We start from the raw sequence: 72089 nt of genomic DNA on the forward strand, positions 1-72089 counted from the left end.
CTGAATTGAGTGAGTTTAGCTTCTACCACAAAGAAAGAAAGCTTAGAATAGAAATTAAATCCAATTTAAGAAAAATGTCCTTACATGTCCTGCCTCTGATCTTGTGGTCTACCATTTGTACTTGCTACAGAAGTTTATCAGATGGCAGTAGCCTTCCAGCAGCAATCCTGAAGTTAGGGGAAGGCCTTGCATACCTAAATGAGTTACTAATAAGAGCAAAGCATGATTCCAGTATTGAGGGGGTAGCATACGAAAGAAATAATCAACTCGGAGCTTCAGTCCTTGGGAGCAAGGCAGGCTTCCTGCCGCCAGAACTGTATTGCAAGGAGCGGACATTGTCTAGGAAGTGAATGAAGTTGTTGAGTTCCCAAACTCGGGCACAAGGTCAAGCTGAATTAGCAATGGCTGAGACCTGATACGGTGCTCTGAGCATGGGATGGAAACTGCTTAAAGTCCTTCCTTCAAGGATCATCCTTGGCCATAATGAATGTGATGGACAGAGTTTACAGATAGGGCTACATGGCTTCAGTCCTGGGGAAGAAGGAGTACAAGCCTGAGAATACTTGTCTAAATGATTCAGTCTTTGACAAATGAATATTAAAAAAAAAAGACAATGTGAATTACTAGATAAAAATAGTGTCCACGGTACTCAAATTGCATGTCAAAAATCTTGATGGTTTTAATCCAAGAGCCTTATCATTCAGGTATTAATTTTTCTGTCAAGCATTTTTACTACTTATTAATCTGACACTTTGGAGGGCCTCCATTTGGAAGAAAGTATTATTGGAAAAGTATTTCTGAAAACCCTTTTGGGTTCATCTAATTAAAACACCTTCTTTTTCTATGGACTTTTTTTTTTTTAGTTTGTGTCAGATTTCATGACAATGGCCTTGAGCCCCCAAGGTTTAGAGGAATCTTCTCTATCATTGGTGTGTCCTTCAAGGACCCATAACAGTTGATCCCTTTCAGTCTCTCCAGGCTCATCTCCTGACATTCTTCATCTCTCATCCTATTCTCTATCGCACTGGCCTTCATGAGTTCTTTGACTACTGTAGTGGGTCGAGTGATGGACTCACAAAAGACGTATTCACATGGAACCTCATAACGTGAACTTACTTGAACTAAGGGTCTTTGTAGGTGTAATTAAGGTAACGATCTTGAAATGAGATCATCCTGGATTAGAGTGGGCTCTAAATCCAATGACCTTATAAGGATGTCCTTATAAGTGACGGAAAAGGAGAAGACTCTGAGACACACAGAGGGGAAGACTATGTGAAGACAGAGGCAGAGATTGGAGTGATGTATCTACAAGCCAAAGAATGCCAAGAATTGCCAACAGAAGCTAGGAGGGAGACATGGAATGGATTCTCCCTCAGAACCTCCAGACGGAACCAAACCTACTGACTCATTTATTGCAGACTTCTAACTTCCAGAACTGTGAGAGAACAAATTTCTGTTCTTTTAAACCACCAAATTTATGATAATTTGTTATGGCCACCCTAGGAACTAATACAACTACTCAAAGTTCTTAGACTGCTGTGTGCTCTCTTTCTTGGGGTCCATGCACAAGCTGTGTCCTCTCCTGCTATACCTTCCACCTATTCAACGCCCACTTCAATCACTTCTGGTCAGATTTTGGCAAACTTCTCTTAGAACCAGATAATAAACCTTTTAGGCTTTGTAAGCCTAATGGTCTCTATCATGACTATTCAACTGTGCTGTTGTATCGTGAAAATAGCCATAGGTAATATGTAAACAAATGAGCATGGTTGTGTTCCAGTAAAACTTTATTTATAAAAGTAGATGGTAGGCTGGATTTGCCTGTGGGCCACAGTTTGCTGACCACTGCTTTGGTTATTCTCCAGATCACAGCTTAAACATAATTTCCTTGGGAAACTTACCCTACCTTTTTTTTTTTTGGTGAGGAAGATTAGCCCTTAGCTAACATCGTTGCTAATCCTCCTCTTTTTGCTGAGGAAGATTGGCCCTGGGCTAACATCCATACCCATCTTCCTCTACTTTATAGGTGGGATGCCTGCCACTGCGTGGTTTGATGAGCGGTGCGTAGGTCTGCGCCCGTGATCCGAACCTGTGAACCCTGGGCCGCTGAAGTGGAGCGCACGAGCTTAGCTACTACGCCACTTGGCCAGCAGCCCCGTACATTTTTAATATGACTTATCCCACTTATGATTATTTTTTTCCAGCTTTATTGAGATATAATTGGCATACAACATTGTGTAAGTTTAAAGTGTACAACGTGATGGTTTGATGCACGGACTGCAAAATGATTACCACAATAAGGTTAGTTAACACCTGCATCACCTCACATAACTACCTTTGTGTGTGTGTTTGGTGAGAATATTTAAGATTTAAACTCTTAGCAACTTTCAAGTATATGTTAATTATAGTCACCATGCTGTACATTAGATCCCCAGAACTCATTCATCTTATAACTGAAAGTTTGTACCCTTTGGCCAACATCTCCCCATTTCCCCTACTACCCCAGCTCTTGGCAACCACCAATCTACTCTCTGTTTCTATGAGTTAGGCTTCTTCAGATTACACATATAAGTGAGATCCTATGGTATTTGTCTTTCTTTGTCTGACTTATTTCATTTAGATAATGCACTCAAAGTCCATCCATGTTATTGCAAATGGCAGGATTTCCTTCTTTTTTATGGCTGAATAACATTCCATTGTATATATGTGTGTATCTATATCTATATATCACATCTTCTTTATCCATTCATCTGTTGACAGACATTTAGGTTGTTTCCATTCCTTGGCTATTGTGAATAATGCTGCAATAAACGTGGAGGTGCAGATGTCTCTTCGAAATCTTGATTTCATTTCCCTCAGATATATATCCAGAAGTAAGATTGCTGGATCCTATGTAGTTCTATTTTTAATTTTTTGAGGGATCTCCATACTGTTTTCTATAGTGGCTGCACCCATTTATATTCTCACCAACAGTGCACAAGGATTCCCTTTTCTCTATATCCTTACCAACACTCGTTATCTCTTGTCTTTTTGATAATAGACATTCTAACAGGTATGAGGTGATATCTCATTGTGGTTTTGATTTGCATTTCCCTGGTGGTTAGTGATATCGAGCGCCTTTCCAGGTACGTGTTGGCCATTTGTGCGTCTTCTTTGGAAAAATGTCTATTCAGGTCCTTTGCCCATTTTTAAACCAGATTGTTTTTTGACTATTGAATTGTATTCCCCTTTATGATTAACTCATTGTCCCCATATTTATTTACTCTCTGGTTCCCCACCAACATGAAAGCTCCCTGAAGTCATGAGCCACGTCTGTGCTTGCTCATCACTGGAGTCCCAGTACCTGATATAATCCTGGCATGTAGCAGTGCTCAGTAATTGTTCTACAAACCCAAGGATAATAAAGCATGATTCTTGGGCTTCTACAAGTACAGGCTCATTGCTGAAATCTGCTTTAAAGATAGGCAGAAGGGAGCTTCTTAAAAAGTTAAAGATAGAGTTACCATATGATCCAGCAATTCTACTTCTTGGTATATACTTCAAAGAATTGAAAGCAGGGTCTCGAAGAAGAGATATTTGCACACTCGTGTTCCTAGAAGCACTATTCACAATAGCCAAAAGGTGGAAGCAATCCAGTGTCCATCAACAGATGAATGGACAAATTAAATGTGATATACACATACAATGGAATATTATTCAGCCTTAAAAGGAATGAAATTCTGACACATGCTACAACATAGATGAATCTTGAAAACATTATCCTAATGAAATAAGCTGGACACAAAAAGACAAATACTGTATGATTCTACTTATATGAGGTACCTAGAAAAGGCAAATACATAAAGACAAAGTAGAAAGGCAGTCGCGGCTGGGGAGAGGGGATAATAGGGTGTTATTGTTTAACAGGTATAGCGTTTCTGTTTGGGATGATCGAAAAGTTCTGGAAATGGATATTGATGATAGTTCCACAGCATTGTGAATGTACTCAATGCCACTGAATTGTACACCTAAAAATGGTTAACATGGTAAATACAATTAAAAAATGCAGAAAGAATTATCAGATCAGATACGGGAAAAGACTAAGCTAGGATGGAACAGAATAGAAGAGAATGGATCTTAAGATGCTATTGCTGGAACAGACCTCAGAGATCAGCCTATTCACTAATCTAGCCCCCTAGTCTTACAGAAGAGGGAACAAGAGCCAGTGTGATTCTCTGGAAGCTGAAGTGGATTTCAGAAGACCTGAGTTCCAGCCCAAGTGGACCACTGATTCGCTTGATGTCCCCAGACACATCCTTGGCCCCCATCTCTGAAACTGCGAGTCTACAAACTCTGGTTGCTCTACTGTCCTGGTCTGTAGTTTCCATTTGGGTTTGCTTCTGGGTCATCTGGGCAAGCATGTTATTGGCTTTTGTGGAGGGGCTTTTCTGATTTTCTGCTAACCTTGTTGGTTATTTCCCTCTGCCTGGTCTTCCAGACTCATTCCAATTTCCTGTTCAGTTTTGTGTAAAGATGTCTTCATTAAGAAACACCTGCTTGGCTCACTTTCCTTCACACTATGTTCCAATTCTGTTTCATGGGAGGGGGCAGCCAGCTCTAGTGAAGAAGGCAGGAGGTCTGGCATCTACTTCAGACTCTGACTTAAACTCACCTTAAAATCTTATGTCAGTTAATTGACTTCTAGGGGCTTCCGTTTTCCTAAGAATAATGAAGTTAACAATCTCTGCTTTTTTCTTTTCTTTTCTTTTTTCTGTTAAGTTATTGGATTGTTGTGAGGATCAAATTAGGGGAAATTGACTCTACTTCAGTGGACCCAAAGCAAAAAGAGGAAAACAGTGGTTGCATCTGTTTGGTATTTTTCTACCAGAGCATATGCTCCAAGGACAAGGGTTCTCTCTGTGCACAAACGGGCAGGGAAGATCAGTAAAAGCTGCTCTGGATTCAGAGGCAAGGAATGGCTTTCAGTCCTAGTTCTGCCACCATCTTGCCTTGTAATGCTGGATAAATCACTTACACCACCCACGCTGACTCGTTTCCTCATCTGTAAAGTGAGGGGCATTGAATGAGATCATCTTGTAAGTTTCCTTTTAGCTTTGACAGCTTATGATTTTTGCACTTCTAGCACTTAGCTCTGTGCCTTGCATATATTAGGAAATTAATAGCTGTTTATTGAGTTGAATTTAGTTAATTGCTATTTATTATTAGTCAAGAGTCATTGAGTCATTGAATCATTTATGTTTCTGGAAAGATGTTTGGTACTTTTTTCTTCTTAGGAGAAAAGTGGCAGTGATCATTTATATTTAGTGGTTCTAAAGAAGACTGGCAATAAAAGTAAGAATAATAACAATAAACAAATATTCAGTGCTTAGTATGTTATAGGCACATACTAGATATTTTTAAATTTAATTCTCAGCACAACTTTATAAGATAGGTACAGACATTAGCCCCATTTTACAAATGAGGAAATTCACATGTTGAATAACTGGACATGTTCATAACATTTGACCTGAAGGAACAGTTAGTAGATGGTGGAGCTAGAAGTTGAACTTTGTTCAGTCTGGCTCCAAATAGGGTTGCCACATTTAGCAAATAAAAATACAGGACACCAAATTAAATTTGAATTTTAGATAAACAGTGAATAATTATTTTACTATGAGTATGTCCCATGATATCATACTACCTGTGAGGTGGGTAATAAATTTTTTACCACTGGCTTATGGATTCAGCAGGTAAAATGGGTTCACCTGAAGAAAATTAAATTGAAACAGAACTCTTATTTCTTACAGGATACTTGGCATTCTATGCTGTAGGACTGGAAATCAGGGTAGGATTTAGTACTAGGTGGTAAAAAGATATAAAATGAAGGGTTTCCATATTAGGAAAATGGCCCCACATGTTGCGAAACTATTTTTATCTCTCACATCAAGTGATTTTGTGTCTTATTTCTCTCGTGAATGTCCTTTCTGCTTCTCGGCCTTTCCGTTTAAAGAAAAAGATGAAACAAATGGAATTTTTTAAAAAATTCAAGTGAGATCTTTAATGATGGCACCGAATGGAGGCAAGCTCTCTTGTGGACAGATGAGAACGTTGCTTCCGTGTGCTCAAGCTGGAATATCTGATATGTCTGTTGCCATGACAATGGGTTGTCGTTAGTGGGTGATGTAGAAATTTGATCTGTACGTTCACAAGGAGTGCTGTTCCAGCCTCTTTGTTACAAATCCAAATCTTATGGAGTTGGAGGTGTTCCACGTTCATCTAAGAAACTGTATTTACAGCAGGAGGCAGTATATCTTATTGATTAACAGCAAGGGGCTCTGAAGGAAGTCAGGCCTGGGCTCCTGTCCACTCACCACTACTTTAACTCGGTAAAGTCGGCAAAATAATAGTCCCTACTTCATAGGCTTGTGCGAAGAGGATTCACAAAGGGCTTTATCTAAAGTATTTAGCACAGTATGTGGCAAATAGCCTTCAATGAATGCCATTGCTGTTGTTATCTTTATCATTATTATTAAATTAAAACAGTCTATTCCAAGGAATCTTGGTAGGGGTTCATCAAGTTGTATTTTTGTCACCCAGTTTACCCACCATAGGGAGGAGGAAGAGTTAAAACTGAAAAGCAAAAGCTGGAACCAGAAAACAAGGGCTCTAGTACTAGTTTACCCGTCTGGTTGTGGGAATTAGGGCAAGTTGTTTGATTACTTGGAACCTCATTGTGTTTTCTGTCAAATACCAATAGTAATGATTGACTTGCCCCCACCCCAAAAGATGTTATGGGGATTAAATGAGATCATATATATGAAATACTTTAAATGTCGGGAAGTGCTATACAAATGTAAGAGATGCCGCCTTATAAACAGCTGGCCATTTTCACAGGTGCTTCTGCTAAGCTCTGCTCCTCTATGACTGCATTTCTTCCCTCAAGTTCAGGAATTAGCCCTTATCTGCCATGAGACAAGGCTGCTCTTTCCCAGGGCCAAACATAGGCGCCATATTTTTATTCCATGAGAGTTATGTTTGTTTGGCTAATTTTATGGTTTGGAAAGTTCTGTTCCTTTTTAGGTGTGTGAACTTGGACAAGCCTCTCTGTGACTCAATTTCTTCAGCTGTAAAATGGGCTGAAAAAGTACTTATTTCATGGAGTTGTAAACGTATAGATAACATACTTAAAGCATTTAGCATGACAGAAAACACTTTAAAAGGTTAGAGACTAATCACTGTTAAAGTCTTTCTGTATTTCTATCTATTTCTTGTGCTCCTATCCTAGGACTCTACATAACTTCAGGTTAGCTTGTCTTGTTTTTTAAGCTTTGGGAATCTGTAGCTATAATTTGAGCAGGCTACCAGCAGAAGAAATGGTATTCTTCTCAGAGAAGTCTGCATCTGCCCTCTAAATCCAGGCTTCAGGAATCAGAAACTCCTACCCTGCTTTTTAACGTGTAACCATATGCTTTATATCAACGCCTACCTACATACATTGAAACTAAAATTACATTTTGAGAAAAAACTACCTCGAGCAGGCAATTAACAAAGAATTGTATACACAGTATTCTCATATCTTAGATATAAGACATATCATTACTTTTCCATTTTCATTCTTTGACATCCTCTATCTGAAAATGGGTGTTCTCCACTTGGATTCTCTCCCTGGTGTCACAACTTTGTGATTCTTGAGCTGCCAGCATTTGAGAGTGTTTAGTTCAATTTGGTTAATTAGTGACTTGTGGCTGTTAAATCAAAGCCCTTTACCTTTCACACTATTAGCAGAGAAGATTCTGATCTCTGTTCAGCTCCTGGCTTCCTCTCAATGAGTTGAGTGGGGACAGTGGAAGTTTCCTTTGCCCCATGACATATCCCACTCTCTCACTCCCTTGGAGAGAACAAAACGTGTTCTGATGCATCATCAGTAATGGTCAAGCCCCGCCTGAGAGCCCATCTGAGGCAGACTGCAGGCATCAAATGAAGGTTTGAGATAGGTCACATTTTTTTGTGTTAGTGTGAGGAAGGTCAGTCCTGAGCTAACATCTGATGCCAATCCTCCTCTTTTTGCTGAGGAAGATTGGCCCTGGGGTAACATCTGTGCCCATCTTCCTCTACTTTCTATGGGACGCCCCCACAGCACGGCTTGGTGAGCGGTGAATTGGTACACACCCGGGATCCGAACCTGTGAACCCCGGGCCACCGAAGCAGAGCGAGCACACTTAACCTCTGCACCACTGGGCCAGCCCTGAGGTAGGTCACATCTTAAAGTCAGCGGTCATCCTGAGGTGCTATATAGTTCCATGGCCAATGCCCAAATAGTAGTTATTCATTGAAAGTCCTGTCTCTAAGCAACAGAGAACTTAAGTCAATTTTGTTTTCACAGACTGGATTTTAAGTCACATTCTTTTAGAACCTATGAGCATTCTTTCTTGGAAATTACAATGCAATAAAATACAATTAAATTACAATACGATGGAATCAGATCTTTAACAGTTGAGGTGATATTGTTTCTCCTTATAGCATCACAGAGATTGGCTCAGTGGGGACAATTTCTCCAGAAATTGTCAAGAGTCATTTTTCTACTGAGAAAGACCTAGATTACCATGAAGTTAAAATCCACTACCTGATACATATGATCAAGACATTGGGACTTTCACATGTTTCTGGTGGGAATGTGAAATGGTACAACCACTTTGGAGAACTGTTTGGCAGTTTCTTATAAAATTGACACTCCATATAATCCAGCCATTCCACTTTTAGATATATACACAGAGAAATAAAAATATATGTCGACCCAAAGACTTGAACACTGATGTACAACTTTGTTCATAATAGTCCTAAACTGGAAACATACAAAGGGTACATCACACAGATGAATGGGTAAACAAATTGTGGCATATCTGTAAAGTGGAATACTACGTAGCAGTGAAAAGGCATCAATTTACCACTTCACACAACAAGATAGATTAGTCTCAAAGGCACTATGCTAAGTGAAAGAAATAGGAAATAAAAGAGCACATACTGTATGAGTCCATTAATATGAAATTCTACAACAGTCAAGACTCATTGTTAGTGGTGACCTAGGGTGAGGCTCATGAGGGGGATTGACTGCAGGGTACCATGAGGGAATTTTGTGGAATGATAGAAATGCTCTTGATATTGATTGAGGTAGTGTTTAGAAAGGTATATACAAATGCCAAACTTAACAAAATATACACTTAAAATGGGTGCATTTGCTGTATGCAAATTATACCTCAATAAAATTAATTTAAAAATTAAAATGTCAAAAAACACCCCAAGGACAGTAGAATGAGTTTTGGAATAATAATGGTATTACTTATGTATTCCTTATCAGACAATAAGCAGATTGGGTAAGTGGTAGGACTATGAAGCACAGATTCCTGCAATAGATTTGAATAAACTCTAAGGAGTGAAAGTGGAAGATAATCCACGTCTTCTCAATGCATTGTGTTCCAATATCACAGACGTGGAATGTTTTAGCTGGTTGCCAAACCCTTAAGGAGTAAGGAACTCCCTAGCAGTGTCCCAAATCTATCAGTCTTATCCTAGATGAAGCACATGCTATTGGCTCACAGTTTGTGATACACTGCCCAAAGCAAGTCGTGGAGAGAACATTTTGTGTTGTAACAAATCCATTTTGTTCTTATTAAGAACAGCAAATCTCTTCATTATGTATGATTTAAATTATTTATCTTTGGTTAATTCTGGGAAGGGAGTTTTGAATGATTCAAAGTTAAATTTAGGCAAAGCAAAGAACGAGCTCTGCAGAGTATTGTAGGGTTTCAGAGCAGTTTGGGGAATTAGAAGCTGTGTGACTCAAGGCAAACTCCTTCATTTCTCCACGTGTCAGTTTACACACTTGTAAAATGGGGACAAAATACACAGTCACAGGGTTGAATAAGGGTTAAAAGAGATGATATGTATGAAGCATACAGTATAATTCTTGGCATATAGTGGGAGAGGTACTTTTTGTAACATAGATTAGGGAAAAATGAGGGCTTATTAACAAGGAAAAATATGGAGAGGAAAAGAGAAAGACAATGATGTTTTCCGATTCGGCAAAGACTCATTAGGTTTTGAATATACGAGCAGCAGAGCATTTTCATATACTTTCCCCTCTTTAAGGCAGAAATCTATCCTGACTATCTGAGAGACAGAGACGATCGAGAGCAAGGCACTTGCAAGGGCATTTGCCTGATAATTTGCTCACTGACAGACGTCTTTTGACAGAAAGATCAAAGGCTAAAAGGAAAATGCCTGCCAAAGCTGTTGATAGGGACTGGCCCAGACATCCTGTAGGGTTTTTATTTTTCTTTCATTGTCAGATTTCCATGTGTCTAAGGTGGAAGTCTTCTTCTCAAATGGGAAGATACCATCAAGATTATAGTAATTACTGATGGAAAACTCTAATGCCTAATGAGACGGTATCTGCAAGTACCTATGGTTGTGTTTCTTTGAAGCATGCCTTATATCAATTATCTAAATAGAGTAATGTGATATTAGCTGATGATGGTTAGCACTTTTAGTAAGGAATTTTTCCTCTAAAAACTTAACTGAGTAGAAAAGCAACACAGCATTCTGTTTGTTCACTTTCCCTTAGCATGGCAGGTAGGATGACTGTGAGGTCATAACCCACCTATTACAGTTCACTTGGTATAATTGCACACTCACTAACTACAGGCCAAACCCGCAGAGGGGAAAATAAACCAGCAGCTGGGAATTTGCAGTCTGGTCAAAGGAAACATGAATGTAAATAGGTATAAAATATGAACAGAAGGGCAATTTAGTTAATTACAATGTAACCAGTTCAGCTGGTTAGAACAGGGGTCAGCAAACTTTTTCTGAAAAGGGCCAGGCAGTAAATATTTTCAGCTTTGTAGGCAATTCAGTCTCTTCTGCAGCTACTCAGCTCTGCCATTTTTGTGTGAAAGCAGTCATGGATGCTACTTAAACACATGAGCGTGGCTGTGTTCCAATTAAACTGTTTATCAACACTGAAATTTCAATTTCATATCATTTTCACAAGTCACAAAATTCTTCTTTTGATTTTTTTCAACCATTTAAAAATGTAAAAACAATTCTTATCTCACAGGTCATAAAAAAACAGGTGGTGGGCTAGATTTGGCCTGTGGGCCATGTATTGCCAACCCGTGGGTTGAGCATCACTCTCATAAAAGGGACGATTGCCCAAGGGTTCACTTTATCTTTCCCTACAGAATACTTCATGCTGTGGTTTAGGCTTCCCAGCCTAGGTACCCATCGTTCAAATATAGACCCTTGGTGGCAAGTATTTATACTTTGTCCTAGACATAAAGCATTATTGGATTGCCTCATTTAATTCACATCGCAACTCAAGAAGGTAAGTACTATTATGAATCCCCATTTTCAGATTAGAAAACTAAGATTCCTCCATATTAAATAACGACTAACATTACACAACTAGGAAGATACAGAGCTGGTTTCTTGGTGACCAGAGCCCTTGCTCTTTCTTAAGCTACCGGGAGGTGGATGAATGATTCATTGTGGCCATGAGCTGCTTTAAGAAGCACAGTTCACAGCCCTCAGCAGACATATTACCAGGGATGGTTCAGGACAAAATCTTTGTCTCCATTCACAAAGTCATCTGCCTTTCCTGACTGTTGGTTTTCAGTGAAGTTCAGCAAGTCGTTCAGAGAACTTTCTGCTTAACCATAACATCAAAGGAAATTTTCCAGCAGTCCTTTGGCAATTTGGATACTGTAAAACCCTTTCCCAAAGCCCTTACCATGTAAGGATGTAGCTATTGGGAAAGAATTTCCCCGTTCTCCCAGGAAAAAAATCTGTAGAGGTATTTTTTTTCTTTCTTTTTCTGAGGAAGATTCACCCTGGGCTAACATCCATGCCAATCGTCCTCTATTTTGTATGCAGGTCACTGCCACAGCGTGGCTGCCGACGAGTAGTGTAGGTCAGCGCCTGGGAACCGAATGCTGACCACCAAAGCCGAGCACACTGAGCTTAACCACAAGGCCATGAGGCTGGCCCCTCTATAGAGTTTAATACACTTTGTACCTAGCAGCTCTTGCTTAGAGCTAATTTTTCCCTCAGAACTTTAAATTTGCAATAAGTTCATGCAATTGGACTAGAGTGGCAGAAAGCTTATAAAATCAGATCACATCACTGTCTGGCTTAAATCCTTCCAATGGCTTCATTCTACACTTAAAATAAAATCCAAGTTTCTCAAAATGACCTCCTAGGTCATGTATGACCAACATTTGCTTACCTGTCTAATGTCATTTATACCACTCTCTCCCTCTGCTTTCTACTCTCCAGTCACACTCATCTTATTGCCTGTGTACGTGTTCTAACTGTGCACATTCTTTGCCTTTGCACATGCTACCCTTGTATATGCTATCTCTTTGCACATCCCATGCCCTATCCCTGGAATGCTCTCCTTCTAATCTTTACATAGCTGACTCCTTCTCACCTTCCAGGTCTCATCTCATATATTTTTTCCTGAGTGTAGATATTGAATAAATGTTTGTTGAGTGAAGAATGAATGTCTATTTTGGAAAACCAATGAACTAGGCCTTACCTTATTGTGACTAGTTTTAGGCTTCGCTCAGGTCCTGGGTAAAGCAGACAGATGAGAAAGCTGTGGACGTCTTCTTGGTCAACAGATGTCAACTCAGATTTATTTTACTTTCTTGTCCAAGCCTCAAATCCATTATTAATGTATAACCAGTTGACAAGTTTTTGTTTTTTAAAATGTCTATGGCAAAAAAATTGGACAATATATTACACAATAAGCTATTGATTTATAAGCCCCCAGCAGACACATACATTACTCTGAATGCATAATTACATTGCAGGCAGCACATTTTTCACCTGGGATATGGCACATTTTAGATAAAAACTAAGTATGCTCAACGGGGTGCCTCATCTAAATTGGGGTATGGAGAATGCATATAAAATTAGCATTCCATTAAACATGAGCAAATTGTGGGATATGGCTATAAAGAGGTGCTTGCATCATCTGAAGTGTGGAAATGCCAGAAGCACAGCGTTGAAGCTCTGGCTTCCTTGGAACATCAAGGTACGTGTCCAAGCTATTGAGCTCTTAGGTTTCAGTTGACTTTTCAGAGGTAACAAGGACACAAAGTATTTGCTTATTGAGGGCACATAATGATCCAGTAGTTAAGAGAAGAGTCTTTTAAGTCAGACAGTCCTGGGCTGATGTTCCAGTTCTTACACTTAATATTGTGTAACTTTGGTCAAGTCCCTTAACCTCTCTAAGACTCAGTTTTCTCAACTACAAAAAGGGGAGAACAACCTATTTACCTTAGATAATGCCGGGAAAGCACACTTCCAACACAGAGTAAGTGTTTAGCTAATATTAAATATCAATAACTTTGGAGTTGGTGCACCCTCAACATAGCTAAACTCGCCTACCATATCAATGAGAGAAAACTGAAATGAAAATTAGGAGACCTGGGTTCGAGTCCTCATGCTGCCAGTTCACAGTTACTTGGGCAGATTTCTTGCTCTCTGTGCGTTTGAGCACATAATCCATTGATTCACTCTATGAAATAGGTCTACCAACAAGTATTTCCTGAGTATCTATGCTCACAAAACCAAACTTTTTGTAAGCTCACCTAGCCAATTGCCGTCTATTTGCAGAGAAGAGCAATGCTACACCCTGCTTTGTGCGGTGGGGTTTGTTAAAAAAAAAAAAAATCCCAAGATTAGTGTCTTACCCTCAATGAAGGTATAATGCAGCTTGGAACATGGGACAAACACATATGAAATAGTCAACATGATGAGAGAGTGTAGGAAATCAAATAAGAAATGACCTGATACACACTATATGATTTACCCATATAGAGATGAGGGAAACTGATGAAGGTTGGAATAGTCAGGGAAGACTTTCTGCAGATAGCAACAGTGAAGCCTTGAAAGGTATAGGATTTGGGTAGAATGAGGAGAAAGTACAATACATTCAGGAAGAGGGAACATTGTTAGCAAAAGTTTGAAATGCATTTATCCTAGAGAGTGACAGGTAATACAGATATGGCCAAGTCTTAACAATGCAAATAATAATAATAAGTAGCACTTTTTTGTTGGCATTAAGTTCAATGCCTGCACCTATGGCAATGAAGTTCAGAAACCAAATATCCCCACTAAGCATATCATTAGCATTATCTCATGTAATCCTTTCAACAACTGGATTCTTCAAGACTCTGTAGGTTGTTAGTGACAGACGTTTGATATAAACTAGCTTAAGCATAAAAGGAAATGTACTGACTCTCGTAACTGAGAAACCCGTGGAGCAGCTGGATGGAGGGGCCCAGACAATGTCATTAGGACTTGTCTTTTTTCTCTATCTCAGGAAGGCTTTTCTCTATGAGGTAGGAAAGATGGACTGTTGCGGAGCCAGACTCACCTCTTATCAACATAGCAGCCCCAATAGACAGAAATTGCCTTTACAGGCATCTCTAGAGAAAGGTTCCAGGGAGGATTCTGCTTGACCTAACTTGAGTCCCATGCCCATCCCTGAGCCAATCACTGAAGCCAGGGATATAGGAGTACAATTATTGGTCAGACCTGAGTCCTATGCCACTGTGATGTTGTGATATAATAAGAAATTTGTATTTGGTCTTCATCCCTGGTTCCTGGCACAGAGCTTCTAGAATTTTTGGAATTTGCTGAGTGATAGGTGTGAGGGGAGTATCTTTTGTTATTCACAATAAGGCCCTTTCAACTGTACCTGAGTTTTTGTTAATGAGATGCCTGGTAGCTGGAAGCCCCTAGATAGCTTCAGAGTGAGGAAGTTGACAGAGGTACCAACCAAGTGATTAGAGGGTTAGAACTTTCAGCCCCATTTCTAACTTCCAGGGAGGGGAGAGAGGCTGGGGATTGATTTAATCACCAATGACCAAAGATTTAATCAATCATGCCTATGTAATGGAATCTCCATAAATACCCTAGACAGAGGGGTTTGGAGAGCTTCTAGGTTGGTGAATTCCTCCATGTGCCAGGAGGGTAGTTCACCCCAAACTCCATGGGCACAGAAGCTCCAGTGCTTGGGACCCTTCCAGACCTCAACTCCATGTACCTTTTCATCTGGCTGTTCATTTGCATCCTTTACAACTTTCTTTATACTAAACAGGTAATAGTAAGTAAATTATTTTCCTGAATTCTGTGAGCCATTATAGCAATTATCAAACCTGAGGAGGGGGTCATGGGAACCCCCAATTTGTAGTCAAGTCAGACAGAAGTGTGAGTGACTTGGGAAGCCACTACTTGCTATTGGTGTCTGAAGTGGGGGGCAGTGGGACTGAGCCCTTAACCTGTGGGATCTGTGCTAACTCTGACTAGCTAGTGTCAGAATTGAATTAAATTATAGGACACTCAGTTGGTGTCTACAGAGAATTAGAGAATTGCTTGTTGTGGAAAACCCTCACATCTGGTGTCAGAAGTGTTGTGAGTAGAAACAGATCATAGTAGCCACCCATTTGAACGAGGGCAAGTCCAGCTGGTCCACTTGGATCACTGGAAAAGTTTTCTATAGGAAAGAGGGGCACTATTAGCAAAACGGGATGGAAAAGAGGTTCTAGGCAGGCAAAAGCAACAGACATTGCAGCCGAGGCCACAGCATCTGTAGGCAAATTATTATTGACCCCATTTTCCAGATGAGGAGACTAAGGCTTGAAGATGTTAAAGAGTCTTTCCAAGATCACATAGGTAAGAAATAACAGAACCAGTTTATGTGCTCATAACCACTATGCCCAGTTATGGTTATAGTGCCTGGTGTTTATTTCTTAGGATTATGGTGTCCTGTTGTTCTTAAATTTTTAGAAACTCAAAGAAATTTCCATCACATAGGAGTTTTTGTCACTCCTTTTGCTTTCCTATCTGAACTCTTTTTCTATGGGGAATTTGCCAAACATAGGACTCAGCTCTGACTAAGGAGGCTGCAGATGCCATAAAGTCAATTTTCTAGCTACAGGTATACCCGGGGCACAGGTACATGAGCCAGGCTCAAACACACACTCACCCAGACTTTGGATAGGAGACAGTGGCCCAATGAAGAGACCCCTGAGGTTCCTCTCTGGCTGTGAGTGTTATCACAGCACAGTTGCGTTCTCAGGTAGAACAATCCCTAGCAGTGGACTCACCATTCAGTGCCTGGGCTGTGGTGGCATAAGCCAGAGCTTCTAGGTCCTGGCCGTGGGGGCGAGGTATTAACAAACCTGCTGTGTGACTTTGGGGGCTGTTTCTGGCCAAGGAGCTGCTCAGTCTGTTGTTCAGCCCTCCTGATGATTAGGAGCTACCCAACATCCTTCTAATGAATAATTTTCTGCTTACGTGAACCAGAGTTGGTTTCTGTTGCTGGCAGCTCAGAACCCTGTCTGATATACATCTAGAGAGAATGGTTCGGCTTCTTATTCTCTCCTCTGGTGCCAAGAGACTAGAACCTTCCTTAGTATAGTTAATCGTTTACATTGTCTTAGCCCCTCCTACCTCTCCTTTTTCCTCTTCTGCTCCCCCAACATTTTCTAGAGACCTTACTATTCTAGGATAAAATTCTGTGCCTTCAGAGGCACTGCAGCTTCCCTCCTATCTGTTCTAGTCTCTTCCAGCTCTTGTGAAATCACCTGCTTTGTTTAATTCCCTCCCTGGCTTCTCTCTCTTTTGGGAGTTCCTATTCTCTTCCATGCTCCCAAACTTTTCACTCTACGTTAAAGTGTCTTCTAAAAATTGTAATTAAAAATAATTTTGAATCTGAATACCCCAAGTTCCAGTACAAACCCATAAGCACAGCAAGAAGCGACCTGGCCTTAAACACCTGCAGGAACTCCACCTCGAGCTCATTATAAAGGATGTGACTTGGATCAGCAGCTGTCCTCCCTGGAGAATTACAATGGATGCTCTTTTAGGTAGAGGTTTGCTCCCAACAAATATGGAAGCTTTCGGGCCAAGGCCTCTGAGAGAATCTTCCAGGTGCCCTGACCAACTTTGTAATGGACTTGACCTGAAACAGTGTGTTTATTTGCTGTTTCCTGAAATAAGTACTGCTCAGCTTCTGGGAGCTGCTTCAGGCAATGTAAACCAGCTGGAGAAGGCAGGGCAGAGCTGTTTTTAAGAGGAGATTTCGGGGTGCATCTGTACTTCACCCTCACCACTGAGTGTATCCCCCTAAGCTTGGATGCTCTGAAAGCCAGGCTTAATTGGGACACTTGAGCATAATTTAATGGTTTTTTTTTTTTTTTTAAGAAAAAAGGTGAAAAGTAGTCCAGAAGGGAATGTTGAGCTCAAAGTATTTAAAGAAATTATTCTTTGAGGATGCAGATCACTATCTCAGCCTCCACAATTCATTTAATGAAATGAGATTAGCATTTTGATATAATACTTGTGTTTTTTTCTCCCACTTCACTTCTACTCTGTTTTTGAAGAGCAAAAAGGGGTGAGGGAGGTGCAGAAAATAGAAACTGAAACAGTAACCTCATGCTACTGAATGAAGGGAAGTATCTTCTAGTTCCTGCAGAGGAGGCCTGCAGACGCTACCCAGACGATTAGCTTTCTCTTTCTCCTCTTGGCAATGGAATCAAAGATTCTCCAGCCATATAAGCAGCAGAAGGACATAAGTTTGCAAGGCAGACATCTGAAATCTGCACTTTTTCCAGAGACACTGAGCATCTACGGTGGACCAGGCATGGTGCTAGACACTGGGATTGCAAATAGGAATAAACTTTACCTCCGACTGGAAGAAGTGCCCAGTGAAAAAGACAGGGGTAGATTCGGGTTTAATCTAACAGTCATCTTAATAACGAGCACTCATCTTGTGCCAGGGACTGTGCTTAATACTTTGCGCATCGTTTCATTTAATACCACCAAAAGCCCTATCATATAGGCTGCTTGCTATTATCTCCATCTTACAGCGAAGGAAACTGAGGCCCCAAGCCAAAAAGGTAAGTCTCTTGTCCCAGGCCATATGGCTGGCAGTACATTAGGCAGCCTGAGTTCTAATTCAGATGGGTCTAAGAGCAAAGTCTGTGTTCTATTTCTCCCACTGGATACATGAATCTGGATTTGATCTATAGATTAATAAAAGGTGGTTGCTACCCTCTGGGTGTTTATAGTTTAGTAGAGAGGAATAAGGTAAGAATGTTTACAGCAAAAAGCTGTAACAGAGCAAAACTTAGTGTCGTATGATTGTGCAAAGGAATGAGGTATGAATCTTCAAAGACAGGTAAGATTATATCTGTCTGAGAAAATGACATCTGAGGTGTCTCAAGTGGTAGGGGTGGTTCCTCAGATAGAGAGGGGTGTTAGACAACACCCAAAACTCAGATTTCCGCCTAGAAATGGTTTTAAAGCAAGCCAGATTATAAAATGTTCACCACTCTTTCTCCCCACTTGACAGGATCATAGTGACATTGTGCGCTGCGCTGATTAAAACTAGAAGCCTGGAGGAGCAGATCAGGCAGGACACTGTGCAGGAAATGCATGCCCCAACACTATGCAAGGTGAAGCAATAACAACAAGTAGGCCATTCCAAAAACACACAAAATACTTTTCCTTTTATCTTTACTCCTAAGTATGACTCCACAAATCTAAGGACAAATTTCATAGGGAGCTACTATGTCATTTGGAGGCTTGAGTGTTCTCCCATCTAGCAAGCCCGTTCCTAGTCAATAAGCTATTGGATCTCTGATGCAAGGTTAGGACACTTCCACACTGGATAGGAAGGTTACCTGCAGGTTCCTGCACTTCACCCCTGAACATGCCCCTGTAATTCTTTCCTATTTCAAAAGTCAAAGCAATTGTAGACTTTGCATAACATTCCATTTATAGAACCTAGGAAATCAGAGATTTCGTCCTGTAGCTGTCTAGGTTTCCATCTACTACCACCCCCATCAATATGGCTTTGTTGAAAAGCAAAAGTAATAATCATAATTCTATCACCACTTAAACATGTAGATATTTACGGCTCTTAAATACAATTACAGTTATTTAGCAAGAATTCCATCTGCATTAGTAGGAATGGGTACTAGTTTGGCTCTGGGCAGTCTCTCCTTTCTCTTATAATTTGCCGCAGAGTCAGGAATAGGTCTCATATTTGGGCCTGAGAGGCAGGAGTCAACGTAGAATTCAGAGGCTGGAGCTCTGATGATGAGCTGGCACACTGATGTAGGACCCCTGACACGCGTGACTCCAACAGTTTCTTGGTTTGAGTCAGGTCTACATCTTCTTCAGAATGGTCCCTGGAAAATTACTCTTTGATCAGCTTAAGCACGTTATACAACTGCTCCTCCAGTACCGAGGAAGGAGGATGTGGTTCTTGAGCAGCAGGAAAAAAACCCTGAGCTCGGCTGCTGCCATCTGCTATCTTGATCAATGTTACAGGATTTTGCAGGAGGAAAGGAGTTAAGGTTACCAAAAAAATTAGAGAAATTTAAGGGGAAAAATACATTCCTGCCTTCTGTCTTTTGCTAAGACGTTTTCCTAGTAGTACTTTAGATGGACAACTAGATACACAGGCTGAAGGATGTGCCAACCTAGTTCATGGCATTTAGCATGGCAAGGCCATGCTCATACACGTGTGTGTGGGCACAGTAAGTGTTTAAAATAGGCAAAGAAGACTGCTAGGGGCCCCTTTTCATTTAGCAAAGCGAACAAGTTGCTCACTGTCTCTAAAGCAAAATTCCCCAGTTACACAGGTTATCTTGTGCTTGGATGAAGACAGAGAACCTTGCTCAGAGAATTCCCTCTGCATCCAACAAAAAAAAAATAATAAATTTATACCTTTCGCATTCCTGCTTCCAATGCACTCCTCATCCTTGGAAGGCTCTTCTGAATAAAGGACCCCAACTGTATCGGATTTTAATGGAATATTTCAACCAATCAACCACCAAGTATAATAGCAGCCAGTCAATTAATTAAGGGATAAACCAAGCACAGATTCATCAAAGCCACTATTTTGCTTCCTAGTTAGTACTCATAATCACTGTGCTGGGTGTTTTTTCCTCCAAATTCATCCAGGTCTGATTTATTTGTCACAAAAACCTGAATAGAAAATTAAAATTGTTAGGTGTTCCAGGCATTCTGGCTGAAAGCATGGATGATGAAGCTTGCCTTCTTATTCAGGAGAGGGTGATCAAAATTTCTGATCATTTTTTGTACAATTCCTATGGTCTAGTTTTCCAAGTCGTAAACTTGAGGGTAGAGTCATGGGGAGGCCATTCATTTTTCTTTCTAACGAGTACATGGATCAGCTATTTCCCAGTCGCAGCTGCAGGATGTTGGGCAACAATGTCTGACATTGCTGGCCTCAGTTTTTCAAAGGCCATCTCTTTGGTGAGGGCTTCTGGTGAAATACCATTTGCCCCTAATTGAATGGGTCTGTTTGAATGTCTAACGGTGAGTGTGTAAGTTTGATGTTTGACATGATGAATAGAGAATTACAGATGAGGGCCTTTGAGGTTTTCTTTGGTTCTTGTTTTTTTTTTTTTTTTTTTTGGTTTTCTAGAAAAGGAAAATGGAAAACTTAGACAGACATAGTTTCTGCCTCCAAACGTTCTCTTAGATTTGTCCACTCCCGTCCTTCATCAGCTGCTGCCCCCTGGTCGTAGGAGCTAAGAGCTCCCTTGCCGTGTTGGGTGCAGGAGCTTCTCTCATCCTTTCTCTGTATCCATTCCTACTACCTCCCAGGCCCCCATCCATTCCTCCTTCTGCAGCCAAGGCGACCTTTTACAACCTAAATGTGATCATGCCTCTCTTCTGCTGAAGTGCTTTCCATGGCTTCTCATGATATCTAGGACAAAAACTTAAGTCTTTACAGCCTAAAATGCCCGAAATGAAACGTCCCTTGTGACTTCTCTGACCTTACACTAGTACTCTGACATGCTTCCACCCCTTGCCAAAAAATGCACGTGTGCACAGCTTCCAGTCAAGAGCAGTGGGGCAGGGGCAGGGGAGCAGGGCCAGAGGGACAAAAGGCTTTCAAAAACGCCCTTTCCTCTTTCTCTAATGCCCTTCCTGACGCTTTTTCCCCTTAAAACCTTAGCGCACAGAGTTAGATTAATCATAACTCTTGGCTCGTGAAACACTCTTTACATTGGCGCTAGTTTGGAAATTAGAATATCGGCAATAACTTACTTCTACCCATGAGATTCTCCACTATGTAGTCTGATCTCTGGCTTCCCTCCAGCCGAAGGAAACTCTGTCAGAATCTTGAGTTGACCTTTCCTCTTTCTCTCTTTATTTCTCTATTCTTTCCTTCTTTCTGTCACATCTTGATGTATTCTTAAAACGTATATTATTTGATAGTTTATCTTATTTATAAAAATGGTATCATGCTGTGATCTTTTATCATTTTTCTTTTTTCTTACTTTTTTTCATTCGATATTGTTAAGATTCACCCATTTGGTTGTAAGTAGCTATGCTGCACTCATTTTGACTGCCATATGATACTCTGTTGGATGAGTATACCACAATGAATTTATCCATTCTCCTGTCAGTGGGCATTTAGGTTGCTTCCGTGTTTTTCTTTTCATGTGGTTAGGGCCATTGTCAGCATTTTATACAGGTTTCCTATTGCATAAGACTTTCTCTCTGCCCTAGGAGGGGAATTGTGCTGAGTTGTAGGTATGTGAATGTTAACTTTATACTATAATTGCTGTTATCCAAAGTTCCTTCACTAATGTATACTCCGAGGCAATGTATAAGAGATCCCATCGTCCCGCACTCTCCAGTGGCATACATCAACAAGTTCAACAATACTTAGTATCTTTGATTTATGTTGCAATGGTATAAAATTGTATCTTATTATAATCCTCATTTACATTTCCTCATCACCAAAGCAGGTGAATTATTTCCATTCCTCACTACGTTAAGTCCTGTTTAAACTTCAGGTCTCAATCTAAATGCATTTCCCCACATTGGCCGTTTTTTGTTTCCTCCTCACTAATCCAGATCAGCTCCCTAACCTTTCTCTACTCTAGGCATCTGTGGGCAATTTTCTTGCAATGAGGATGTCTCAATACCATCTGCTGTGCCAGGAAAAGTCCCCTTTACACTTCAGAAGCCCTGAATGTATGATGAATAAGTAACATAATATGATGAAGCCAAATAATTTCAGATATGGGAGAACCCTTAGAAGTTGTTTAACTAAATCCCCTTGTATTCATTTGAAAGTGAAAGAAACCCAATTCAAACTGGCTTTAGGACAAAAGGAGCATTCATTAGCCCATGCATCTGGCATTTCCAGAGGCTAAGATTCAGGTCCGGCTGGATCAAGTCATTCAAACAAAGTTACCAGGGTCTGTCTCTGTTACCACCACTCAGCCTTGCTTGTTTTTAGCTATCTTTGTTCTCTCCCATTGTGGACGGCTTTTTGCATGCTGCCCGGCAAGATGGTCCTGGTATCTTCAACTTCACATCACCTTTTGTAATTCCAGAAGACAAAAGAGTTCTCTCTCAATATTTGCATAATAATACTAGGAAATAATAATAGGAAGTAGCATAGCTAACATTTATTGGGTACTTACTTTGTGCTCCTGGCTTTATACTCATTCTTGCATTAAGTTACACAATTCTATGAGGAAGGCACTATTATTATGTCTACTTAGAAATGAAACTTAGAGAAGTTATGTAAGCTCTCCAAGTTCACACAGCCGGCAAGTGGCAGAGCCAGATTTAGAAACCAGGCAGTCTCATTGGCTCTGCTAGGGTCCTGTGTCCTGAATTACTCACTGGCCAGGGAGTAGGGCATGACATTGTGATTGACCCAGCCTTTGCCTCATGTGCACCCTCTAGGTCAAGTGTGAGTGTGTGTAGAGGACCACGAGGGTCCATGGAGAAGGGAAGGATTTCCCTGAAAGATAAGGGAGAGTGTTACCCAAACAAAGGGGATAAGAGGGCATTCTGGAAAGACAAAACAACAGTAGCTACCCCAGCCCACCAAATCTCTCTTTTAATAGGCAAAGAGACGCATTCTAGAGAGGGGAAATGTCTTTTTGAAGGTTAAGAGCCACGGGGATGTTACAGTCAAGACACAAAGCTGGGCACCCTGACTCTTATGCATGCTTCCTCCCTGGGCCCCAGCAGCCCTGCAAAAGAGTAGAGCATCGTGTTCCCAATGCCATGCATAGGAGAGTCCTCCCAAGCCCCAGGCTCTCTGCACAGAGCCTGCAGTCCATCGGCTGAGTGTGCTGGTCTGAATTAACCGTGAGGGGTCTACTACACACAATTTGAAGAGGCTATATCCCGGCCACTACCCTGAAGTGTCTGTAAAAGCATTAAACGATTTCCCACTGCTTCCATGGTGACAGCAAGAGGGCTGACCATCAAGAGCTCATGCAGAAATGGGCGGCGAGCAGCTCCACTGTGTTTGCTGAGCAGATACCTGACACATTGCTGCACCTGTCACTTACCATTTTAGACAGATCTGTACCTCCCAGCATCAAACTAGATTGAATTTCCATAAAGAAGAGTAATCCCTTCCTCAGCTTGTCAGAAGCTCTGCCTTAAGTTAGCAGCAAATGTAATCTGCTCTATAAATGAGAATTTTCCTTTGATACATGTGGTGGTTGATAAAGACAGTGATTCACTTCCAATATCTCCATCTCTCCTCCCACATCACTATCCTCTTCCCACCTCCACATTCATTTACTAGCTACTGAGGCAACCCTGGTTGATTTGGATTAGAATGATATAGGCAGGGTCTTGTACCCCTTCCCATGCTGGGTCTAGGAATCCTAAGACACAGAAATTTCCTCCATAATTGAGTTCTACAGTTCAGTTCTGCAAAATCCCTACCAGCAAAGAGTCCTTCTCTGACTTTCCTGTGGGCTCAGAGAATCCTATCCCGGAAGGAGCACGGATGGTCTGCAGTGAAATGAAAAGGAAGAACCCTAGCTGGAAACGAGGTCCGATTTCTAATCCTGGCACTGCCTCCATTGTCTCACTATTCTTACTCTCTGAGCCTCTGATCTTCTTCTGTATAGTGGAGACCCCAACCCCTTGGAGCACAAAGGACATAAGAGGAGAGCATCAAGGCCCTGCAAATGTAGAGGGTGAGTTTGTAAATTGTGTGTGTCAGCCTGGCCTTAGGAAATTTATGGCATGTCATACTGCTCTTGGGTTGAGCCAAGAAAAATTTTCCAAAGGGCAAAACTTGCAAATATTTTGGTTTGCAGTTTGAGCGCTGTGCTAGCCTTTTTGAATAATCTGCCTTATATTGTTATATTCCTCCAGACACAACCTCCAAAGCGGAAACCTATATAACATTGACTACCTCAAGCACTAATATTAGTTATAGTATTTTAAAATAAGGCATTATTTAGCTGTAAAGGTGAGCATGTAGGTTTAACTCCCTTTCCTCATTTAGATCCAATTCCCTGTGAAAACAGCCAGTGGAAGATTTATGGCCGAGGGTATCTTGTGGGAAGATTTACTCTGAAAGTTCAGGGTTGGGCCAGATGCTGACAAAGTCACAATACTGATTATGAGTAAAAACTTGGCTTATAAAGGGGTTTTCAACATGAATAAATGCATATTCCACGAGGGGCAACAACAATGTTCTAAACTGCAGCTTTATTTCATATGGCGGTATTCGTATGAGAGCCTGCCCGTGGACCTGTTTACCAGGCTGCAATAAACAACAGACTTGACATTCATTCATCCAGCGTCAGTTATTTTCTGAGGACGTACGTGCCATGAGCCACAGTCTGTGCTAGGTTCTGGGCCTGTAACACTGAACATGACAGATAAGGTCTCTGGTCATCTGCAGCTGTGGTGGGATGAACAATGGGCCCCCAAAGATGTGTGCTAGTCCCTGGAATTTTTGAATGTTACCTTATGCAGCAAAAGGGACTTTGCGGGTGTGATTAAGTTAAGGGTCTTGAGCTAACGAGATAATCCTGCATTGTCCAATGGGCTTGTGTAATCACAAGGGTCCTTTTAAGAGGGGGGCAGGGGATAAGAATCATTAGTAGGAGATGAGACGATGGAAGCAGGAGAATGAAATGATGCAAGGAAGGGGCCCTGAGTCAAGGAATGCAAGTGGCTTCTAGAAGCTGAAAAAGGCAAGGAAATGGATTCTCCCCTGAAGTCTCCAGAATCCAGCACAGCCCTGTTGACACCCTGATTTTAGATTTCTGACTTCCAGAACTGTAAAGGAAAAAATCTGTGTTGTTTTAAGCCACTAAATTTTTGATAATCTGTTATAGCAGCAATAGGAAATGAATACAGAAGCTTACATTTCAAATGAGGCAGCAGATAATGACAGCAAATTAGTATTTCTCAACAGGGAGGCTATTGGCATTTTGGGTGGGATGGTTCTCCTTGTTCAGACTCGCTCAGGCTCTACAGGACATTTAGCATCCTTTAGCCCCATCCACTAAATGCCAGTAGTGGCCTCTCTCATCATGTCAATCAAAACTGTCCCTGCACATTTCCAAACACCTCCTCAGGTGACAATATTGCCCCTGGCTGAGAACCACTGATTCGGATTGCATAAAGTGGCAAGAAAACGCTGCAACGGAGTGACACAGTATAGAAAGACTGGAGACTGAGAGTGCCCTGGGAGGGCCCCTCCAAGGTGGTGAGAACCCAGCTGAGGCTGCACGAGGGGAAGGAAGCAGACTAGTGAAAATCTGGAGAAGAGTGATAAAGGTTCGGGAAAATGTGTGCAAAGGCCCTGAGGCAGGAACGTGTGTGGTGTGTTGGAAAAACGAATGCAAGGAAGGGCAGTGCAATGGACAGAATTTTTATTACCCCTTGCCCCCACCCATTTCATATGTTGAATCCTAATCCCCGAGGTGATGGTATTAGGAGGTAGGGCTTTGAGGTGATTAGGTCATGGGGGCAGAGCTCTCATGAATGGAATTAGTGCCCTTTTGAAAGAGACCCCAGAGAGCCCCCTTGCCCTTTTGGCCATGTGAGAGCACAGTGAGAAAACTGCTGTCAATGAGGGAGCAGGTCCTCACCAGACACCGAATCTGCCAGTACCATGATCTTGAACTTCTCAGCCTCCAGAACTATGAGACATAAATGTCTGTTGTTTATAAGCCGTGTAGTTTATGGTATTTTTGTTACATCAGCCTGAACAGACTCAGATATTTAGATTGTCTGGAGTGAGTAGAAGGAGTTGGGAGGTGAGACCAGGAAGGAGGCAGAGCCTTCCATGTCAGGCTAGCTAATATGGTAAGGAGTGTGGCTTTCATTCCAAAAGACAAACGAATTCCAAGTGATCTCCACTGTCAGTGCAAGACACACTAATTTGATGTGTTCATTGGCTAGTTTGATTTTATTCACAGATTACAATGGATTGTAAGCAGAGTTAAACTGAAGAAGAAAACGAAGTAAATGAAGTAATTAAAGAAAAGGAGAAGAAGGTAAAGTGTTTCTATTGGATTCTTTAAAAAGTAATATTTATGATATTGCTGAAGATATTTTCTTATATTGCAGAGTGCTTTGCAGTTTATAAAATATTTTTTGCATATCTTATCTCAGTGTAGTAGTCCCAAACCTTGTGAAGCAGCCAAAGGTTGTCTCTGTTTTCCATAGGAGAAACTCCTGCCCAGGAAGACAGATCCAAAGCCCCACATCCATTAATGGGGGCTATGGGCCTCATACCTGGTTCTCTGCTCCTAACCCCAGTCTATTTCCACCATGCAGGAGTGCCTTCTGTACAAAAGGAAGGAGAGTTGGAAATCCTCGCAACCAAGATCTTAACTTTTTAATTTATTTCATTTGCTTCCAACAGTTCTTTAAATTTGCATAGTGCTTTAGGTTTTCCCAAACACTTTCCCATCTCATGTATATTTGATCCTTACAATAACACCAGAAGAGGATAGTGTCCCTTTTATGTATGGGGAAACCAAGGCTCAGAGCTTGTGTAAGGTCCCGCAGAGTAAGGCTTCCGACTCCGAATCCACTGTTTTTTTGATGTTACACTGTTTCTCAAAGCTTTTTATTCTACAATTTCCTTTCCATTCATACTTGTTTTATAGAAATCTTATATACAGTTTAGATTTCAGGATTTAATGCAGGCACATATGATTTTAAGCAGGTAATTTGCTGGGCGATGACTCAAACATTAGTTACATCTAAGGAAGCTAGTCTTGTTACATCAATCATATCCTCATTGTTGGTACTAGGTAGATTAATGTGGCCCATTTGATGGCGCAATAACATGCTTCTTTAGCTGCATTAATTCCTTATAACTTTTGGTTGTGCATTATATTATTTAGTTAGTAGAAAATTATAGTGAAGCCAAAATCTTGGAACCCACTTATAGAAAACTATATTTTTCATGCTAGGTCAGATTTGAAGATGTCCCTAATAACGTGATATAAATCTGCAAATTCCCCAGAGGAGACACTGGATCCAGCCAAGATCATGCTTGTAGCTACGAAACAAAATCATTGTCCTTCACTTCTTCCCCAAATTAGATTCTGTAAAAGTTTCTCTTCCCTTATTTCCCATAAAGCCTAGATTGCTGAAAATGATATTCATGAACATCTGTCCAGCATTTTGGAGCATGCACTACGCAGTTACATGGGAAGTAGTAGCAGGCTGGTAAGAAATTGTCCCCATGTTTTGGATTAGCCCACTGAGTTGCTGGGAAATCAAACCAGCTTGCCCAAGCTGTCACAATTCTTGCAAAACCACTGGGGTCCCTGAGAGAGGTCCTCTGGCTTCAAAATTTGGGATTGCTCAGATACTCTGTGCTGCTGGGGCCCCCCAGGGTTCTCTCACTGGGAGATATCTCACCGGGAATATCTGCTGCTACACTGGGAATATCTCAGCACAAATACAAAAGAAGACATTCCAGTCACAATTCTGAATCATGGCTCCCTCATAGATAACTCAGGACAGGCAAATATGATCCAGAAAGGCAGCAGAAGTCAGACACAATCAAGTAGAAGTGGACGCTGGAATCTAGAGAAAGCAAGGAAATAATAATAGTAGTTGTGCACTATTTTTGGAGCAGTTACAATATTTTAAGCACAGTATTAAGCATATATGTGCATTATCTCATGAGATCTTTATAGTTACCCTATGTGGTTGGTATTATAATTGCCCCCATTTTATAAATGAATCATTGCAGGCTTAGAGAGGTCAAGTCACTTGCCCAAAGTTAAACAGATAGCAAGTCGGGAAGCTGGGATGCCAGCTTGATCTCTCTGACTCCCAACCCTGTGGTCTTAATCATTTGATTACACTTGCTGACAAGGCACCGGGAGATTGAGATGGTTTCCCAGGCTCTCTACTCGCTCATCAAGGTTTCTCTTGGCATCCCATCCCCCTTTCCAAGTTCTTAGTGATTAATTGGATGGAGAACAATATGTCTTCTTTGCCTATCTCTCAGAGGTGCCAGTCCAAACGGTGCAGGCTGCAGAACCAATCTTGGACCTCAAGATGTGCCAAAACACCACCAAGGGGCTTTTCCAGGCTCTGCCTCGCATGGTTGAACGTTACAGCACTTTCCCTTCATCAGTTGCTCTGGGCAATTGGTCACGCAGTTAATAAACACATCAACTTACTTTGAATTCTTGAGCACAAAGGGAAAATAGATATAAGCTCAGACAGATTTATTACAGTCTAATTTAATAAAAATGTCAGCAAATAAATGCACATTTAGCTGGGAAATAAATATCAACAACGAGGAAAGCTGACAGTGGAGTAGGTTGAAGAAATTAACATTAAATGGTTTGGGTTGACAGTGACTATAAAACAAAATTGTACCTTGGAGACATCTTGAAACAATTTAACAAATGTGTGCTTTGAGCATGAGAGGAGGCAAGTGAATTGAAGGAGCTTTGATATAGCAGAGGGGCCCACAGAGCTGTGGAGAGCTGTCCTCTGCAAAACGCCATTCAGTGCAAAGCAAAAACAACCGTCTAAGGATCATTTCCCCGAATTTCCCAAACATCTACTACAATGCCTGCTCTGATGTAGAAGCTTGATAAATCTTACTCTCTTGAGATATTCATTTATTTAACAAATGTTTATTGAGCAACTCCTACGTGCCAGCAGTGTACTAGGGATAAGTGAATGATCCCTTCCCTTGGGAAGCTTACGTTACAATAGGGAGACAGAAGATCAACAGTAAACATGATAAATAGATAAACTATATAACGTTAGGTTGCTTATCAAGGAAAAAAAGGAGAGCAGGGTGTGTAGGAGGGGTAGGTTGTAATTTTGAAGAGGAAGATCAAGGTAGGCTTCATTGATAAGATGACATTTGAGTAGAGTTGCCAGACTCAAGAAATAAAAATACCAGATGCCCAGTTAAATTTGAATTTTAGATAAACAATAAATAAATTTTAGTATAAGTATGTCCCAAAACTAAATGCCCCAAATGTTACGTCCCAAATACTGTATGTCGTATGTCATCGTTTATCTGAAATTCAAATTTTACTGGGTGTCCTATAGTTTATCTGGCGACCCTGTGATTTGAGCCAAGACTAGAAGAAGTTATCTGTATGTAAATCTCCTTGCCTCTTTGTGCAAAAGCATATTGATAAGCTTTTTATTTTTCTAGTAGAAGGATGGTGGGCTGAGCCCACCTAATAGCATAGGAACTTCCTGGTTCTCGTTGTGTGCCTGATGGACTGGAAAGGCTCTTTCCTTGGAGTGAGTTTATGGCCTTCCTGTCGTCATCTTGCTGGTCCAACACCCAGACCTTCTCTCTCCCAGATATAGACAAGCTCCTCGTGAGTTACCTGGTAATTTATTCAGAAATCTCTCCATACTCATGAGGCTCAAAACTCTTGGTCTGAGCCTCCTCAAAGACTTTTTTTTTAATAAATTTTTTATTTTGAAATAATTTTAGATTTACAGAAAATTTGCAAAGATAGCACAGAAGATTTCCCATATGCACCTCACCCAGTTTCCCCTAACGTTAGCATCTTATATTACCATGGTCCATTTGTCAAAATGAAGAAACCAACATTGTTACATACCTTTAACTAAAGTTAAGACTTGATTCCGATTTCACCAGACTTGTCCACAAATGTTCTTTTCTTGTTTCAGGATAGAAGCCAGGGCACCACATTGCAGTTAGTTTGTCATGTTTCCCCAGTCTCCTCTGGTCTGTGACAGCTTCTTAGTCTTTTCTTATTTTACTTGACCTTGACAGTTTTGAGGAGTACTGGTCAGTGTTACATTTTGTAAAATATCCTTCAGTGTGTGCTTGTCTGATGTTTTCTTTATGATGAGACTGAAGTTATGGCTTTTTTGGGAAGAATGCCACAGATATAAAGTGACTCTCTCATCATACCACATCGGGGGGCACATGACATTAACATAACTTCTAGCTGGTGATGTTAACTTCAATCATTTGGTTAAGGGAGTGTCTACCAGGTTTCTCCACAGTACAGTTACTATTTTCCCTTTTTCCGTATTCTTTTCTTTGGATGCAAGTTGCTGAGTCCAGCCCACACTCAAAGAAGGTGAAGAAGTAAGCTCCACCTCCTAGAGCAAATTTTATCCCTTCTCACTTTTTATCTGCTTATTTATTCATTCATTCATTTATTTATATCACTGTAAGTATAGATTCATGTATATTTATTTTATACTTTGGATTATAAACCAATACCACACTATTTATTTTTGCCTCCAATTACCCAAGCTTTGGCCATTGAGAGCTCTTTCAGGTTGAATCCTGTGTCCCTTTGACATGCCCCCAACTTTTGTTTTTGAGCATATTTCTACTTTCAGACATTGCACCATGCTCCCGGCTCATCTTGTGTTTTTCCTGCCCAGCCCTAGAATGAGCCATTTCTCCAAGGAGCCCCACGTCCTTTTACTGGAAAATGGTAGTTAGAAAAAGCAAGATCGGGCCTATGAGTGCCCAGAGACATGTAATTGGGGCAAAAATAACCTCCTGGGAGGGCTCATGAACCACCTGCACCAATTGTGTATTACTCAGGGAATGCCAGCAGAGGTCACCAAGGGACTGGGTTGGGGGTATGATGGTCTTGACAAATGGGGGGTAAGGGCAACTTCGCATTCTCCCAGTCGGAGCCCACTTTACAAGTAGGCAGAGTATTGTCTATGTAGCACGGTTAGACAGGTAGTCATGAGTCTCCCTTCTTTCCTACCCCACTCCAAAATATGTCCCTTTCTATCTACAGGATGCCTGAAATTTCTGCATTGGAGTTCCAACCCTTCAGTCAAAATAGTTTCCAATTAAAATAAAATTATACTTTGTGTCATTAAAAGTTACCTTTTATTCTCATTTAAATTTTAGATAAATCACTTGCCTCCATTGCCCTCACAGGTGGTCATCTGTTAAGTAAAAGGTTGGAACAAATCCGATGATTCATTTATTCATTCACCAAACTTGCAATGTGCCAGGTAGAGTGGGACCTAAGGGTTTCTTCTAGAGTTTAGGCTTTGTCCTCTAGGTCATCAGGAACCCCTAAATGATTTTAACATTATCTGCGTTGCATTTTTTTAGAGTGATAATGTTGGAGTCATACTGGTTCCCCCACGTGGCAGCAGAGCAATGCCGGGGGCAGGGAGAGGAGGCAGGACCTATTGCAGCCAAGCAGGCCCAGGGTGAACAGGCGCCCAACACTGCACTTGGCAATGAGATTCTTTGCCTGCCAAAGTCTCAGGCCAGAATCTCCAAGCGATCTTAGAATGTAATCAGGAGGAGACTGCTTTAGAAAGACTGATTTTTATTTTTTAAGAGCCTTGTCATTTGTTGTTGAGTTGGGTTTACTGACCTGTCACATACTGATTTTCCAGCAGTGAGACTGGGTTGTGCTGCGTCATCTCCATACCCTCATCTGGGAGTCTTGAAATTCATAGCAGGGACTTTTGAGAGAGCTGCCCAGGGTTGGAATGTTCTGTTACTACTCCTCCTCTTACTCTTCCTACTACTACTGCTACTACTGATATTAATAGTTATAGCAAATACTCTATAGCTCTTACTGTGTGCCAGGTACCAAGACAGATATATATTCATGTCTATATCTATATCTGTATCTGTATCTATATCTATATCTATACACTCTCATTGACTTTTCACAAGCACCCTTTGAGGTTGGTACTATTATTATTCCCATTTTACAGACCAAAAAAATTGAGGCACAGAAAGGTAACTTGTCCAAAGATCACACAGTTATTAGATGGCAAAGACAAGAGTTAAACCTAGGCAGTCTGGCCCTAGATTTCTGCCTCTTAACCATGCTCTGTGCTGCTGATTTGAATATGTCTTCTTTCCTCTGCCTTCTTCAAGATAAGTCCCAAATCACCACCTAGCCCCATCCCTGCTTCTATGCCTCCGGAATCCTACTTTTCAAGATCCTCCCTACCAAGTTGATTTCTCACAGGCCACACTCGTGAGCTCTCTCTTGTGCCCCTACCCACCCCACAACATCTTGGGGCCTTTCCCATCCCCCAGTTTCTCTTTCCCTAACTATCACTGACTTAGTGATCTATGATAGGTTGAGCTTATATGAGTAAATAACTTACTTCTCTTGGGGGGGCATTCAAATTTCAAAATAGGGCTACTAGCTTAACCCAAAGGAATACATTCTGATGACAGGATAGGCATCAATAAAAGGCAAGTAATAAGGATAATAATAATTAATAACAACAATAGCTTAGCTAGGCATAATGTAAATGCAGTAGCTAGCATTTATCGAGTGCTTACTTTATGCCTAGCGTTGTGCTAAGTGCTTCACGTAGATAATTCCACTTGATTTTTACAGTAATCCTGGTGGTTAGTGCCATCACTATCTCTCTTTGCAGACACGAGAGGTTGAGTCGTTTGCCCAAGGTCACACAGCTAATACATGGACGAGTCGGAATTTGACTGGCAGCAATGAGCCTCTAAGAGCCCTTACCCTTGAGCTTGGCACAGTACTGGCTGCAGTACCCCTCAAATGATACCGCACTCCCAGATCCAATTTCCTTTCGTTAAGTGCTACTCAAAAACTATCGTAGAGAAGGACCGTTTACAAATTTTGTTTCTCATCTATTATGGATGGATACTTCTGTAAAATATAACAACAGTGAATTATATGATCACGTGCTTGGATGTTATGCCCATGCCAACTTGTTATCAAAGTCTCTAAATGCTTTCTCTTGTTTTTTGTACTTACCCTAGTAGGCTGGTAACCAACAGTATGTGGACTGGCACCAGTCTGTGGACCATGCTTTGAACAGCACTGGTCTAATCGAATTCTTTTCAATAATATGATATTGAATGTATGTCTTAATGTATACCTTAAATGAATATCTAGATCTAACTGAATTTTTCTTTGTGAAATTTGTTAGACACTTTCTTCCAAGAATTAGTTATTAAACCCAAAGACATTAGGCAGACCTGAAGCCAGACAAATCTGGATTTGAGTCTAATCTTGCCTGTCCTATGACCTTGGGTGACTTAACTTCTCCAAACCTCAGTTTTATCATCAATAAAATGGGGATAATAATATTTTCCTGGATGGATTATGGTGAGAACTGAATGAGACAGGGATAGCTGGTAGCTAGTAGGCGCTCAATAAATTTTGTTCCCCAGCTACCCCACCCCACTACACAGGTACACAGGTACAAAACTAGACTAATGCCAAGTAATGCCTATGGACATGACAAGAGAAGAATCAACCATCATGCATGTTGGGGGGCTGGTAGACCTCCATAAATTACTTGCACATGTTCTAATGACTGACTGACCAGTGCTCAAACACTTCTGATTATGGGGAAAAATTCACTTTACACCACCCCTACTGGAGATGCAGGTGTCAGGGATGGGGATGGCCTGTGCACTTGAAAGGAGAAGCTCTCTTTGAGCAGCAGTTTCCATCTGGCAAAGCAATTCACTAGGCTCTGAGAAGTTGGACCTCCTCTGACTCTTCCGCCTCCCTGGAGCCGGCTGCCCCAGGCTCACCCACGGAGGACACGGCTCTGAGCGGCCGCACAGCGGATGAAGATTGATGTCAAAATATTAATTTAGAGTCAGCACTGCTGATGTAAGCTAAACAGGCACTCCTTCTAGCCCTCAGAGTCAATTGGATTATAATTCTTCTCAGCTCTTAGAATAGAAGTAGAAAAGCGTGTCGTTCCTGGAGGAACAAGTTGGCAGGCACCTCAGAGGTCTGAAAGGTTAATGCAGGCCGCCGGTGGGGCTGCCTCATGGAGGGATTCACCAGCTAATTTTCTGGAGATTATAGGATTGCAGATAGTTGGAGCTGGATAGGGCCTGAGGGATCAACCTTCCTTTTAAAATTGGAGGGATCGGGCTGGCTAAGAGGTCAGGCTTTGGAGTCAGGTCACCTCCAAGATCTGCCACTCATGAGCAGTGGGATGTTAGGCAAGCTACTTTACCTCCCTGAACCCTGGTGTCCGCATCTATAAAATGGGAATAATAAAAAGGCCCACATTGTGGATTATGCCTTGCAGATTAGTCTCACACACACATATCATTGGTTCTCTAATTCTTAAGGGTTCAAAGAAAGTCTTTTTCTCAGAAGACTTTGTTTTATTCCTCCATTCATCACCTTTTTTCACCTGCGGTAGGTGCACAGATTGCAATGGAGAGCAGAAATAGATATGCTCTCTGTCCCCGTGGAGGCTGCAGTTTGATGGGAGACACAGACCTTGATCAAGTGGCCACACCAGGCAATGCAAGTGCAACAGTGATACGTGCTATGGGTAAACAGTTCCGCATGCTGTGAGTGGGCACCGGAGGGGAATCTGATTTTTAGGAGGCCAGGGCAGGCTTCCCTGAAGAAGCAACAGCCAATCTGAGATCTGATGCATGAGTAGAGGTTTAGGCACATAGGGGAGAGCAAAGTAGTCTAAGCTGAGGAAATAGCATGACTGGGGCTCCGTGGTGCCTGCTGAGAGAGGGGCGGTGAGCAGAGTGCCCAAGAAAGTGGCAGGTAATGAGCTCGAAGAGGTAGGCAGGGGCCAGGCCTGGGGTGTGGCCATGCTAAGGATTTGTTGTCTTCATCCCAACAAATGGGCAGCTGAGTTTCATGAAGATCAGTCTGGCCGCAGTGAGGAAAGCAGAGTCTGTTCACGAGCCTGTGTTCCCAAGAGTTCTGTTGTCCTCAGTCTGAGGCCCAGGCTCTGCCCTCTGCTTTCCTTTTCCTTATCTATTGGGTTCATTCGCTTGCTCTCCAGCCCCCTAGAGTCACACCTGCCATTCTCCTTGCTGCCCTCCTGCTCTCTCCGGCGCCTCCCCCTCCCTCTTTCTGTCTGTCCTCAAAGGCACCTCTCTTTGCCCTGACTTCATTAGTTCCCACAGATGTGTTTGGTCCTCCTGCCCTCCAGCCATCTTTCCTCTAACGGGTCCTCAGAGGATTTTCCTGCCTCCACAGATTCATGAGTCTGCCAATGACGACAACTACCACTCTTTTGCATTTGTTCCTCTGTTAGCTCCTCATTACAATCCCACAAAATAAGTAGGACAAGAATTATTATCCCCATTTGCTAGATAAGAAAACAGTTCCAGAAAAGTCTGGAAAATCGTGCACAGCTGCACAGATGGTGAGCAGCGAGGCTCGCACTCTGGGTCAGGTCCTATGACTCCAAACCTGTTCATTTTTTCTCTCTGTGTTCACTTAGGATTTATTATTATTTTGCTTCTTCACTTTTTAGCAGCTGTACTGATAAACCGAACTTGAAGTGTATCAAACACAAAACTTTGATAAGTTTTAACATATAAATATACTTGTGAAATCATCACCCCAAAAGTTTCCTTGTGCCCCTCTGAACCCTCCTCCTGCCCCTCCATACACCATGACCCTCTGGCCAGGCAACCACTGATCTGCATTTTATCACTATAGATTACATTTTCTAGAATTGTATAAAAATGGAATCATATAATATGTGTGTTATTTTTGTCTCCTTTCGCTCAGCATAATGGTTTTGAGACTCATCCATGTTGCTGTGTGTATCAATAGTTCATTCCTCTTTATTGCTGAGCGGTAGTCCATTGTGTGGATATATCCAGTCACCTACTGATAAACATTTGGGTGGCTTCCAGTTTTGAGTGGTTACAAACAAAGCTGCTGTGAACACTTGTGTATAAGTCCTTATATGAACCTTGACTTTCTTCTCTCCTGGGTAAATACTTAGGAGTTGAGTAGCTAGATCGTATAATAGGTGTATGTTTAACTTTTTAAACTGAATGGAATATACCTGTTTTCTAAACTGTTTTACAAAGTGTTTTTACTACTTGATTATCCTACCAGCAGGGTGTGAGAGTTCCAATTCCTCTACAGCTTTGCCAATGCTTGATATGGCCAGTCTTTTAAATTTTAGATGTTCTAAGAGGTATGTAGTGGTATCCCATTGTGGCTTTATTTTGCATTTCCAAAATGACTAATGATGTAAATTTTAAAGTGTTCTGCTTGTTGGCAGGGCTTATTCCATTCAGTTCTAATGATAAACTTCTTTAATTACACTAATACTTGTTATTAGATTTGTTATAGTGAATAAGTTAAGGGAACGGCTTTTTACATGTGTCGGATGTGATCCCACTATATACATTCATCAAGAGGAGCATTTATCAACTTGTAAAATGATCTTTTCTTTATAAAACTGCCTCTTCTCTACTAGACAGTGACCATTTCAAGAAAAAGTCTATGTCTGATTTATTGTTATATCTCCCACATCTGTCATAGCGCCAGGCTTATAGTAGGAAATTTGTAAAGGTTTAATAAGTTGCATTCATGTGTTTATCTATAAGAGCTAGCCCTGTGGTAGATGCTCAAAAAATATCTAAAAGATTGAAGGAATGAGTGAATTTTGGACCTTCCACTGTGTTGGCCAGCTCTTGTCCTCTCTCTGATCCTCAATTTTCCTGTCTCCCCAATGGGCAAGTTTGATTAGATGCATTTTGGGTCTTTCTAGTGCTAATATTCTATGATTCTACAGTTTACCAATGTCCCCAGACCTTACCAACCTATGACAATGAAATAAGGTCATACTTCTTTTAATGCTTAAATTATACTGACTCTGAATCATGCTCGAATGAACAGGGGCTCTGGTCTTGACATTTCTCCCCCTAAATCTTCCCCAGATGCTCACTCTGAGAATCATCCTGCCGTGGACAAGAAAGACGTATCTCACAAAAGGATGTAGAGCCCTGGGGTCACCCCCCTTCACCCCATTCCTCTTCAGGCTTTGCAGAAAGATTTTATTTTGCATTCAATTAATTGTTTTCCACAATTGAAATGAACAACAAACAAAAACTCTGCTCTAGATCTTTGAGATGAGACTGTTGGGAAGAGCTCTTTCTGACCTAGCTCTTTCAGGGAGACTGGGTCAGAAAGGGTATCAGTGTCACCCAAAGTAGTCCTTCCGTCCATTCATGTGTGTCCAGTCTTCTCTCGGGAGGTTCTTCTCTGCAGTTGTGGTAATCCTCTGATAATCCACCTGGCCTCAGTCATAACCAACCCATCCTCCATCAGACACCTTCTAATAGCATTAAACCTTGAAGGGAAGGTGCCCCACACCCCTTCCTCCAAGACGTCTCCTTGGTTCCTTTGTAAATTTTTGTGTGCAAATAAATCCCTGGGAGATGGCACCACCTAATTGAGTTTACATCACCATCTAAACCCTAGAATGCTATTTTTCAAAATAGGCTCCGTGGATTATGTATCAGGATCCTCAGGTTCTTGTTTGAGATTCTTTGGCCTTACCCCAGAACAGAATCCCTAGAGGAGGGTGATGGGATTTGCATTTAATGCATTGGGTGTTTGTTATACATACGAAACCTTTGAAAACCCTGGCCTTAGACCCCTGCCACCACAGAAAATTGCACCCCACAGAGGGCTGTTAATACTTGTTTTTCAACTCTGCAACTAAAACATCTACTCAAGTGGTTCATATTCAAAGGATTGACCTCCCTTTTTTCACTGAGAGTGGGGCATTCAGGCAAAGGAAATAGCCAATGCAAAGGCCCTGAGGATGGAAAAAGTTCTTTGTTCCAGAAATAAAAGCGGCCATTGTGGCTAGGGTATGTTAAATGAAAGAGACGAAGGAAAAGTGGGCACACATTCAGTCATGGGAAAGGATTTGGAAGGCTAAAAAGTATTAGGCATCTTCTAGCTTGAAAAAGAGAGAGAGAGGAATAACTGCGAAAAAAGAAGGGTGGGAGGAAGGAGAGAAGGAAGGGTAAGAGGGAGGATGGATGGGATAGATGGAAAGATTCCTTTCACTCTGTTTAGGGAATATTACAAAGATGAACAGAGCAGGTGGGGAAAAAAAAAGTGAGGTACTCATGTGGGCTACTTTATGGAAATAGGTTGTGAATTCATGATCGTGGAAGGTAATTAAGCCAAGAGAGTGAGTGCAGGTTCAAGAGTCCACAGTTTATTTATGGAGATGGAAAGAAGGCAAGGATCTGGTGACAATGCTGGGAGATGAGATTAAAATAAATGTAAAAAGGGTTGGCATATTGACTGTGTGACCTTATATTGTTCTAAAATTTAATTTTGTCCAAAGGCTCATATTAAGTATGGAAAGTCTGTTGCTGCTTTAGAGTCATCTAATATTCTGAACAATGTCCTTGCAACAATCAGATCATTTTAGCTCTCTGGCTGTACTAAAAGCAATGTTCATTCCTTAATTTTTTTTCTCTTGCCTCAGAAATATTGCAGTAACCACCTTTAATCTTTAGAAAAGTCAGATCCTTTCAATAAGGAAAAAATTGCTTTTTCTGATGGGATGGTGAGGTAAAATATATTTTATTGTAACAATTACATAATTACTTTATTGCAGGCAAACCTGTCCTCACTGAGAGGGTTGCATATTAGAGGTTGTAGCTATGCCTGTTTCCTATTCCCAAGTTCTTAAATGAGAAGTAGGTAGAGCTCTGAGAAGAATGTCAACATTTGGGGTAAAATATTGGGGTGGTCTTTTAGTGAGAAAGACCATACGCTGACCTAAGACAGTGGAAGAATTTTTCTCTTAAAATTATTTATTATGGGACCATTTGTGAAAAGATCATTAAAATGTTGCATATAAAATCTCAGTTGTATTGGTATCTAAAGGAACCTTCTAAAGGAACTATATTTCAAATGATGTAACCAGCTCAGATAAATAAGGCAAGCTTCCTGAAGGAGGTGAACTTTTAAAGTAGCAATTCCAAACTCACATGTTCACAGGGTCCAACTAGGTAACCCCAATGTGTGAACCAGGGCTCACTCTGTCATTTTTCCTCCACACTTTTCATAGACACGTAGGTACAAAACTTTTCATTTCCTTTTAACTGTATTATATAAAACAACAGCTGACACTTGACCTCAAGTGTTTGGGAAACAAAAAGGAGTGGTGGGGACTGTGGCAAACTAGAGATTGCCTTGTCTGTCTAAAGAATCAGTTCCCACTCAGCCCAGGTGATTGTTGCCTGAAAGTGACGTCAACCCAATATTGCCAGATCATTCCAATTTTTCAAAGAAAAGCTGGAATTCTGGATTTTTTTCTATGTGAAACTTCCATTCTTTTTAGATTAGCAATTAGTTCAAACATTTTATCAATTCTGTTTAGGCAACCACTGTGTGGCCAAATCACACACACTTGTGAGACAATCTAGCCCGCTGGCCTCTGGTTACACCCTCTGTTCAAGGAGAATCAATGTGTTCCTCTCCGGTTCACAATGTTCTATTTCTCTGCCTCCAACTGCTATCGTAGCTTAGTGGAAATTTGGAAGAAAATCAAACAAATTGTATGTTTATGAGCTCAAAGACAAGTTCTTGCTGGATATTAGAATTTTCAAGAAAGGTCAAATTTGGAGTCTTATAAAATGTTGTCTTTATTACTCATTCTTGGAGAAGCCTGGTTTTATTCACAGCCATGTCTCTTAGTTTTGAAAAATGCCTCCAGCTCTGAGAAGAGATATTTTATGTGACACGGTAGCAAAACTCGGATATTTTCCTGTGTAGATTTATGGCTATTTCTTGCTCTCGGAAGGGCTGCTGCTGGCTCCATCAGTGAAACGGTGAATTGTCCCTGACAGCAATGAATTCACTCAACGTACTCTTAAACCTTCCCGATTACTGGCTTTTTCCTAAGCCTCAGAGTACATTAATCATGTAACTGAGAAAAAACTTATCATGACCTTCTTTTGTATCCATTTTAGATATACCTATAGGTGAAAAAGCTGTCTGCAGATGTGTCCAGTATTTTCCATGAGAACTCAGGTAAATCAAATAAGAAATGGGAAGTTGAGAAAGGAAATTAAAACCTTTTAAGGCTAGAGCGGTGTCATCATATTCCCATTTAACTTAGGTGGATTTAGTCTTTGTGGGAAAGAGTAAAGGAGAGTTCTGCCTGTCGTTTTAACCTCAGCGAGGAAGGAGTGGTGGGAGATGCGAATCTGCTTTTGTTCATTTGGTTTATATGCTCTTTTGCTCTCAATGTGAGCATCTTATGGAGTTTAAAATTGCATATTTTAAAACAACATGACCCATAATTGCAAGTCAAGTACATCATTTGATGCTCAATTGAAGAAATCTGGATATTACATAAGCTATTATGTAAGTGTAATAAACGTTATTAAGAGACTTATTACATAAACTTTATTAAGAGACAATATTTTAGCACCCAATGTGACACCTTTCTGAGATATTTTTCAAGGATAGACTTGACCTTTTACATTTTTCACTTTATGTGCTGGCTTTAGAACCTACCCTCTGAGTGAGATATTATCTGCTGTATACTCTATCATTCTCAACCATCATCATCATCACCACACACTCCACCATTACTGCACGCACAGCAGATGACCCAACCCAGCGGCCCAATCCCTTTCTAGACTCTATGCTGCTGTCACTCATCTTGGAAAAGTGACTGAAGAAACTGCTTTCTTGGGTTGATCCATTGGAGCATTAAAAATATAATTGTAGGAAGAATTACATTTTTTCTTCAACTTCTCTTATCCCATATTTTTATTCCCCATTGAACATGAACACCATGCTAAGTGCTGAACCATTTATAGGAACACATTTCTTGCCTGGTGAGCAGGTTGAGTGCGTCATACCATCTTAACTCTTTATTTGCTAAGAACCTGTCACAGATATAAGTAACCTCCCATTAGGTGCTGGAATAGAATTCAAAGTTCCTTCTTTGGGAAAATAGACTCGGTCTTTTTAGTTTTTTTCCCCTCCAATTTAAAGGTAATTGGGAAGGGGTGGTCAGAAGAAAAAAAGTAAAATAGAAGCTTCAGGATTTTTAAGAGGAAATTAGAGAGAAATTTCAATTATACCTAGTTATTCAAAGTATTAGGCAACCAACAAGGGTTAATTGAATATCTAGTATCTGCTCAGTTTTGTGTTAAATGCAGTGAAAAAATATGAAGAAGTAGAAGGGGACAACAAACCTGACAATATAAGAGAATGAAATAGCATTAAAAGTACATAGTGGAGAATTATTTATCTAGTTTCTTGGAGTTTAAAAAGCACTTTAAAATACACTATCTTACTTGACTCACCCAATTGCTTTAAGTTAAAGATTATGATCCTAATCTAATAAACAGGGAAACTGAGGCCTAGAAGTAAAATACTTTGTCCAGCCAGGCAGTGGCTTAGCCTGGTTTTGAGGTTTCCAAACTCTAACCATGGAAGTTCAGAGGAGGTATAAGTGATGGGTATTGAAAGACAATTCTCCACCAGGTCTCTCAAATTTTTTGATGTCTTGCAAACAGAGGCACTGACGGCCTTTGTTCCAGAACATCTTTTCAAGGATGTTTGTAGAGCAAAGAGCCTTGAAAGGTAGAGATCGTCTCCCTCTCAGGAGCAGAGGACGGGTTTGTTAACTGTCCAGTACAATAAAGATAATGTCTTCCTCTAGGGCAAAAGATCAGGTCTATTATAAAAGATTTGTGTTCCCTAAGAATCATACTGTATGGATTAAACGGATATTAGAAGTTCTACAATCCAACCCCTTTCTAAAACACAAAACAAAATAAGACAGCTTTATTGAGATGTAATATAGTAAAATTTACCAATTTTATATGTACAATTTGATGAGTTTCAACAAATCTATATGGTACTGTAACTACCAACACAATCAAGGTATAGAATACTTTCTTTGCCCTCAGAAGTTCCTTCCTGCCCCTCTGCAGTTAATTTCTTCTCCCAAACCTCTTGCCCCTGGCAACCACAGACTCCTATCACTTTAGTTTTCTATCCCTGTAATTTTGCCTCTTCTAGGGTTCCACATAGATGGAATGATACAGCGTGTTGTCTTTGATGTCTGATCTCTTTCACTTAGCATAATGCGTTTGAGTTTCACTCATGTTGCTATGCGGATCAGTAGTCCACTTCCTTTTATCACTGAGAAGTAGTATATACATATACACCATCTTATTTATTCATTATTCAGTTGAGGGACATTCAGATTGTTTCCAATATTTGGCCATAAAGCTGTTGAATATAAACATACACATTTTTGTGTAAGCATATTTTTTTTCTTTTCTCTTGAGTAGGATTTGGAGTAGGATTACTGGGTCATATGATAAGTATATGTTTAACTTTATTTAAAAAAAATAGCCAAACTGCATTCCAGTGGCTGTATCATTTATGCATTCCCATTAGAAATATATGAATATTCCAGTTGTTCCACATCCTCACCATGATATGATCTCAGTTGTAGCCATTTTAGGAGGTATGTAGTGGTATCTCATTGTGATTTGAATTTGCATTTCCCTAATGACTAGTGATGTTGAACATGCTTTCATAGGCTTATTTGCCATCTGTATATCTTCTTTGATGAGATGTCTGTTCAAATCTTTTGCCTATTTTTTAAAAAATTATCTTGTTTTGTCTTCTTATTGAGTTGTAAAAGTGTTTTTATATATTCTGGCAATAGGTTCTTTATCAGATGTATGTTTTGCAATTATTTTTTCCTAGTCTATGGCATGCCTATCATTTTTTTTATAGAATCTTTTAAAAAGGAAAATTTTAAATTTTGATGGTGTCCAATTTTTCAATGTTTTCATATCTGATCTCTTTGTGCTTTCCGTTACCTACTAAAAAAAAATCTTTTCCTAACCCCAGGCTAGAAATGTTATAGCTTTAGCTTTTACATTTAGCTCTATGATCCATTTCAAGTCAATTTTTCACAGGTGACATAATCTAGGGGTTAAGTTTCATTATTTTGCATCTCCAATAGTTCCAACACCATTTGTTGAAAAGATTATCCTTTCCCCACTGAATTCCTTGGTAATTTTGTTGCAGATCCATTGATCATGTAAGTGTGGTCCTATTTCTGGATTATCTATTGTAGTCCATTAATCTATGTCTATCTTTATACTAAGGTTATGTTGTCTTAATTATTACACTTTATGGTAAGGTTATATAATACCTCGAATACAGGAAAGGCACTTGTCCTAGGTCACACAGCAAGGTAGCATCCAATCCAAGGCTAGCATTAACTTGTCCTTACTTCCAAGCCAGTTCTCTTCCCCTTTACCCTATGTTTTAGCTTCACGGTACCATGTATTCCTGAGCTCCTACCCTCACTTAATTCCCTTATGGCAAAAGAGAGTGAAAACGTGGTGACATGTTTTTGTGTTCATGAGATTTTTTCATTCTACTCAATCACATACTGATTTGTGATTTAATATAAAACAGAATGTTTTTTCCTCCACTCCCTTTCTCACCTGCCCCCCTGACCCGCCCCCAATATCCAGGTAAAATTGATACTCTAGGAAAATGAGTCCCATCTATCCTTCATAAACCTCTGGGGCATGTACCTCGATTGAATGGAGTGGACTGGTGCAAATCAGAAATGATTATTGCTCTAGGAGGACACAAGCCAGCAGTGCCATAAGGTGGGCTGGCCAGTAGACTCTCCAGAGTCACACCTGGGGAGTTTTCTTTGGCTTCCCTCCTTAATCAGAACTTCTTTGATAGTAACAGATGGCTGGTACAATATGGAGAAAACAGTCACACGAGCCTGCTTCTGTTTCACTAAACTTCCTTTCCGTAGTCAGCAAACATGAAATTTGGGACATCTGACAGGTCAATAGACATGCAATTCCCAAATAGGTGTTCTCTCTCATGCATCCTCTCTGCCCTGGAATTACTGCTTCAGCCATGAGGATTCGCAGAGAACTTGGGGCCTTCCTTTTCAGTATCTGGAATGCTGGCCCATGTGGATGGCAGGAATCCAACCACAGAAAGAGAATCCAAAAACAGCCTTTATTGAAATACAGGCTCCAGCTGAGAAATAAGTGTTGCTTGAAATAAGTATCTTAACCACTATTTATTCAGAATTCACTACCATTGCAGTTTTGTGCTTCCTTAAGTTTAAGCTTTTAGTGTAGTCTCTCCACCCTTACTTCAAAAACCCAACTAAAATATTGATTGAGAATTTTGTGTTCTAGTGGAGAACACATGTGTGTATGTTTGTGTATGTGTGTGTGTGTGTTTGGTCTGGTAGATGTGGGTGGAGTATTAAACACCACATTTTATTGAATAGATTTGAAAAATCATAATTAGCAATCCAGAAGGAGAAAACCACGGAAGGGTCATAGATCATTTAGAAATATATTATGTATGTTATAAGCTAAGGAATTTGATTAACTCACCCCTCCATACCTGAGGTAACCCTTTCCTCCTCCTGCTCCCTAAATAAAGAAAAAGATCAATTTAGTATATGTACTTTATGGACTCTCACGCATTGACAATCTATTGTAAATAGATTGCTAAATATAGTATATAGTATATACTGCAAAATATGGTAAAATCTCATTAAACTAAAAGATTCTAAAAATAGTGTTCTAGTTATTTTACTTTCCTGATTGAGGGTTTAAATAGATCTCTGTCTTCAGTTTTTGTTGAAAAAACTCCCAAAATATATAAATATGCTTCCCTGTCTTCATAATTCTCGGGAACATAGTTGTGTTCTTCTCGTGATTCAGGATCTGAAGATTGAGGGGTCATTTGGAAAACGCGTTTCCTTGTTTAAGGTGATAACAGCAGTGGTGAAATTGCGGGAGTTCCACTGAGTGAGTAAGGACTCCAGCCTTTGGTTTTCTTATTGTAAAAAGAGGGAACGAAGGGTTGGCCTGGTGGCATAGTGGTTAAGTTCACACGCTCTGCTTCTGCAGCCTGGGGTTCATGGGCCCGGAGCCCGGGCGTGGACCTACGCACTGCTTATCAAGCCATGCTGTCGCAAGCATCCCCCATATAAAGTAGATGGCAAGGATGTTAGCCCAGGTCCAATCTTCCTCAGTAAAAAGAGGAGGATTGGCAAGGGATGTTAGCTCAGGCTAATCTTCCACACCAGAAAAAAAAAAAAGAGGGAATGGGGCTGCATTTATGGTTACCAAACTGCATTGCATAGAGCCCCCAGCCTCCTATGTGACACGCAGAGCCTGAGATGTTTTAAAGATTGCATTTCCAAATCATCATACCAGTCCTAGGAGGTAGATATTATCATCCTTGTTTGGCACATGTAGAAACTAAGGCCAGAGGGGCTGTGTATGTTGCCCAAGGTCAGAGAGAGTAGGAAACAAAGCCTGCAGGCAATTCAGAGCCCATGCTTTTTCCCTGTACATCTTGCCACTGGGCCCAAAGTCATCAGGTTTCAGTGATTTCTTGCAGCTTTGCTTTCTCTTCCCAGTGTCCCCCTGTGTCCTGAAAGATTCTGAGTTAGGCTTGCTCTCTTTGGGTAACCCATCATGCTAAAAACTCTCGCTACCTAACAGCTATCATCTCAGGACCCAGTGTCAGCTAACTCTAATCTGAGTTTATTCACACTGTGGAAGCAGTCATACAGAGAAGCACACCTACTTCATCAGCACGAAGTGTGTCATAGTGGCAGGAAGGTCAAGGGGCTTTGGAGGTGCATGGCCTCCTCCATACCCAAATACCACCACATAGGCAACACTTACCTACTCCATATATAGAATTGGATTGTCCTGGGGGTGTTCTTAAGGGCTTCTTGCCATACATCAAGTCCCAGAGCTTTCAATTTTGAATGGATGTAGCAGACACTGGGACTTTGTCTCCTAGGAGGACAGGGGTCAGTGCATGGCATCAGCTGCTCCAGAAAAGGGAACAGAATTGATGGAGGTCAACTGAGGATTCCATCTTCTCCTTAGAGCAGCACGTCCGTGGGTAGGAGTTTATTTAGCATGTTCCTGAGCAGCAACTTACAAGCATGCAAGAGATATTTTGGTTGGCTCATTTGTCTGTGCCATAAAAATAACTTTACCCTCTGTGATGAAGGGCACAAGGCTGGGGGTGTTGGAGCCCCCCTGCAGTGCCTTCCTTTACAGGTTCTGAAATTGGCTCTTACTGTTTGTTCCCTGCTTTGGGCTTGTTTTAGGGAGTTGTCAAACAGATTGCAAAGCAAGGACTAGAAATTTATTTCTCATCCTGGTTTGCTTTTAACGACTTTTAAAAATTAAAAGTATTATATCTTTATTGTAGAAAATTTGGAAGGAACAAGAAACTATGGAAAAAATAGAGTAATTGTTTTAAAATGTAAATCCAATCATGTCACTGTGATGCTTAAAAACACTTCAATGGTTTCTATTCACACAGAGTAAAATTCAAACTCCTCCTTCTTGCTTACAAGGTTCTGCACATTAGCATGTTTTATTATGTTTTTAATGCATTTTGGGGTTGTTAAGGGCATCATTTTGTAAGAACTTTACTATTCCACTAAAAAAACAAAAAAAACGAAAACATCATTGTTATAACTTTATTGCCTTACATGTATATATCATAACATATTCATTTCCCTAAAGTTGAACAATTAGCTTGTTTTCAGTTATTTTCTTCTATAAAGATCACTGCTAGGAACATCTTTGTGTGTAAATATTCATAGGCATTTTTAGATTGGAAAGACCCTGCAGCAATTAGGACACTGAGCAAGTCATTTAACTGAGATAATGGATGAAAGTACTTAACTGTACTTACACTTGCATTATCATAATGAATGTAAATTACTCTAGCTTCAGATTCAATTCATTCCAGCACTGACTTGAGGAATAAATTGGCCACTTCACAGTATTACTGAAATGTAGTCTGCCCCCCAATCCTGCAATGTATGATTGTAAACATTAATGGTCCAAGGTTTGCTGTGGCAACACTGTTCTTGCTACAGCCAGTGTCCAAATCTTCCCAGGAAGATATGTGTGGTTCCCTCCTTCTTGTCATTGGAGGCGATGTGGCCATCAACACCAACTGAGGGAGGGGAGTCATCTTGGGGCAAATGTCCCCGGGGCACACTTAAAAGCGTCTCACCAGCAGTCTCAGGGGAAGGTGTTACTAAAATAAATTATCTTATACTTCAATAGATGCCTTGAGAGAAGCCTGCATTTTTCTCTTTTTCATATTTCTAAACAGGAGGCTTTGTGGGAGTTTGTTTTCATTTGACAGAGTCAGGAAAGGATGGCAAGACAAAAAAGAAGTAGTCGGTTTTTCAGTTGTAGCTTGTTTTTTAAAAATCCTATTCACTCACAATGTGAATACACAACTTAATCTTTTTATATTTGTTCTGTTTTGGAAAATGCTTTACTCGATCAAATAGTAAAAGAGAAGAATGTCCTTATAATAGGTAGGATATGTTTGGGGAAGGGAAGGCTCTGAAACCTTAGCAAGAGAATATGACTGATGGTTCAGGGCCAAAAGAGAAACTGAGGTCCTACCCCCACCCCCTACACCACCCCAATCTGAGGTGGTGTTCTCAGCTCCATCTTTCTGCTTCCAAATCCTACATCTAAGATCCCAAACTTAAGCATCTACAGGGTCCAGGTAGACGGCATAAGTGTAGTCAACTAGGTTGGAACAGAGGAGACTGGAAGGACGTTTTTAAAACCCTGTGCAGGCCTTATAAAACACGTCTGCAACCTAAATGCAGCCCATATATGGCATAGATGTCGATATAGTTATATATGCACAAATATGTGTGTGTCATGTATTACTTGGAATATATATATATTTTTTTTCAAAACACATGTATACAATTTATTAAAAACACATGAACACATTAAAATCTCACTATTTATACAATCTAAATTCTAGGAACCTATGCAGACCCCGAGTGACTACAGTACATGCCAAGGTAAGAAAAGTATATATATATATAACCAGAGTGTGCTCAAATTTTTAGCCTTGACATCAGCTTATTCAAGAAAGCCATTTATGTTATTAAACATACTACTTAGCCTCTTTGTCAGAAATATTTGAATTTGTATTAATATCTCAGTTTAGGACTTATTTAAGAACAATGGGGAGATATTTAGGGACACCTATTAACATCTTGCACGAAATTTTTGGAATACATTTGAAAAATGGAAAATGTTGTTCTGTAATATTTAGTACTCCTATATATCTATATAAAATATAATTGTAGGATCTTCTGCTTAACGTCAGATCAGTAACCTATTTTTGAAAACTCAGATGTTCTACACAAAAACACTAACCAAGAGCACATTTCCTATTATTTTAAATGGGAAAAATTATAATGCATTATTCATCAACCCCAAATCCCCAACCAATTTCCTAAACCATAATCTAAACAGACGCGTGCACACACACACACGCACACGTAATAAATTATCATTTAGGATGTAAAATGTTTAAAACTTTGCTTCCTGATAACCAGATTATCCATGTGAATGTTAGTAAACAGTCAGTTTGTGTACAGAACATGATATCCTGATGCCTCTTTGCACTACAACATTCCCTTTGATGATAATCAGCATTGTTTTTTAAAAAACGTGATTCTGATGTTACACTATTTGTAATTAAAATGCAACTTGAGAGTTTTCTCCATACATTATTTTGTTAAAAATGTTGTATTGAATATTTAAGACAAATATAAATTTCTCATATATAAACAGTAGTGAAATACATTGTATTGAGAGATATATAAGTTTTATGAATTTGAGTATTACAAAAACAAGAGTCATTCTACCAAGAATACATTAACTGTAGAAGTAGGCTGCAGGGTATGCCTGTAATGACAAAATGAGCTATTGTTCATAAGTATAATGACATAATAAAATGCCTTACTAGGGGTCTAATACAGTGTCTGACACTTTGTTGGTGCTCTAATAATATTATGGCTCTTATTTTCTCTTAATAAATTTCATCAATAAATTTATTAATTGGGATTATGTTTATATTTCCATCATGAATTTAAAAATTTAATTTATTTTAAGAAACATTTTTGAACCTCCATTGCAATCTGGATTAAAGTTCTCACCCATAGTAAATTGAAGGAGGTGTCTGGGCACATGCTAGATAAAAAAATCCCAGTCCATGAGGATTAGTTCAAGTGTGGTTTCACAGTCAAAGAAACATAATCCAATAAGTAAAAGTCAATTAAATTCAAGGATGGTTAAGTAAGCTCCTAACAGATCTATCCTGCTATAGATAATAACTGTAAACTCTGGACAAAATATAAAAAACAACTGCTTGAAGGATCTGAGAATGAACAGAAGCAGAATGAACAGATTCCAGAGAGTGATAGAAATTTGGAAAAGGAGACTAACACAGGATAAGTCTCCTATTAATATGAATTCTAACCTGAGGGCAGGCAAAGTTGGCACCATGTGTGGCATCTAAAACTTTGATAGTAACCCCATAGCCCTTCTGGCCTGAAGAACCAGAGGACAGAATTCATGGCAATCAAAACCATTAGAAAGCGAGGTGAGGATCCTGGTAAGGAGAGAACTAGAGAGGGGGCCCCCCATTCCTGGGTGTAAACTCTTCCAAATATCTGATCCCTGAACTACACAAGTGCCTGTCAGACTACAAACTGCTCAGCTAAGGAGTAAAAGAACTAAATTGATTTGAGCAGGAGCCCAGCAGGCACAGTTTGAAGTTGGATTCCAACCAAGTTAATTGTCTCCTAAATAAACAAACCAAAAATGTTAACAACTTTTAGAGGAACGTAACAGAATTCAGTCTCCACAACATAACATTACAATGCCCAGAATATAATCCAAAATTACTTGACATACAAATAGGAAAACGTGACCCATTGTCAAGAGAAATGACAATCAACAGAGGCCAACCCCAAGATATCCCAGATGTCAGAATTAGCAGACAAGAATTTTAAAGTAGCTATTTTAACTATCATGAACGAGGTAAAGGAAAAATATGTTCCTAAAGGAAAAGATAGAAAATCTCAGCAGATAAATAGACGATATAAGAAAGAGCCAAATGGAACTTTTAAAACTAAAATAAATAATATCTGAAATAAAATACACAATAAAAATTATTTGAATCTTTAATGTAAATCTTTTACTTCACATGTAAAAAACACTAAAGGGTATGTACATTCCTAAATCACAAGAAATGTGTTCACAATGTTTCCTTTTCTTTGATGCTTCTCTCAGTTCTCCATGTGGTTGGCAAGTGCTGTCTAAAGTATTTTCTTCTCTATCCCACTTTTAGCTTCCAGTTTCCCCAACTTTCCACCAACACCCTTCCTGAAAAGCTTTTCTTTATTCTTTTGCCCTCCTCTTTTGTCCTTTCTCTTCCCCTGTCCTCCTCCCTCTGAGCCTCTCTGGATTCTGGTTTTTGCTCATTGTCTAGGAGCTCCACAAGAATGGAGACTCAAATTTTGACCTAGTAGGTAATAGTGTTTCTCCTTTGAAGAGAGAGATAGAGAAAACAGAGAGAGAGAGAGAGAATGACAACATAGAGTAACAACTCATGTATTATTATTTGTTCCTAACCATAATGCAGTAAAGTATAACTGATACCTCCATGGGCTTATCTAGCTGAGTTCGTGTGTCATGTTGATATGTACACCCTCTTCTCTAGAGTGCTCTTCTATTGACATCCTTCTTTTCCATTGATCATTATTATTTATTCAGCTGCCTAGATTTCTGTCCTTCCACTGCCTACACCGCTGTCAACTTCTATTGTATCATTGACCCCCAAGGTCACCACAGACCACTGTCTTCGAACAATCTGATTCCCCCAGGCCACTGATTGCATCTGCTTTCGTCCTTCTTCAGCTAATAGGAAAGTTTTTACCTCTTTTCGTGACTACTCTTTCAGAGGGAATTCCCATAGCATAGTTGCTGGATTGCTAGTGAACTAGTTATTCTTTTTCTTTTTACTATAGTTCTTGCCCTACAAGAGGGCAAGGGTGAGTAGTGGAGCAAAGAATGTGTTGGGGTTTAGTGAGAGCCAGCCCCTCGGATGGAGGATGTACTGTTCAGTATGGATCACTGTATTGTATATATTTTTAATTTTCCGTATATTGTCATATTTTGACATCTTAAAAAACCTTTCTGGCTGGGGAGAGACTGCCCCTCCTCAGGCTAGCCAATTCTTAGAAATAACAAAGGGCCCAGCCAGGAGCATTCCCTTGATATGCAAACTAACCAATCCAGAGCCATACTTCCTCTATCTGGCCCGTGTACCCCAGGAGGTAATATTCTTTTGCCTTAATCATCTCAGGACTAGGTACTCGGCAACTAGGGGCCAGCCCAAAGCCCAAAGCCCACCAATTATTCAAACTAGCCAATCCTGAACTGTTTACCCTGCCCTGACTTGCATTTCCTAAGGAAACTCCAATAAAGGCTGTGGCCTAAGTGTTCTCTCAGCTCCTGTCTTCTGCCCCCTGGTCACCATGTCTCCTCTGTCTCCTCTTGTGGCAGCACCTGACTGACCATCTCATAGAAGAATACAAAACAATTACTCTACCTGATGCTTCCTTAGGCTTCTTTTCTCTCAGGGGCCTTCATTATCCCTTCTCCCAGGCTGGCCTCTTCCAGGAAATCCCTATCCATCAGGATGATCTGAATCCCAACTGCAGTCTGGTTTCAAGTTCTCACCCACAATCATTCTTTGTCCTCAGTAAATTGAGGGATGTGGCTGGTATCTGCTTACAATTAACTCAGAACATTCTGTGACAGTGAAAATACATAGAGACATTTCATTTAGAAGTCTGGCTTTCTCAGAGCATGCAGAAAACTTCCAACTGGAGGTATGGCCGACCATAAAAGCATTCTGGGAACACAGAAGAGGAAGCAATGACTGTATTCGTAAAGGAGGTAAAATTTCTCCTCTACTCTCTTAGGGTCTCCAGCTGGGACTGACACAAAACAGATTAACAGGAGAAAAGCATACAAATTTTGTTTAGTAATTTCTACATGTACATGGGAGCCTTGGCACACAAAAATGTGAAGACCCAAAGAAGCAGTTGGGGCCCAAATCTTACATACTAGGCTGAACAAAGAATAGCAAATTGTGAAAATGTGATGAGACAAAGGGGTTTGGGCTAGAGCAGTTAAATTGTGGAAAAGTACCAGGAAGATAAGAATTAGTTTAACAAAGTTTGTTTGTACAGATTTCTCTCAGCCTCCACCCCCAATCTCTGGTGATACAAGTGCATTCTTTCCTCCTGGTACAGGGAAGGCACCTTTCACGTAGGAGATTTATCTCCTGCTCTCAGGAAGAAAAAGGAGGATCAGAGTGCCCATCTTGTATCTGCTGTTTCTCAAATATCTTTAACTCAAAATAATCCATACGCCAAGGTGGCATGTTTTGGGGTGACATGCTCTGAACTCCCACAATTTCCAACATTCAAAGAAGCATTGCTTTTTCACATTTAATGTTTCCAAAATTTACATAGGCCATTTTCTTTCAATTTTGTCAAAATGTGATAAATCAATGAGTCATCATATAATTCATGGCACCTTAGAATTGAGGAAATACGGTACTTTTGCCTAGGGCTGAGAGGGTCCCTTAACTAGAGTTAGTGCTGTTGGTTGTTCTAATAGAGAAAGTGGCATCTACTGGACCTTGAAAGGATGTTGAGACTTTGTCCAATGGAGACGGACATAGAAGTGTATTAGGGGAAGAAAGAACAGCATGAGTGGACCCAAACATGGAGAGGTTGAGTTTGGGGGTTTTGAGGCTTTTTGAAATGTTTGGACCAACAAGATGGGTTTTACAGATGAGCTGGGGATAAATTTAAAAACCTAGTTGTCTTCCTGTACACTGGCTGAAAATTGAAAGCTAAGAACATTTATTTTCACCTGATATTGGAAAAACTGAAGGGTTTTAAAATGGAGAATGCTCTTAATGCCAGGTAGTTATAGCAATAGTGTAGCAAGAGATGATGAGCATTTGATCTAGAGGCAGGAACAGAGGGAAATGGCAAAAGGGGGAATGGAATGACCTTCCAAAGGTAAATGTGGCAAAAACATGAATAGGAGGATTCCGGGGGGAAAAGAGGTAAAAGATGAATCAAGAGTTTCTACTTTAGGGACTGAGTAGATGATGGAGCCGTTTATTGAGAGTAAATACAGGAGGAGAAGCAGGCTTAAGGCCTTATAGTACAGCATAAAAAAGACAGAGGCAGACTACACGTGCACAAACTTAGAGGTGTCTAAGGTGGTAAAGAATTAGTAAGAAATTCTGGGGAATTTCTTGGGAGAGGGGTTTGAACTAAAGATATGGATGCTGAGGCTGGCCTGGTGGTGTAGTGGCTAAGTTCACATGCTCCACTTCGGTGGCTCAGGGTTCACAGTTTCGAATCCAGGGCATGGACCAACGCACTGCTCATCAAGCCATGCTGTGGTGGCGTACCACGTACGAAATGGAAGAAGGTGAGCGCGGATGTTAGCTCAGAGCCTATCTTACTCAGCAAAAAAATATATATATAAATATATATGGATGCATTCTTTATTTTATGCTGTCATCCATAATTTTGGGGGATCTCTTATGTACAATGTTCCATTCTAGATGCTAATGATACAAAGATGAAAAAGACACTGCTCCTGCCCTCAAGGAGGTTACAGTTTAGGAGAGAAGATACATCAACACATCTGAATTCCTTGTCTAGATGATAATAATTGTCTAGATGCCTTGTCTAGATGACTACAATTAAGATATGACAAAAGTCCTGTGGCCGACTCTGTTGGTGCCCCAATGTATCTACTCAGCTCTCAACATTACTGTGCATGCTAACCCCACCACTTCCAACTTTGAGCACCTGCCTCTTCCTGAGGGCCCTCTCTGGCATTGGGAACCCTCTGAAAGTGTCAGAGAGTTACTGCCACCTCCCCAACACGTAACTCTCAACCAATGACTGTGAGGAGTTGGGGTAATGATGAGGCACATTCTACACTGCATCACATTGTAGACATTAAGATTGAGCCCTAGCTGGCTACAGCTCTAATCGGCTGGTTAAGTCACCCTGAATGGGCTTTGTTCCCTTCCTGCCTCACTTCTTCAATTCTCTATTGCTGCTTCCTGAGACCACTACCCAAATGAAGTACTTGCACTTGAATCCTCGGCTCAGGGGCTGCTTCCTCAGCAGCTTTTAAACATGATCACAAACTCTTTGACATGCCTCCCATCAAGAGATGGGATCTAGGTTCCTCACCTGTTGAATCTGGTTGAGTTTTGACCTATAAAATATGTGGAGATAACACTATATGACTTTTGAGCCTGAGTCACAAATGGCCATGCATCTTCTGCCTTTTTCACTGGAACATCTGCTGTTGGGGCTCTGAGCTACCTCGTAAGGAGTCTAGTTTGCTTGAGGCTGCCATGCTGGTGATGCCACATTGAGAGACCACATGCAGAGTCCTGAGACCCTATTTACATATAATGAGATGCCCAATGAGCCTCTAGCCCTTTATGTCATTCTAGTCTGGGTGGGAGGCATGTGAGTGAAGAAGCCTCCAGATGATTTCAGGCCCCCATCTTTGAGTCATCCCCAGCCATTCCAGTCTTCTCAGCTGAATTCCCAGACATCATAGAGCAGAGACAAGCTGTCCCCACTGTGCCCTGACAGAATTCCCAGCCCAGAGAATCCAGGAACATAGTAAAATGGTTGTTTTACACCACTGAGTTTTTAGTGGTAACCAGAACATCGACCTAAGATAGTACACTCGTGGAGGAAGCATCATGAACATTTGCAAGATAAGTGAAAATGGGAGGATGAATGACCTCATCAAGGGAAAGGGTGCAGCTCAATTATTTCCTACCATGCAGAGACGATGTACTCTACCTAAAAAAGGTATAGACTCTGTATACATCCTCTCTCCCATGATAGGACCAGCCTCAATCGATATTATCTAAGAACATAGGCTTTCAGGAAGTTATATGGTCTGAAATAGGCTAATAAATTACAAAAGAACTACCAAGGGGCCACTGGCTAATAAGTTTACAATAACTTTCCCATTTTAAAAGTATTTGCTCGTGCTTTATCATTAGCAATCTACATACATTTGGTTACAAATGTATGTGACCTGAAAAAAGACGTTCTAGCAGAGTCTGCCTGAGTTAATTCTACCTGATTCACACAGGAGGTGAAGGGGAGGGGAGAGTTCTCAGGTGATGGGAGATGATTTCTGTGTTGCATGTGGCATCTGTCACATCCAGTTACCTGGAGCCTGTTTACTATCAGACATATGACAGCAGGTGGAGGTGTGCCTTTTGATCCTGAAATGGCAACAGACCCTCACGTCTGCAGCTTCATCTGACAAATTTGGCAGGAGGGAAAAGGTCTGGAACCAGAAGCATCTGCCACTGAGTTGGGAGAGCTGAAATAAATGTTTTAATAAAATTGTTTTTAAATTGTTTAATAAAAAATGTTATACTAAAACAGCTTTTATTAAAGCTGTTTCTTCCCTTTGCTGCCCAGTGAGCTTACTGTGGACACAAGTTTAGACCCAATCATATTTGTCAATATGAGGATCCTGGGATCATCTGTCCATGACTCATTGGTGCTTCTGAGATTCAATTCAAAACAGTTCAATCCACTTCAGTTTGAGAGAGATTTGTACAGCTGCACATGAGGTGTGTGTGTGTCTGCACTGGGACCATGGAGGAGGCCTGAGCAAGGTGTAGTTCATGCCTCAGCACAGTCATTCTCCATCCAGTCCTTAGACAGGATCACCAGATGAGAAGCCTTACTTCACACCAGATGGACTACAGTTACATTAAAAATACAAAACAGAAGAGATTAAATAAAGAAGAAAATATATGTTACTGTTTGATATGGTGGTGGGCAAGCATTTTTCTCTAAAAGCAAGGGAAAAATTCCCAAAGGGAAGAGATGATGGTTTGTATATAAGTGAACAAAAGCTATTGTAGGTCATAAATAATCTAAATTAAAAAGGAAATGACAATCCGAGAAAAATATTTGCAAGAAATACGTAGTTAACTTCCAAAACGTATGAAGAAGTCTTACCAATCAACTGAAAAAACACAAATGGGTAAAAACATGAACAAATAATTCCTTAAAAGTACAAATGGCTAATAAAGGTATGAATAAATGAAAAGACATGAAGAGATGCCACATTTTGCCTATCAGCTTTGCCAAGATTTCTTGAAAGCAGTAATGTACAGTGGGGTGAAAGCCTGTGAGGTGAGTGGTTTTACACACTGCTGGTAAAGACAGTCTTTCTGAAATTTCTCAGCACAAACTGACCATCTGTGTGAAGACATTAAAAGAATTAGGAAACTTTTTGATTCATCAAAGCATGTCTACGAATCTGTCCTAAAGACAGAAGAGATGAACTCAAAGATTTATGCAAAGAATCATTACTAAAATGAGGTTTATTATAATATGAAAACAATCTAAATGCCTCCAAATGGGCATTGTTAAATAAATTTTTATATATGTATAGTATATAGTAATTGCTAACAGTTAAATTTTTAAAGAATATTTGATGACATGGAAAATACTCTTGTCAGAATGCTAATGAAAAAAATAGAGAATAACAAAATTTATTAATGGTTTGTTACCAATTTTGAACATGTATTTGTAAATACTAGAAACAAATACGCAAAAATGGCGGCATGGTTACCTCTGACTGGTGAGATCATGGGTGATATTTATTTTCTTCTACTGGCCTCTTTGATAGGTCCTAAATCTCTACAATGAACATTGAATTAGTCTTCTATTGCTGCACAGAAAATTACTACCTGCTTAGTATATTAAAACAATATCATGTATTATCTCTCAGATTCTGCAGGTCAGAAGTCTGAGGCTGGCTTAGCTGGGTTCTCTGCTCAGGGTCTCACCAGGCTGATGAAAGGGGCCAGCTGGGATGAATTCTCATCTGGAGCACAGGGTCCTCTTTCAAGCTCTCTCAGGTTGTCGGCAGAATTCAGTTCCTGCGATTGTAGGGCTGAGGCTCCTGTGTTGTTGGTGGTTGTCAACCAGAGACCACTCTTAGCTCCCAGCGGCTGCCCACAGTTCTTTTCCACGTGGGCCCGGAGGCAGTTGACAATGTGAATGTTTGCTTTCTTCCAGATGAGCCAGAGTGTGTGAACTTCCTCTTCTGTGACCAGCTGGAAAAAATTCTGCTTTTAAAGGTCTCATGTGATTAGGTCAGGCCCACCTGGATAATCTCCCTATCTCAAGATCGACTGATTTGAGAACTTAATTACATCTGCAAAACCCTTCATAGTAGTACCTAGATTAGTGTTTGAGTAAATAACTGGGAGAAAATATGTGAACACCAGGGCTGGGAATCTTGAGGGCCTTCTTAGAATTCTGCTTACCACAAGCATGAGTTAGTAGGTCAAGCCTTGGGGATAGACTGCTTGCTTTTGAATTCTGCCTCTGACTGATCAATTGGCTTTGGACAAGTTACTTACCCTCTCTGAGCTTCAGTTATCTCTAAGATGGGAGAATAATAATAACAATACAATAGTCTCCCCTCATCCACCGTTTCCTTTTTGTGTTTTCAGTTACATGTGGTCAATCAGAGTCTGAAAATATTAAATAGAAATTTCCAGAAATAAACAATTCATAACTTTTAAATTGCATGCCATTCTGAGTCCTGCTTCCTCCTGCCCAGGAGGGGAATCCTCCCTTTGTCCAGCACATCTACACTGTATACTCTACCCGCCCATTAGTCACTTAGTGGCCGTCTCAGTTATCAGATCAACTGTCACTATATCGCAGTGCTTGTGTTCAAGTATCCGTTATTTTACTTAATAACGGCCGCAATGCACAAGAGTAGTGAGGCTGGCAATTCAGATATGCCAAAGAGAAGTTATTGTTGTTAATCTCTTACTGTGCCTGATTTATAAATTATACATACATACCTATGATAAAGTTTAGGAGAAAACATAGTATATACAGGGTTCGGTCCTATCTGTGGTTTCAGGCGTCCACTGGGGGTCTTGGAAGGTATCCTCTGCAGATAAGGGGGGACTACTGTGATAGTAATTGTTTCAAAGACTTGTAAAATTTGTTGCAAATTTAAATGTAATAATATTTTATTACTTAATTTGGCATGAAATCTGGTTTTCAGTATCAGAAAATACAAAGCAAAATTAAAAAGCCCACAAAAACTAGATAAGGAAATAGTTTGACCAATGATCTTCTTTCATAAGAAAGAGCTTCAGATTTTCCTCATTATCTTTCTCTTTTCTAGTCAACGGCTAGGGGCCTATTTATTCCCTACCTCCATGCCGCGCAGGCCTGTGGCAAAATTAAGTAGCTGAACACCCCTCTGGTGTTGCAAACTCTTTTCTTTTCTTGATGCTCTGCTTCCCTCTCCAGTAAAGAAAACCGTTCTGTGCTTCCCCATAGCTGGGAACCTTGTTAAAATGCAAATATCTTCTAAAAAGAGAGAACACGCACGGCAGTTAACCATGGCTTGCCTGTATTATTTTGAAAGTCCTGTAACGGGACCCTGAGAGAGAGGTATACAGATGGGAACGGTGGATGTGGGATGTAAAAGAAGAAGGGAGATTCCCTGGTGAACTACTGACCCTTATAGGTATAAGAAGATGAAGAAAGTAATAAAACCATTAGCTTCTTGAGGAGAAATATCCAAAAGATAGAAAGAGTAATAGAATCTCACTTCTAGAAAGAACCTGAGTCCATGTAGCCACAGGGTCCTAGAATCCCTACAAAAATATCCAGATAAGTGTCATCCTGGGTCTGTTGGTCAGGTTGCTCACTACCTCGCTTGGCTTCATTTCCAGTTATTAGAAAGTTTTGCTCGTCTGTAGAAACTCCTGCTTCTGTTCTTTGGAGTCCCACACGGCAAGTCTATGCCTGCTTCTCCAGGTCAGCCCTGTGATGCTTGACAGCACGGAAAGCGGGTGGAGAAATGCTGAAAGCAAACTTGGCCTATGCTTGAGTCTAGCCTACTCTCTCTTCTAGGCTATTTGTGCTCATTGCCACCCAATCCCACACTTCTTTTCATTTCTACCCACTTCCCTTGTTGCTGTATGACCTGCTAGTGCAGGAAGAAAATGACTGCAAGCGGGTCAGGTCTGTTTTCTGGTTTCCCCAAAGGTGCTGCATGCAAGGGCCAGGTTTCTGGGTACCAAGGTGTCCATGTCCTTCTCGTCCTTCAGTTGCAGCCCATGGAGTCACAGAAGCAAATGGCCAGGTGAGCGAGGCCAAGTTCTCTGACGGATTCTGTGGATTTTACAGAAATTGTATTTTTTAGCCCAGAGTATGTGTTCACTAAATACCTTTCAAAAGAATGAGTGAGAATAAATTATAATGGCTCCTTCCAAAGATGAATGGTCTAATATTAGGAATTATAAAACAATTATTCTCTCACTGTGCATTGAGAATACAAGTATTTGAGTTTGAGTTGAGCAAAAAAGGATAATGTCTTATAAAAATTATAGCAATAGTGTGTTTTTCTAAAGAAGTATTTATTATGTGCTAGGTACTGTGCTAGATGCTTTATAGACATGATCTCATTTAATCTCCAGTAGACTATGAACTAGCTGAAGGCAGAGACCAGGCCTTCACTATGTGCTGCAGCATCCTCAGTGTGTAGCACGGTGGCTGGTGAATAGCAGTAGAGAATGTCTGTGAATTACTTCACCCCAAATTTATGGAGCGAGTACTTTGTGCTAGAGCAAGCTGACCAAGAGATGCTGGAGGCTAATTCCTGGTACCAGGAAATTAGCAGTGCACAAAACACACAAAACTCCTGGCCCTCATGGAAAGTAGTCCTTAAGAATGAAGCGTGGATTCAGGTTTAAATTCTGTCTCTGCCACTTATTACCCATGTGACTTTGGGCAGTTTCATCCTGGGACTCTGTCTCCTCATCTGTAAAATTGACACGATGATAATAGTGGCTAGGTCTTGGCCCGTGGTCTGCTCTCAGTACATGGCAACTATTATTTTTATAACAGGCACTCTATTATATTAGTCGAATGAATGTATGAATAATTTCTCCCAACAACTCAGATAGGAGGTATATTCTCCATTGCATAAAAAAGGAATCTGAACTAGAGAGGGGTTATGTCCCTTGCCCGAGGTCACACACCTGGTAAGTAGCAGAGTTGGGATTTGTATCCAAGTCCGTATGACTCTGGAGTCCCTGCCCGTCCACTCCACGCATTGCTCCTGCTGTCTTCCTAATAACGGTGAATGTTGACAAGGAGCATAAACACTCAGGATAGAATTCCGGAGAGGAACTAAGGCAGGAGGGCAAATGCCATGTTGTTTCCCAACACGGGTGGGACAAGTGAGGTAAAATGTATTGCAAAACTCCACCAGGGTCCAGCTGCCAATGTGGGAGCGTTACCAGTCTGGCTGGTAGGGATTGTTGTCTGCCAGTTGGAGTGGGCTGCATTTTCCTCGTGTGACAGCTGGTCTCGGTAGCAAGGAATGCCTTGAAGTTGGCATCACAATTCAGCCCAGAAACCATTTAGCTTGATTCACAAATATGCAGCTGAAAAACTACAATCAGAGAGATGGTGGGATCAGAAAAGGGTCTGAAAAGCAAGCAAAGGAGAAATGGCACTTTATTATTCTATTTCCCAATTAAAGGGGCTGCACCTAGCTACAAATCTCCAATTTATTAATGCGTGTTTTTAAACATGTTATTAAATAAAGTGTATATTAACTTCTCTATTGATGTTGCTTTTGACCAACTATAGACCTTGTCATTGCAGTGTTCGTAAAATGGTCCCATTCAGGGTGTAATTAATATAGAAATAACAATGAGTCTTGTTTAGTTTTTCTTTAGGCTCATCTCCAGTGCCACCTACTCCAGGATGACTTCTTTGATTCATTCATTCATTTGCTATTTGTTATACATTTATACAATTTAATACACATTTACTGAACATCTACTATATAAAAGACTCTGGTGGAAAGCTTGAACAAGGTTCTTGCTCTTATGGGATTTGCATTCTATTTGTGATCATTTCTATGAAGAGACAGGATGTGCTGTCATGCCTCTCGGAGGTAGCATTTGAGCCGAAGCCTGAATCTTGGGAAGAGATGGCCATGGATAGAGCTGAGGGAAGAAGCATCATGGGCAGAGGGAAAGGCTGGTGCCAGGGTTCTAGGGAAATGAAAGGAAGTCTTTGTGGCTAGATCTCAGAAATTGGGGGAAGAGGGGTGGTGAGGAGTATAGAGAGATTGGCAGGGTCCAGATCATGTTGGAACTTGTGGGACCTGGATTTCATTCTAGGTGCCATGGTAAGTCCTCAGGACATTAAGCATGGAGATGGCATGATCTAATTTGTCTCCATCTATTTCTAAGAGGACTCTATAGGTGAAGAATAGATTGTTGTAGACATACAGATCAATGGAATGGAATTGAGAGTCCAGAAATAAACCCTCACATTTACAGTCAATCTCCAACAAGGGTGCCAAGACAATTAAACGGGGGAGGGGCACTGAGTAATCTTTTCAACAAATCGTGCTAGGACAACTTAATATCCATATAAAGAAGAATGAATTTGGACTCCTACCTCACACTATATACAAAAATTAACTCAAAATGGATCGAAGCTTAAATGTTAGACCTAAAACTATTAACCACTTAGAAGGTAAATTCTGACCTTGAATTTGGCAATGGTCTCTTCTATATGACACTGAGGGCATATGTATCAAGAAAAATTGGATATATTGGGCTTTATCAAAAATAAAAACTTTTGTGCATCAAAGGACATTATCAAGTAAGTGAAAGGACAACCCACAGAATGGGAGAAAATATTTGCACATCATGTATCTGATGGGACTTGTATCCAGAATATATAAAGAAATCTTGCTACTCTATAATTTAAAGACAAATGACCCAATTAAATGGGCAATAGACTTGAATAGACATTTCTCCAAAGAAGACATACAAATGGCCAATAAGAACATGAAAAGATGCTCAGCATCATTAGCCATTAGAGAAAGGCAAACCGCAATGAGATACCACTTCACACTCACTAGGATAGTTATGCTAAAAAAGATAAGTAATGACAAGTGTTGGCAAGGATGTGGAGAAATTGGAACCCTCATACATCGCTGGTGACAATGTAAAATGGTTCAGCCACTTTGGAAGAGTCTGGCAGTTCCTCAAATGTTAAGCATAGAGTTACCATATGTCTCAGCAATCCCACTTCTAAGTTTGTACCCATGAGAAATGAAAACATACGTCCACACAAATGCTTATACAGCATTTTTATAATACTCAAAAAGTGGAAACAATCTAAATGTCCAACATGTGATGAATGGATACAAAAAATGTGGTATATGTCTACAATGAAATATTATTTGGCAATAAGAATAAATGTAGTGCTGACACGTTAAAACAAGTATGAACTTTGAAAACATTAAGTAAAAAAAACTAGTCACAAAGGACCACATGTTGTATGATTATATGTGTATAAGATGGTCAGAACAGGCAAATCTGTAGAGACAGAAGGTAGATTAGTGGTTGCCTAGGGCTGAGAGGAATAGAAGTTTGGGGAATTATGGTTAAGAGGAATGGGGTTACTTTTTGGCATAAAGAAAATGTTCTAAGATTGACTGTGGTGATGGAGCACCTCTCTGTGAATATAATAAAGCCATTGAATTGTGTGATTTAAATGGATTAATTGTATGGTATGTGAATTATATCTCAATGAAACTGATTTTAGAAAAAGAGAATAGATTGTCAGCAGGGGAAGATTAGAGATATGTAACTAAATTAGGAGGCTGTTGCTGTTTTCCAAGTGGAAGATGGCGATGGCTTGAACAAGGGTAACTTGGTCACTTCATCCATTACCCCCAGGCTGGGCCAAAGTAAATATTCCTCTCATTTATTCCCATATGTCTACTCACATCATTAATACTTATCACATTGCACAGAAATGATCTGTATAGCTGTCTGTCTCCCCTACTACACTGTAAACTTCTGATGAAGGACTTGGCTCCTATCTCATGTTTTAATTCCCTAAACCTAGGATGTCTACAGACAGTAGGAACTGAATAAATGTGCAGTGAATTGACCTGAGCCAGTAGATGATAGATTAAAGACATCTCAGATATCTCTAGATGGTATAAAGCTGAGTATAATTAAAATTGTATCCAACACTCTCATTTTCTCTCCCTCACATCTTTATCTAGACTTGATCTCAGAGTTTACCTGAAGAAAATAACACACAAAAAGGAAGTCTTAGGGGTCAGAATACAAGGAAGTCAAAGAAATAAAATTTTCCCTATTTGCAGACGGCACGATTGTCTATGTAGAAAATCCCAAGGAATTTATAGAAACAACTCCTAGAACTAATAAGTGAGTTTAACAAAGTCATAGAACATGAGGTGAATGCACAAAAATCAATTGTATTTCTATACACTAGCCATGCACAATTGGAAATCAAAAATTTCAAATAATTCCATTTATAATGGTACTCAAAAATGGAACACAAGTGTATAAATATAAGAAAACATGTATAGGATCTTTATACTGAAAAATACCAAAGAAATGTGTGTGCAAGATCTAAATAAAAGGAGACATACTGTGTTCATGTTTTGGAGGACTCAACATAATAAAGATGTCAATTTGGTCCAAACTCATCTATAGATTGCAATTCTAACGAAATTCTAATTAGAATTCTAACATGCAATTCTAATGAAAACCCCAACAGGTTTGTTTTTTATGGATATAGACAAGCTAATTCTAAAATTTATATGGAAAGGCAAAGACCTAGAAAAGCTAAAACAGGTTTGGAAAAGAAAAAGTTGGAGGAATTATGTCGCCTGATTTTAAGACCTCCTATAAAGCTTCAGTAATCAAGACAATGTGGTATTGGAGAAGGGCTACACGTGGAGATTAATGGAATAGAACAGAGTCCAGAAGCAGACTCACACTGCTATTGTTACTTGATTTTCTTTAATTAACAGGTTTATTGAAATATAATTTATATACTATAAGACCCACTCATTTAAAATGTACAATTCAGTGGTTTGGGGAATGTTTACAGAGTAGTGCAACTATCATCCTAACGTAATTTGTGAAGATTTTCATCACAAAAAGAAACCTCACATCCATTAGCAGTCACTCTCCATTCCTCCTTGCCCTGGCCAATAATTTTTTTCAAAGGTGCAAAAGCAATTCAGTGCCGAAATGATAGTTTTTTCAACAAATGGTTTTGGAAATTTGGACATTCATATGTAACAAAAACGAACCTTGACCTCACACCTTATACAATAATTAAAATGCATTACCATCTAAATATAAAATGCAAACAAAAACAAAAACATTTATAAAAAATCACAGAAAAAAATCTCCGGGACCTGGGGTTAATAAACAAGTTCTTAGACCTGATGCTAAAAATATGATCCATAAAAGAAAAAAATTGATAAGTTGTACTTTATCAAAACTCAAGACTTTTTTGCTCTTGAAAGACACTGTTAAGAGAATGAAAAGACAAGCTAGAGATTGGGAGAATATATTTGCAAAACACTTATCTGACCAAAGACTTGTATCCAGAATATATAAAGAACTCTCATAACAGTAAAAAAATCAAATAACCAAATTTTAATATGGACAAAAGACTTAAACTTTACCAAAGAGATTTTACAGGTGGTAAATAAATACATGAAAAGATGTTCAACATCATTAGTCATTGAAGAAATACAAATTAAAACTCCAATGTGATGTAGAATCACATACTTGTTAAAGTAACTAAAATTAAAATATTGAAATTATCAAATGCTGATAAGGATGCAGAGCAACCAGAACTCTCCTACATTGCTTGTGGGAATAAAAAATGATCAGCCACTTTGGACAACCGTTTGGGAGTTTCTTATAAAGTTAATCATATGACCCTTCAGTCCCTCTCCTGAGTATTTACTCTAGAGAAATGAAAACTTATATTCATACAAAAACCTGTCCATGAATCTTTATGGCAGCTTTATTCATAATTGTTCCTAACTGGAAACAATTCAAAGCCCTTCAGTGAGTGAATGGGTCAACAAACTGTAGTACATCCATACAGCGGAATACAACACAGCAAGAAAAGAAACAAACTTGATAAATGCAACAATTTGTATGAACCTGAAAGGCAGTCTGCTGAGTGAAAGAAGCCAGTCTCAGAAGGTTCCATACTGTATGATTCCATTTACATGACATTCTTAAAGAGACAAAATTACAGTGAAGGCGAACAGACCAATGGTTCTCAGGGGTTAGGGTTAGGGACATGGTGTGACAACAGATGGATAGCTTGAAAGAGTTTTGGGGACGATGAAAGTGTTCTGTATTCTTATTGTTGTAGTTATAAGAATTTATACACGTGTTAAAATTCCTATAATTTTATACCAAAAAAGTCAATTTTACTGTAAGTTAATTTTAGAAATAAAATACAAAAATAAAACATTTTTTTTTTAATCTCAACAGCTCTGGAGACAGACTCACCTGGCATTTAATCTAGCTCTGCTACCCATAACTTGGGTGGTTTGGGGGTTAACACTGAACCTCAGTTTTCTCATCTTTAAAGTGGGGCTAATACCAGCACCTGTCACATAGTAGGAAAAATTAAATGAGATAGTACTGCAGGGCACTTAGCACAGTGCTTGGTGCGTGGTAAGAGCTCAATAAAATTCAGCTGATGTCTCTGCTGCTATTTCTATGCTCTGTACATCTATGTATCTTATTGAAGAGAACAATGCCAATGGAAAAAAATTAGTCTTGCATTTTAACCACTAAATTATTAATATCAGGACATTTTGAGAAGTAGCAACATGGAGGTAGCCCTGTGATATTTTATCCAGAAATTGCATCCCAGGGCTGGGAAGGCGCAGGTTGTTCATCAGTGCCCTCAGCAAACAGAGGCCACTGTTCTACAATACCCCAGTGTAACTGATTTAGCTCCATCTAGAATCTCTGATCCTACTGTTCCCTTGTTGGTTAACCTTGGAAGAAGGTTCAACATAATAGATTAAGAGAAAGCCTTTTGAGAGGTCCTGTGCATCTTTACTCTAAGGATGGTTTCCAAAAGCTAATACGAATTACCATTGCTACTCTGTGTGTGTGTGTGTGCGGTGTGTGTGCATGTGTGTGTAAGCATGGCAGTCTTCCAAACTCCTCTGCCAGTATCTCACAGCCACAGAAGGCTGGGTTTTAAGCATTTGGAATTCCAATTCTTGTCTTCCAGCGATTGGAGTTGAGAGCCCAAGACAGCTTCATATGTAAGTGCCTGATGTTGCTGATAATCTATAACTGATAGAGCTGGGATCCCCGATTGAGCACGTCCAATCGCTTAAGTTAATAGAGAAGCTTTATAATGTGCCTCTAATCTTTGCCACCTGACTTGCTTCCTTGTTACCCCCACACTCTGTGAGCTGGCAAATTCCCCTCCACCTGCAATCTCTTGGGCTAGAGCATCTCTCCAGGAGGCAACAGAAGGTCGACTCCTGGGCCATCTTGTTATCTTCTAATCAACTCTAATAGCCCTCCATGCTTGCCACTTGAGAATTGTGTTAAATAGAGCTTCCTAGTGTGTACATTAGGATTTGTTTAGAAACACATCTGTGATGGGCAGCTTAGGAAGATGCAATGCTAGCTACAGAGAAGGAAATTGCACAGCCCTGGACAAGTCTCTCATGTCTCTCTGGCCTCAATTTTCACAACTGCAAACTGAGAGGTGTGGATCTGATGGTTTCTAAGGTCTCTATCAATTTTAATATTTCAAGATTTCTAGTTCACAAGCAAGGTTTTGTTGTTTAAAAACACTTCTTGCATTCTAAAACACACATTGATTCTGCATTCTTGATTTTTTTTCAAAATAATGATCACATTTGAATTGAGTTAGGAGTACTATAATCTTTGTTGCATGATTCAGCATGGCAACAAAGAAATTAGGTCTTGAGCTGTCAATAAATTAATATCGATTAGTGCTCAATGCAGATTTGACACAAAGCATGGACTAAAGAGCTTGGAGAAGTACATTTTCCATATCAGAAGTGATTGGAAAGGTTGGCTTGTGTGTATGTGTTCTCTACTAGGACGTGGGGGAGGAGGAGGAAGTGGTGGTGATTGAAGGGTTAGGAGAGAAGAATGGGGAGTTACTAACCTCATGTGACAGCACAATCACAATTATACAACCCTTCTCCCTTCTTGTTTCAGCTGAAACACGGTAGCTCTTCACCTTCCAAGTCCATTCCTGAACCAGAGGGATGTGCGACATGGACAGCATCTTTAAATGAGAAGGGTGGATCTGAGTGGCCTTGTTATTGTTTCAGGAGTATACAAATACCTGCGTGTTCAGCTCCTGGCACCAAGGCATTAAGGAGGGAGACAAGATGATAAGGACAAAGCCTAGACTGGCTGACTGGGTCCTTTGTGTTTTCTTCAGAGCCAATGGTTTACAATTCTCACAGTCGCAAATGTAGCCCCTTCACAGACTGTGCTTGTACAACAGTGAGATATATCCTAGCCTTCACCTCATTGCTCAGTTGGGAAGCCTGGTGGACCAGTGTACTATAAGGAACTCTGGACTTGTTGGAAGACAGGAGGTTGGGTCTTGACTCTGGTATTTACCAATTATATGACCCTGGGGAAGTCATTTTAACCTCCATCATTCATTGTTTTATTATTTGGTTGAGCAAATATATATTGAATTCCTGCTATGCCATCCACTGAGCTAAGCACCAGGATTACAATGAGACATTCTTCCTGTTTTTATTAACCTTAGAACCTTAATTACTACTAATAATAGTTAACTTTTGTTGGATTTGATCTATGTGTCAGGCCATATGCATTTTACATAAATTATGACACTTAATCCTCACAACACCCTTAACAGAGTTATTGTTATCCCATTTTACAGATAGAGAAACTGAGGCTCACATAACTTATTCAAGATAATGGAGCAAGAGGTAGAACTAGGCCATTCAGTACAGAGCCTTAGAATTTAACCATTGTACCACACAGTATCTTTTAATTTGCAATCTGAAATGTAGATAATACTACTTAACGACATGCATTTCATAAGGTTTTCTGGAAGTTTTAGTCAACTATGTGTTATTAAAATGCATTCAATTATTATAGTAGGTCAACTGAATGGTGGAGTAAAAATAGCCTAGGGGTGGATGCGACTCTGCTCTACCTTTAATAAACGGCCACATAGGCAATCACTGCAGCTCTTTGAGTCTTAGTTGTATCAGCTGTCAAAATGGAGGAAATTGTGGCCACGCTGTCTTTCTTGACAGTTGTTGTAAGGATCAGAAACATTTGGGAATGTGAAATGCTATGTGTAATGTAAATGGCTGTGAGAATTTAAGCTCTATATTAACATAGCATGAACATTTATATTTTGATAGGCAAGAGGGACACTCATGTGGAGCCTCAAGATGTTCTATTTTATAAGCCAATGTTGAGTAATGTCTGAGTGTCTGAATCTTGTCCTAAGAAGTGAAGTTAAAGAGAAAGAGCGATGGCATAGTTGTCTCACAAAATCTTAGAGTTGCCATGTGCCTTAGAAACTTTGGAATTGCATTAAAAGGCAGTTTCCCGGTCCTACCATTCATACAGTCTGGTTTGTTGGCTCTAAACTGGCCCATAAGAATCTACGCTTTGACAGACACCCCTGCCTTAGTTAATCCTGATTCAGGAAGGACTCAGTCCACACTTTGCAAATCTCTCGTCTTATTGAGGACCTTCTCTTTACAGATTGAACGTGCGATGCCTGGCTTCTGGGGAACATCCTTCCTAAAACACTTCCTTGGGAATGAACTCATTAATTCAATAAGTGTTTATTGAGTCCACGCTATGTGCCAAGAAGTGCTCCTGGTGCTGGGGGTATAGCCATGTGCATGCTTGCCCTCATGAATCTGACATTCTGGTAGGAGGAGATGGACAGCAAAGTGATAAGCACATCAATAAATGATATGGTGGGTCTGGTATGTAGGAAAGGCAGATATATGAAAGGAAATTAAGCAGGGTAAGGGGACAGAGGTTATAGGTGGGGCCAGCCTTCCTCATAAAGTCGTGTTTGAACAGAGACATGAAGCAAGTGAGAGATGCTCTGCACGTAACTGACGGAACATGTTTGGGAGAAAGAATAGCAGAAGCTCTGAGAGCAAGGTGTGCTTGGTTTATTCAGAGAGCAGCACGGAGGCCAGGGGGCTGATGCACAGGAAGTAAGGGGTACACACCATCCTTATTCTCAAAAACAAAAATCTGCCCCTGCTCCCAGCTCCCAGTTTCTTAACCTGGCATTCAAAGCCCTTAACAACCTGGCTCCAATCTGCACTTTGATGTTTTCTCACCTGTTCTCTTGAACACACGTGCTCAGGTCCAGGAGACCGCCTCTGGCTTTGTGTGGCTCTCTCCCTGGGGGCCTCCCCTGCCCTGGACGCTCCCTGACTTTCTCTAAGGCAGTGGTTCTCAAATGCAGGTAGTTTTGCCCCCAAGGTGCATTTGGCATTGTCTCCAGACTTTTCTGTTTGTCACAGTTGGGGAGTTCCACTGGCATTTAGTGTGTAGAGACCAAGGATGCTGCTAAACATCTTACAATGCAGAGGGCAGCCCCCACCACAAAGAATTATTTGGGCCAACATGTCAATAATGCTGAGGTTGAGAGACCCTGCTCTGAGGCCTCCTCATTCTTCAAAGTCGGGGCCTCTTTTGTGCAGCTTCCGGAAGCCCCTTACCCAGCTCTACAGGATTCTCTCTCTGAATTGTGTGGACCTTACATACTGCCTTTCATTCTTAGATCTATTCTGACATGATTACGTGCACCAGTTTTGGAATTATATAGCATGAACTTCATCCTCGCTTCTATCTATGTGATCTTAGGTGCATTAATTAACTTTTCCAGTGTACCTTTTCCTTAGCTATAAAACAGGACAAATATGTATGGGAAGGATTAAATGAGTTACTGCTTGTAAATCCCTTACCACTGTGCCCGATGCAGGCATAATAAATATTGGTTATAATCGTGATAGCAATTATTGAATTTCCTTAACTGATTTGTGTGACCCTTGAAGCCAGTGATTATATCTTATAGTGTATACCTTATACCTCCTTGTTTCTCCAGGGTCAGATGAATTAGAGTTGTTTACCCGAATTTCCTTGGTAATGGTGATCTATGAGCAAGTCTTCGGTATCTTTCCGAACAATGGGCTCCAAAACTGGGAGCACAGGGTAAGCGCGTCTCCCTGCGAGAAAATAAAGAGCTCACTTAGGTCAGTGAATAAACTCTTCCAGCTTACCAAATACTGATTCTTGCTCCAGGACAAATCCATCACCAGGGCTGCACCTGAGTTTCAGGGGATAGCTTTCCTCCTTTCTGTGTTAAGATAAGAAAGAGAGAAAAGAAACAGTCAGAATAAAACGTAAGCACAGGCTGAAACTGATAAGAAACACGACTGTGTGGTGCATTGATGGAGGAAACAAGAAAGAGAACTGATAAACGGTCTGAAGACAGAGTGAGAGCTGTTCATTTAGAGGGTACAATCCTGTACACCCCTTGTTTTTTTTAGTCTACCCGTATAATTTCAGTGCACTCTTGGTTGAATATGTCTCTTTCTCTGCCATCTCTCCTCTGGGGTAACTTGCTGATTTTCCAACTTGCAATCTAGAGATCAGAGCAGTAAAACAAGACAAGCAGAGCTAACATATTTGTGCAAGCAAACACTCATTATTCACCGCCCCTAATTTCTCTCTTAAGTCAGTCAGGATTTTCAGCCATGGAGCTCGCTTAAAGTGAGAGATGCTTACAGAGCTCCAGAGAGCAGCAGAGAACTGTGACTTCCCCTTCCTCACCCCAGCACCAGACTTCCAAAAGGCATCAGACAGAGGTGGGCTTTTTTTCTTACGGGCAGAAACCAAGTCCAGAAGGGATGCTGGAGATGGGAAAGGCCCCGTCAGTGGGATATGTGTGCTCCAACCGCAGCAGGTTCTTTTCAGTTCTGAGAACCTCTGTCTCTTCTTCCCACCTGGGGATCTCCACACTTGCTCTCCCGCCGGCCTCCTGGCCCCCTCTCTTCTCCTGTCCAAAGCCTGCTCACTCTTCAGTTGCAATTTGAACATCTCTTCGTCAGGGACATTGCCTAGGAATGCCTGCCCTTGCCTCGGTTAAGTGTTCCTCTCCTTCAACTCCACAGCACCCTCCACCTCTCCTTCCTAACACTTATCACGGTTGTAATAAGTGCAAATCCGATTTCCCTCCCTGCATTGTAAACTCCAATGAGAGCAGTGACCAAGACTGTCTTGTTCATCACTCTATTTCCTGTGCTCGCAATAGTGCCTGAAACATGATAGTCTCACAATAAATATTTGTTGAGTGGATCCATGAAGTAGAAGTTAAAAGTCCTGGGTTTTAGACCCAACTCTGTCATTGCCTTGCTACGTGACCTTGAGCAAATGTTTTCTTCTCCAGAATAGTTCCCAGGTACAAACCTTTCGTGTGCATGATTCTACTCAGTCCACACCACAATCCGAGAGGAGATGGGTGCTATCTGTTATTCACGTCTCGTGGATGAGAAAACTAAGACTCAGAGAGGTGAAATATTGGGTCCAAGCTTACACAGTATTCAAATCAGCATGCTGTAGTGATGCCTCAGTTTCCCTACCTACAACGTGAAGGTGTGAAGCTAGATAACTTCTGAGATCCCTTCTAAGTTTTAATTTTTAAAAGTTTACAATCCTGTTATTAAACCGGCACTAGTAGGATAGAGTGGTTGAAGACGGGATGGATATGGAAAGATCAGTTTAAAAACGATTATAATGATCTGGTTCTGGGGATATGAGGGCCAGCGGACAGGGCCAGCAGAGAAGAGAAGGTCCGCTGATAAAAGGTGATATGTCTGTTCTCATTCCAATTTCTCCAATGCGTTAAATGACTCCAGCAAGCTTTAGCAGCTGGCACAGCACTTACTTTACAAGATTTGACGAAGATCAGAGGAGTCAATAGTTTGCCAAAAGCTAAAT

The sequence above is a fragment of the Diceros bicornis genome, chromosome 1 (genome assembly GCF_020826845.1).
Source record: "Diceros bicornis minor isolate mBicDic1 chromosome 1, mDicBic1.mat.cur, whole genome shotgun sequence".
In the NCBI taxonomy this organism is placed as follows: domain Eukaryota; kingdom Metazoa; phylum Chordata; class Mammalia; order Perissodactyla; family Rhinocerotidae; genus Diceros; species Diceros bicornis.